Here is a 72089-nt window from a genome sequence, read left to right as displayed (position 1 = left end):
GATTAAGGTTTAACCTTAATCGATTAAATACATGTTATTAGAAAAAGAGAAAATGCAAAAACACATTAACCAATCAAACCTAACTAGATCAACTCATTCCACCTTAACTTAATCAATTTCATTGTAAAGTGCCAGGAACTTTGGATTACTCTGTTTCTTAGCCCTGGATAAAAAAAAAAAAAAGTGCATGTATTTTTCCCTAGGCTCTCTAAATCTAAAGTAGTAGAACAGAATGGCAATCAAAACCATTTCAGAACAAATATCTAGATATGGAGAACTCATATATGTGATCTAGATGTTCCTAAATCAACTTCAATCTACGAAAGATGTCGAAGAGGTTGTAGAGCTTGTCTACCCAATGATTTTTCACCCGATCTCCCCTTTCACGGATCTAGGCATAAGAGAATGGAGGACTTCTCTCTCTCTCTTGAGGGTGACTAGGGTTTATTCTCATTGTTTGGAAGACAAATGACAAAATTCGGAAGCTCTAACCCTTAAGGAGGTATTTGTAGACTTCCTTGTGGGCTTAAGTGACTTGAGTCCAAATTAGGTTTGGGTCACCTAATTCATCCTACTTGAGTCCTAATTAATTAATTAGTCTTATTATGCTCCAATTAATGAATTAGCCTAATCTAAAAAGTTCATTCATAAAATCTAGTACAACCTTGTGTTTTTAGCAAAATGCCTTTATACACTCTTATGAACTGTAAACTCAAAATCCTTCAAACAAATGTACCACCATAAAATGAGAGCTCAAGCAAGGACTACTAGAACTCATAGAAAAATAATGGCTTTTTCATAATCTAATTATGAAGTTGACTCAACATTTTACTAAAGAGTTTTAACTGCACTCCAGTATCCTATATAATTACAACAAGACAAAGTTTGAGTTTATGACATACTATTTACTGCATGCAAACTCCTCATAAATTGGTGTCCATAATCTAATGAGACAATGCCATCAACCTCTCAAGATTACCTTTCACATCATTGAGTTATAAATTCTTCTATTATGTAATTAACTAACATACTCATATAACCCTCAAAGAGTATATATCAAATTCCACTAAAGGAATTGTTATGATTATAATCACTCTAATCACATGTCTTTAGATCACCTAAAGGGATACACTGTCTCAATCACATGAGATATCATAGTGCCTCAGTTAAGAATACTAATTGTTACTAGTTTTCATCAACAATAACTCAATCTATAGGAAATATGTAACAACCTTAAAGTCTTACTGTAGACCCTCAATTTTGTCCTCCTAGCACATGTCCTATTAGATACTTATTCGATACTTTACAGTAGTTCCTTGGTGGCCCATACCTATTCATACTACTTCCCTTTTTTGAGCCACCTCGGAGACTTTGATTGAGGGATTATCAGACCCCTTATTGTGACCTTTGGCAGCCCTAATTTAGAATTAGGCTTTTCATTCATTTTTAGGATAGTTTTTAGATGCACTTGGCCCATTAAGCACCACCCTAAGCCCACTTAGATTCACCTTGACTTACTTAGACAATATTCCAATCACTTTAAGACACTTAGTTCATTAGGCACCACTAGGCCCCAACCCATTTAGTTCATTCATTGACTCACTTTCTTAAATGGTTGCATGATTGCATGGCCTACATGACTTGTGTGACTTATATGGATTTCTTTATCATTTTTATTTCATTTTATTTTATCTTATTACAAGATTTCTAAATCATATTTCTTGGCTTTTGGGGCATGAGGAAATGGGCCGCCATCTATTTGGAAGGAGAATCAACAGAATTTTAAAAAAATGAGATTTTGTTTTTTAGAAGGATAGCACATATATTGTTTCTATGGGGGAATCGGTTATAAAAGGGAAGAAAATAAGAAAGGAAATGAGATTTAAAAAATGAAGAAAGGAGGGGATTTTCCTCCAGCAGATTTGGGGGGTTCTAGGGGGAAGGCTGATAGATATACGGAGGAGGAAGAAAAAAAAAGGGAAAAGGGGGAGGGAATTCTTTTGATTGTGAAGGGAGAGAGAGAAGTTTTCAAGGGAAGAGAAATGAAGAACGAAAAATACCAGTGGGAAAAATCTGAGAATACAAAAACCAGTGGAGATTTTCTCACCGGAAGGAAGTGTTTCCAGGTATGTTTACTGTAGACCCCTTCTTGATTCCGATTATCCTTTTGATGTATGAATTTTCGTCGGATTTTGAGTCCCGTTTGGATGCTAGGGGGTAGAATGACAGAGGTCATATGTTTGTCTACATTGATACTTGATTGCTTCTATAGATGTCGTTGATTTGTCTCTTTGGAGTTCTCTAATTTTGATTTAGGGTTGAAAGGTTCTATTTTTTTTAATTTCCTGTGCATTACATGAAAACTATGACTATACTTGTTTGTTGGAATCTGCTCGTACCTCTCTCACCATTCCAAGCCCATTGACAAAGCAATGGAATGTGGCTTGGCTTGATTATTCTTTTTTTTATTATTTTTATTTTTTCTTATCTTTACTCTGTTTTCTGGAGCTCTTTCTTTTTGTGTTCTTTTCTTCTTTTCTTTTCTTTTTCTAGTTTCTTTTTTTTTTGGGGTACCCTATCTCCGTTAGGCAGCAATTTCCGGAACTCTTGGAATGTGAAGATTTCTGTCCGGCCGATGTTCTACCCCCTCTGGATATCTCACATCCGGAATTCTATCCGCCGACATTCCACCTTCTCCGGATATCTCACATCTGAAATTCTGTCCCGCAGCCATTCCACCTCCTCCGGATATCTCACATCCGGAATTCTGTCCCGCCGCCATTCCACCTTCTCCGGCCAACATTCCATCTCCTCCGGATATCTCACATCCAGAATCCTGTCCGGCCAACGTTCCACCTTCTCCGGATATCTCACATCCGGAATTCTGTCCCGCCACCATTCCACCTTCTCCGGATATCTCACATCTGGAATTTTGTCCCGCCGCCATTCCACCTCCTCCGGATATCTCACATCCGGAATTCTGTCCGACCAACGTTCTATCTCCTCCAGATATCTCACATCCGGAATTCTGTCCGCCGACATTCCATCTTCTCTGGATATCTCGTATCCGGAATTCTGTCCGCCGACATTCCACCTTCTCCGGATGTCTCACATCCGGAATTCTGTCCGCCGACGTTCCACATTCTCCGGATATTTCACATCCGCCCACAATCTTCTACTCCTCTTGATTTCGATAAGCATGAACAAAAATTCATGATTCCAAATAATGGAATTTATAGAATCAACTCATGCAAAATTAACTAGGGCTTTGGAGAGGGGCCCGACATTCATGATATTTCCTCAAATATTTCTTGTTTGATATTTGATTGATTGTGCTTTATTTTGTGGTATATATGAGACTATTTTGGATATGTTATTGGGCTAACCTTGTTTCCCATAAAGGCGCTTTAGCTTGCTATCCAGGTACGCTTCTTCTCATCTTTTTTTCGAGAATTCTATGGACACGTATGTGATTAGTGACCATATCCATGCATGATGTGATTCTTGGGTGTTTAAATACATACTTGATTTGCTCGGATAAGACACATGCTGTGTGATAGATTCCCAAACTAATCTCTTATGTTTTATGATAGCGCTTGAGAAGTCGTTCAGGTACGCACTTTGACTCCCTCTTATGGTTGGTTTTCTTGTTAGGCATGCAATATTCGAAATCATCTAGCCTACTTAGGTATCCATAATTAACTGATTAATGGCCACACTTCCCTTAACTTTGTTAGTAGAGACCTTTATAGGGCTTAGAGGGGTGCTACCTTTTAGAGGTACCTTCCCAATAAGTAACCTGATCCCCGGACCTAAACTCAGGTTTCCCAAAGACATGCTTTTTCCAAAACTAACTTTTTAGGGTTTTTCTTTCTTGTTTTATTTTCCCTTTAAAATAAAAATAAAATAGGTGGTGACTCCAACTTTTCTAAAATTAATTTTTCACAAATAAAAAGCGAGTCTCGCCGATCGAGTGGGAACGCACGTGAAAAATGCGGGTCCACACTTACCCATAAGTCAAAGTCTCATATTGACTTAAATACAAGCTTAATATCCTCTTACAATTGGGTGTCCATATAATATAAAAGTTTGGTCAATCATAACTACCTAATAGTCAATATCGTAATTCATCATAGGTCACGTCCAATGTGTAACTATACACATTAATACACTCACCATAGGAAAGTCATCACAATGACCAAGATAAGTTATCCTTCCAATTAAAATGTAATGCATTACAATCTCTATTAGATTGCTTAAATTCATGAATCGACTATAAATCACTTATCACTTTATAAGGAACTCATAACTTATATCTTTTGTGTAACTCTTAATACGCCTAATTCATGTAAAATGTAAGTGATATGAGTGTGAATACTTAGATAACTAATTCATGTAAATGGGATAATACAAGGAACCAGAATCATAACTAAACGAATTTATTAATGATTTAAATATATTATATCATGTCATACTTTCTAGGACTCTATCTCAACATAAAGTGCATAAAAAAAACCTCAATTTAAGGCTTTGAATCTTCAACAACTTGTATTCAACTTCTTATAACCCTTTAAAACAAGTTTAAAAATGGTATAACATATTTAAATCATTTAATAAAAAATATAAAATCATTCAATTTATAAAAGAATAAAACCGATTTAGGCATTTGGATGATTTTATGTGCTTGATTAAAAATGAAATGCATTATCCTAATGTACCAACAATCTTATAAAGAGATCCTAGACAAATGATCTTGATTGATTTTTGTTTTGAAGTCCTCCTTCTTGATTTCCTTTAGCTTGATATATTTTTTATTATTTCTTTAATTTTTTTTACCTAAATATGCTTAAGATAAATAATTAATTCCAAACCTTATTTTGTTATCATTAAAATTGATATTAACTAAACTTTGATTTCATAATAACCTTTTTGATTCAATGGGATAGTAGATTGATTGAATGACATGAAAAGTCTCCAATGGTCACGTACAACACATTAAATGCCTAACGACTAGTTTGGTGGTTAACGATGACTTTAAGAAAACTTTTCTAATGAATAATTATCTTTCATTTCATATATAAAGGTTTGTTAACTCTTTTTTATGATCTTCCAACAACCATATATTGAATATTAATCAAAAAGTATTTTTTTAGTGTACCTTTATTCAAAATCTTGTATATCCATTTAGTATACTTCAATCTCAATTTCATTTTTATTCTTTGAGCCAAAATTATAATCTATAAATTTGATTCGATAAATTTATGCATTATTTCCTTGGGAGGAAAAATAATCCAAATATGAGATATGACTTCAGAATTGTCAAATGTGGGATATTAATAGAAGGGTAATTCAAGAGTGAGACATTTTTTGAGAAATTGTTGAAGGTCCATGAGAATCAAGAATCCAAATATGAAGTTTGAAGACTTGGTTAGGAAGTCTTAATATAGTGGATTTTAAAACTTAAAATTTGATGTAAGAGAAAAGTGAACATAGGTTGAGATTACACTGAACCATTATAAATTAAAGCTTGAATTTTCTCTTTCATCCGTTTCATTTATTTTTATTATTGCTTGAATTATCACTTACATTTATCCAAATTACAATAAACGATTGTTTTGTCATTGTTTTTTTTTTAGTGTGTAAGATTTTAAATCAATGTACGTAAAATTTGTTTAACAACTATTTCCAATGACAATTTTCTCTTTTTTATAACAAAAAAATTGGAAAACACGTTTGTTAACCATAAAACTGTTTTTTATTTTCTATTTTCAAGAACAAAAAACATTGTGTTTTTAGATAATATTTTTTAGTTGTTTTTTTTTTTTTCAGTTGTTTTCACTTGTTTTTTTGAATTGTTTTAAAAAATAATTATACAAACATGTATAATAATTAAAAATAAAGCTTTAAATATAAAAATTATTTTTAAAACATATTTAAAACTATTAAAAATAAATTAAAAACATTCCACACTCTTAAATAGACTTTTGTTTTTTAAAACATTAAAGAATAGTTTTTAAAAATTATTTAAAAAAAAAAAAACAATTACCAAAAAAGGCCTTAATTTTTCTTTAGATCTCTATGCTTGGGTAATAATTTTTTTCTTTCCTTAAATGGAAAAATGTCTAATAAATTGTGATACTCTTTCATGACCATATGATATTTTGAATATCAATTAACTACAAAGTTGTATAACTGAAAATTTACTATTTTATCTTATTTTTTAGGAAACTAGCATAGAAAATAATGATGAAGAAAATAAGAAAATAAAAGAAATTTTCTTTTTTATTTTTTCAGCTTTTGCTGGTTTTTGTCACCAATGTACTCTAACAAGATGCTAAGTAATCATAAATCCAAGAGTTCAAATTTTCTTTTAATTAGTCCTAGGTTTTCTTGGCAACCAAACAGAGGTCCTTGGGAAGAGAGAGGAATTCCGGCCCAGCCTTTACAAGATGTAGGAATAACCTTAGAGAATATAAAGAAAAACTAAATAAAGCTAATTAATCCGGAAAATTTGTTCCTACATTTGATTTTTATAAAATTAATACCACACACCTCATATCCTGAAGAAATAAGCGGGTTTTTGGTAAAACTTGATGACTTAAATTAACTTTAAGTTAAATTATTCTTAAGTTATTAACTTAAAATTTATTAATTGACTTAAATTTTATTATACTTTATTAAATTGACACATTTATCATTTTTAATGTTAACTAGTATTTATCTTCATTAAATTTAACTTGTATTTATTTTCATTAATTTTAAATAATAAATTTATTTATAAAATATTTATATTTAAAGTATGGTAAATATATAAGATAATCGTAAAATATTTATTATAAAAAATAGATCATGAATGAATCATAATTTTAAAATATATTTTTATTAATATGGACAAATAAGACAAAAAAAAAAGGATTGAGAGTTAACAAAAAGTTAATTGATTTGACTTAATATTTAATACCTAAAATTAAAAACAACTTTAAATTATAATATTAAGTTTTTTTTATCAAACATGCTTAATCTATTTAATAATTTTAATTAAATTATTAAGTCATTAAGTTGTTTTTTAAAAAAGTTGGTTGAATTATCTTTACAAAATTTTGTAATACCAAAAAGGTATTATTTGGTTATATTTATATTTTAGGATTTTTTTTATATCATTTTTTATACTTAAGTCATTATTTTGTATTATGCTCATATATATATATATATATATATATATAATTTAAAATTAAAAACAAAAACATGACAAAACAAAAGTTACATAATGTTATTGGGTAAATATTAGTCTTTTTGGAATTTTTTCTAAAATAATTTTAGGTATTTGAAAATAACTTTTAGGGATTGTTTGTAAAACTTAATACTTATTACTTAATAACTTAAATTAATTTTAAGTTAAATTAAGTATTAACTTAAAACTTATTAATTAATTTTTACTTTAAATATTAAGTTTGTTTGATAAAATTAACTTAAAATTTATTTTAAATTATCAAATTAAAATATTTATCCTCATAAATTATAATTAAAGCAAAAGAGATCGAATACTAATAGAGGTTGTGGAATAGTAAAAAACATTATAAAGATAATTAAGACAAATAAGAATAAAAAAGTAAAATAAAGATACATATTTAAGAATAAATTAATTATTTTATTTGTTAATTAAAATTATTTTTTACTTTAAGTTATACTATTACTTAATTTACTTAATGACTTAAATTAAATTATTAAATGATTTTAAGTTATTAATCTGATTTACCAAAACTCACTTAGTTATATTTTAAGAAGGGAATTCTTCCTTTCTATTTAATTTATTTATTAAAAGTTGGATAAACAATACTTGACTTAGTTAGAATTGACTTAGAAAATTGGGTTTTCTACTTGGAAGAAATGATTCAAAGGAAGATAGTGGGAGTGGAATGAGTAAAAAGGAGGGGAAGGAATCATTGGGTGGCTTATAATATTAGAAATTGAATCACAGCGATGTCATATGGATGACGATACAGAGAGAGCGGCTAATAAATTTCCAGGCCCCATATATCTTTTCTATTCTTTTCTAATTAATTAATCATTCTTTTGTCAATTTCATGTCACTTTCCAATCAAAAGTCCTCAAAAGCCGCTCCCACCCTTTCTCTTTTTCTTTTCTTAATAAGAGAGAATTGTGTTTTCAACCCGGTTAGGTCGGATAATCAAGGGAAGATCCTCTTATCACTCATAATCCCAATAAAAGAGTAGAAATTGAGAGAAAGGATATTATCTTTAAAAAATCCTTAAAATACCCTTAACTATTAAATGTAAAAAACTAACCAATCACTTCACCTTTCTCGGTCTCTCTTTGACTATTTTACCCTTCTCTTACCTATTTAATAGTGGAACCAAGTTAAATCATTTTTCTTCATCAAATTAAATATGAAATATGGTTAAAAATTGTTATTGCCAAATGCATTTTTAAAATGAATAACTTTTAAATAATCATCAAATATTATTCTTTTTTCAAACTTATACAATATATAATAAATATTGTTTAAATATATTGAAAACTTACGTAATATATAATAAATATTATTCTTTATTTCAAACTTATATTATTTCTCATATATATTAAATAATTTTTAAACACCTCATAAAATATTAGTATTATTTGTTTATTCTAATTTTTAAATTATATATCATCAAATATTTTTTTTTCAAATTTGTAGAACATATAATAAATACTTTTTAAATACCTCATAAAATATTATTAATTTTTTTTTTCTAACTTGCAAATTAGACACATGGTGTTTATTATTTCTCATATTATTTCAAAAATAATGTAAACACTCACGTGTATATATATATATATATATATATATATATATATAAAAGACTAATTTGCCAACCTTCCAATAATTTTGAAAGTGTAAATAGGGTAATTGGCCAAATTAAAGTCTTCAAAATATTCAAAATTTCTCCATTTCAAAATTATCTAATTGTTCCCCACACTGATCCTAAATATTTTTTTAATAAAGATTTAAATATTTAAAACCATTAAAATAAATATTTTCTTATTAAAGCGATTTTTTCAAAGTAATAAGATAAAAATCATGAAATCTTCAAAACTATAATTACAACAAATATTTTTAATTTTAAAACTAACTTCATAATTTAAATTAATGATCTTACAAAATAAAAATGTTATAAAAATAATTTTCTTTATTTTTAATTCCATTTAAATATGATTTTTTTAATGTCTATTGATAACAATGAAATTATGTTTATAAAGGCAAAATAGTAAAAATATATATTTCATTTAATTTACTTATAATGAACAATTCAAACATGATTGATTTTAATTTTATTTCCCATGTGTTAATTTTTTTAGGGAATGTCTTAATGACATAATTTGGTAAAAAAAAGAAAAAAAAAAAAAAACTATCAACAATCGTCTTAATGTCAAACTTAAGTTGTTTAAAAATTGTACAAAACCTATTAAGAGTCTTGTACACCCTTGTACACTTGACACATTTTCCTTGTACATTTAGTGTAATACCCTTGTACAATGACAGAAATTTTATATCTCTCCTAAGTTATATATCTATGTAGGTGTATTAATCATATTTTCAATGGTTTGGTTGAGAAAATGGTAATTGACTTAGGGTCAAATTTTTTTGCCAAATATCATTATTGGGGAAAATATTGGAATTTTCATGTGAGAGTTAAATAAAGTGCATGACATAGGTGTATAATCCTTGGGTAATAAAGAAAATAAAAAAGTGGTTTAGAATCAATTGAAATCATTCACAAAGGATAATCTTGTACACCTTTGTATAATTAGTGCATTTTCCTTGTACAATTAGTGTAATACCCTTATACAATTACACAAATTTCATATCCCTTATAAGTTATGTGTCCATGTAGGAGTGTTTAACCATATTTCCAATGGTTTAGTTGAGAAGATGGTGGATGACTTAAGGTGAAATTTATTTTCCCCATATATCATTATTGGGGAAAAGTATTGTAATTTCCATGCGATAATTAAATAAAGTGCATGATATATGTGTACAATTCGTGAGTGATAAGAAAAATAAAAGAATGACTCATAATCGATTATAATATTTCACAAAAGGTGGTCTTGTACATCTTTATACACTTAGTACATTTCCCTTGTACAGGTAGTGTAATACAATTGTACAATGACACAATAAATGAATAAATGATTTTTTTATTTTCATATAAAAAAAAAAATAGTACTAAACAAGGTTTTCAATTTTTGTTTTTAAAAATAGTTTTCATTTTTTAATTAAACGTATTTTAAAAAAGAGACAATATAGAAAATAAAAATTATTTAAAAATAAAATAAAAGCTAGGAAAATATTTTAAAATCAAACTCAAATATAATCTATATAATTTTTAACTACTTGTTTCATTTAAAATAAGTAAATTTACATTTCAACCCTTTTACATAAGAAAAATTCAATCTTTATTATGTATTGATATAATCAACTTTTAAAATTAGGTCATATGAAAACATTTTAATTGAGTACTTAAAATAAAAACTCTTCGTCCATCCTCTTTCTTTCTTTTTCTTTTTCATATTTTAATAAATTTTCAATTAATTCAAATCATTAAAAAAATATCCTTAGTAAACAAATTTGTAACATTTTATATAACTTATTACTAAAAGTCATGTTCAAAAAGTTATTAAAATAAAGAAGGAAGAAGATTAAAAAAAAAAAATTAAAATTTTCATTTTATGATAGTAAAAAAAAACTTTAAAAATAATTTTTAGTATAAAAGAAATTAAAATAGTGAATATATTTATTTTAAACAGTGTTTTAATAATTAAATTATTTACTTCTAAAATGTAAAATTTAAAATTAAATGTAAAAGATAATTTTTATTTATTTAAATTAATTTTTTTTAGAAAGTATTTTTCAAAATAGTCTTTTAATCCTTAATATAATTTTTGTTTATTTATAATTTAAAAATAAAAAATAATGTTGATTTTTCAATTATTTATAAAAGAGTTTAAACAAATAATGAAAAATCTAAAAATTGTTAAATAAGAAAGAATAGTGGCATGTGAAGAGTGGTATAATAAAGACAAAAATAAGTCAAATGGATATTTTTATCAATTACTATCTCATATCCTTGTAATCAATTTGGGTGATTGCAGGACTTTAACTTAATTATCAAGCCTATGAGTTGAAAACACAAATTTATTTTTATACACTCGTATAAAAATAATTACAAAATTATCCATACTAGTTTTATACACTTACCGATTATCGGTAGTACGTAGAATAATTAAAGGTAGTATCTGTATCATTAAAAGGTAATATTTTTAATAAAAAAAATATATAAAATGCTAATTATTTTTAAATAATTGTTTGAAATTCGTATGTTATAAACCTGGATTCTTAATTTGTGATTTTTTTAAACACACTTTCTCTTTGATAAACAAACTTAGCATTTTATTTTTCTTAAAAGTATTTTAATATTTTTAAAAATCAACAATTCCTTCTTCATCCCCATTTTTTTCCTTTATATTTGGTTCCAACAGTTTTGAGAGAAAATGTGAGGGAAAGAAAATAATGAGAAAAATTGGAAGGAAATAAAAAATTAAGGAAAATAAAAATGAATTCAAAATCAATAAATAATTTTTATAAGTTTCTTTAAACTTATTTCACTCACTTTTCTCTATTATACAAAGATTAAATAATTTTAAGATGTATAAGTTTCTAATTAATTCTAATTATATTTAATTTCCTTTAAAAAAATTTATGGTGAAACCAAATATAAGAAAACCATTTTTCTTAATACTTATTGGGAACCAAACAGTAAACTTTTTGAAACTACACATAATTTTAATTTTTATATTATTCTATTAGAGTAAATAACACAATATTTTAAAATAATAATAAAAAGAAATGTGAATTTATCTATATTTAAAAAAATATGAAGTATGACATAATCGATTAAAATTTTATACTTTTGTGTGAACAATAATTGAAAAATATATAATAATTTATTAAACCAACTTTAATACTTAAATCAAATCCAAATTAAATTCAAATTGGAAAAACTCGACCTAAATTCAATGCGGACATAAAATAAAATAATTGTTCAAGACATTAGTTTTGGTTGTACAATTCACTTAAAAGTTTTCTTATATTGTTTTTTTAAACGACTAACATTTAAGATAATAATTTTTTTGATATCTTAATTTTAGAATTTTTACATCTTGTATAAAATGTTATTATTATTTTTTGTTAAAAATGTATCAAAATAAAATATTATATTTTATTTTAGTTATTATAAATTTATTTATTTTTTTAAAAAGAAAATGACTGGTAATATTTGTGTGGATAAATCTGCCAGAAGCTTGCTTTAGAATTCAACCACATCAATGATTTCTTACCAAACGTTTGAAACGAACCTTTTGGAAAGCTTCTCGGAGAGTTCAATATTTCGAAAAAAAAAAAAAAAAACAATTGGTCAGCCCAAAGTAAACGATAGTCGCCAGATTATGACAGCGAGTATGGTTTGTATACACGAGAGAGTGGGCAGAACCAATTGAAATCCTTGCTCACTAAGGTAGCAAGGCACTCGTACTACTACGAAGTCGATCTTTCGTTTTCTCAACTCGGTTTCTATTTTTATTTATTAGTTTCGTTATTTTCGATGTTCTAATTCTTTCTTGAGATACGTTATAAGATATTTTTGGATAATTGTTTTTAAAAATTATTATTTAATATTTTATAAAACAAAAATTTATTTGATAATTTAAAGTGTTTTTAATTTATTTTTAAATTTTAAAATATATTTTAAAAATAATTTTTATATTTAGTATTTTTTTTAATTATTTCATATATTTATAAAATTATTTTTTAAAATAATTTAAAAAAAATATGTAAAAATAACTAAACAAATATTTTTTAAAAATATTATGTTTTCTCTCTGTAAAAATAAAAAATAATTTTTTAATTATCAAATATGTTTCTTGTTTTTTTTTTTTTTTTTATATAATTATTTTGGAGAATTTTTTGAAAATAGTTGCCAAATTAATAAAAAGAAATATATATATCATCTTTCACTTTATAAAAGCATATAAAAAGTTAGAGGAAAATGAATTAAAGAAATATTAAAAGGAAAATTATTTATTTATTTATTTATTTCTCTTTTATTGGAGTGGGAAGTGGATTAGAAAAATACCATCCAACTTTTGGACTGCTCTTCCTCCGGTGTGAACTTTTTCTTTCTTTTATATTGCTTTGGCTTTGCATGATGGAATGACTTTCTCTTTGTGTAAAAGCTATAAATGGAGGAACGCTAATGGACATGAGAAGCCACTGCTTGTCCTGCAGATTCCTAGGTTTCCTGCTCCCCTCATTTTCCCTTTCTTTCTAGTTAAGTTTCCTCATTTCTCTCCCTCTATATAAATTGCGATGTATGTTTGATGGGTTGAAGGGAGTAGTTGACTTAGGTTGAAAATAGAGAAAGATGGAGAAGGAGGGTTCAAACAAGAAGAGAGCATTTGCCAACGACTCCAGGCTGATTGAGCTGCTGTTTTCTTGGTCCCTTGAAGACATTTTCAATAATGATCTGTACAGGAACCAGGTTCTTCTATTCTTTATCATCCTTCCTTGTTTTAAAATATTATGGAATGTCTCAGCTTTTTGAATAATAATATTGTAGATTATGGAGTTGGTGCTTTGCTTGATTATGATTCTTCAGCTAACCCCACTTCGCCTGAACTTGGGTGGGCTTTAATGTACAGTTCAGTTGTTCCCCCAGTGTTGATACTTCTTTTAGATTCTAGAGGATGTCCATGGTTCGACCTTCTCTGTTTCTTTTTCTTCAGTGGCCTTGATGTTGTGGCTTTCCATGTTGAAAATGAAAAAAGATTTTCATTCTGTAAACAAATTTTTGTCACATTTTCCACTGGGTGGTAGCACAAAATCGTAATTGGTAATCAATTTAGAATCTATATCTGGGTGCATTTCTGCTGCCTAGAAGTCATTAAATAAACTCGGGTTTAATCAAACTATCAAAGAAGAGCATAATCAAAATATGAACATACGAGCCCCAAAAATTCCACCCATCATTCCTTTTAATACAAACTAAAGGAAAATGAAAGAGACTTGGAATTATTTTGAATGGTTTTGGTTTTCTATGATATTGGTATACAGTACACTACATGCTTCTGGTTTCTGCAGATTGTTGTCTGTGATTAGGACTCTGTATATTTGTTATCTCTTCTGAATCTATGTTTCTAAGCAATCTTTTCTGTGTTGAGCATTGTTGATGATGGTGAAACAAATTTCTTTCACATGCATTTGAACTGTTTTAAACGAGTAGAACCAGCTTTTATGAGAAATCTCATTAGTTTCTGATATGGGAAACAACTTTCTATAAAAAAGAAATGCTTGTTTACATTTCATTAGTTAATGGAAGCTGTGGACCTATATAAGAAAAATAATTAAAATCCAAATATCCTATTATAGTATCATGAACTTCCTTCCCCCCCCCCCCCCCCACCCAATTTCCCGAAAAAATTGTTTTCGGAGTGTGTGTCAGTTTAAATTTCAGTGGTGGTTCCAACACACAAGGTATTGATGAATGCTGAGCCTTGATTTATTTCTGCAAAAACTAGTTGGACTTCTTCCCAAAAACTAGTTTCAGTTCTTTTTGGTTGCTACTAACCTTTTGCCACAACCTTATTATATGCAAAACCTTTTATTTTTTTTCATTAGGTATTTCTATAAAACAAGGACAATAAGAAATTCACAACTCTTGAGGATTATAGCGTTTGAGATTCTAAGTATTTATGATGATTTACCTTCTTTGACCGCAGTGGCAAAAAAGGTTGCTTTTAAAATGGAGAATCTTAACATATTTGCCCCCCAATCCACAACAGTTAGTAGAACAATTAAACTTAATCTCTCAAGTTTAATTAGAATTAATTGGAGCCATCAATGTTACAAGAGAGTCCCTGGGTAAGTTGATGAGAAAATTCGGCAGTATCAGTGATAGAATTGTCCATCAAGGGATCAAGTACTGTTAAGTTGTTTACTTGATGTCACTCATCCTTATGTTCATAGCCGTAATATTGAGATGGAATTTTCATTTACCCAATGATATCAGCAGCCAAAAATTCATGACTTAATAGGTCAGGGTGGCCTTGTTAAGGGCATGATACTTTTGGGGGTTCATAAAATCGTCGTTGTTTTCCATGTGCCAAACTTTCACAAGACACCATCTGAAAGTTGATGTTTGTGATGAGTGTTTTGATTGTTGAATTTAACAATTTTGTCCTTTGACATGAATGAAATACTTGTGAATTACTGAAATTGTTTTAGGGATTTGTTCGTTATTCTTCGCATTCATTGCTAAAATATTATGGAATTCTGATTTTTGAATGGTTTATGGCATAACATATTGTTGGTTATGGATTCAATGATTAGAGAAGAAAAAGCATGATCCAGTCACCTGTTTCATTCTTTACATGGAATGAAAATGGTGTGTTAGTGGATGATACACATTGTGGCCCAAATCCTAATAGGTTAAGCTTTTAGGAAAGTTGGTTGCTCAACTGCTTAACAAGATTTCTCGAGTTCAAATCCTCTGCAATTCTATTTATCTAAGGTAGATGATAAACTATGATCCAAATTCGAAACCAATGAGGAATCTATCTTTGAATCCACCTCCACTGACACCATCATATTACAAATTCAAGTCTAATCAAAATACATGAGAGCTGAGATTAATCAAAATATGAAGCTGTAAACCCACAATTTCGAACATGTTTTTTCTTTTCATACAAACTAATGGAAATAATTAATCATTTGGATTGCATGGTAATGATAGGTAGAATGCTTTTTTGTTTACACACTTGTGTCAGTATATTTGACGTAATGGTTGTTATTCAAGATGAGGACTTTGTATATGCTTATTTTTTTGTGATTTGAGACTTTGTTGTGGTTTATATATGCTTTGTTCATTCTCTGGTTTGAGTCTTTGGTATTAACCGTCCATCATCTGTTACATTGTTTATGATGCTCAACAAAATTTTGTTCCACAGGCATTTGAACTGTTCTGTGTGAGCAGAATCAGTATCATCACATTTATACTTCCTTTTCATGAGAATTTTTTTTTTTCAATTTTTTTTTCATTGAAGGAAATGTCTGCTTTCATTTCAGTTATTGATGGAAGCTATTGACCTAGATAGAAAAGATTACTTTATTCAAATTCAAAGTTTCCATTGCAGTATTATGAATTCTTTTCCCAATCTTCAAAATCCTTTCTAAGTGTTTAAGGCATAGCAGCCTTTTTTTTTTTTTTTGGTAAATGTTCCATTCTATCTCCAATTATCCATCGTTTTACGAAGAATCTGTATCTTAAATTTCAGGGTTGGTTGCATGCCATTGATTAATGCTTAGATCATTATGAAGAAAATGGGAGCAAATCCTTGATCGATTTTAACAAAAACTAATTGCTGTTCTTTCTGGTTGCTGCCAACCTTCTGCTACAACCTTCTTTATTCAAAACGTTTTTCTAAAACAGTGACCTGAGAGTTATCCTATCTCTGGAGGATTATTGCACCTGGGCTTCTGAATATTTATAATGATTTATCTTATTTGATGGTAGTGGCAAGAAGTTTGGCATTAAAATGGAAAATCCTAACATGTTCACTAAAGACACAATGGCTAATAGAACCATTAAGCTTCTAATCTTGACTTTAATTAGAATTAATTGGAGCTATCAATTTAGAAAGGAGTTAGTCTATGGTAAGTTGATGAGAATTCTGCTAAAGCTGTTTCCAACTTGGCTATAAACTTTTTTGATTACCTGATCAAGCTCTATGTTCATTGCTGGCCCATTGAGATGGGAATTGTCATTTTACTCAAAGGCATTAAAAGCTAAAAATGGTAGGATCAGTACAGGCCAGGTAACCTAAGAGTAGGGTAATTTTTGGGGTTTCAAAAAATCCTTGTATGTCTCACATGTACTGCATGATTTCATAGGATACTTTTGTGAAGTATGTAATACAAAAACTACTATATTATTTACAATTCTTTTATGAATATTTTGATTATTGCCTTCAATAGTATTGTCCTTCGACAAAATGAAATTCTTGTGAACAAATGATATTGTTTTCACACTTGTGACTAATAATATGCCTTGTTTTCTGAACCTACATTGTTGTCGCTGATGAATTGGTATGACCGATATTAACAGTTCTTCTGGATTATGATTCACATCTTATTTAATTTTAAATCATTGTTCTGTTATGAATCAGTTTTGTTTTGGTTAAATGACACAATTCTGGTTCAAGCTTCGCACTTTGACATCCTTGATTTGAACAATTACACAATGGTTTCATAGTTTACAATTTATGTATCATCCAGTGCCACTGGTGTAGAACGGTGCCAACCATAAAACTATGTGCTAGAAAAAAGATGACAATTAATCAAGATGCTTTAATGTTTCTGAATTTATAAATTGAAAGCTGCACTCATGTGAACAAATTCAGAATATTCTAAATCTTAAAAGAGAGTGTCTATCTAAATGCTTTTCTCAACTTATTGTTGTCAATAAAAACCTCAAAGCTCTCTAAAATTTTGTCTATTATTGTACTATATCTATGGACTTAGATGTGTACTCTGAATCATATGCAGTATGAGGCTTATCTTCTTAGGCATCAAACCCCTTTGGTTTGAAAATTTCAATTATGCTATGGTCACCTATAAACAATGGGATATGAATGCTGCAGCTTTTATGTGCTCGTAGACATGTAGCCTTCATATGTGAAAGCTACCAGATATTCAATGTTATGTTTACTCAGAGTTGGTTGGATATTCTAGTTTTTATTTAACCATTATGAATTCTTCATAGGTAGAAAGGATCCCAGAGACCTTTGGAACAGCAGGTCATTATTTCGGGTCTTATATTTTTCCTTTATTGGAAGAAATTCGAGCAGAGATGTGTTCAAGTATGGAGGACATTCACAGTGCACCCTTTGCTGAAGTGACCTCTTTTGATGAGAGCAAACCATATGGATCATTATTATATGATGTTAAAGTGGATAACTGGAGAAATAGATTTAGTGATCATGGCAGGGAGCCTTACAAAACTTTGCCTGGGGATATTTTAATTTTAACAGATGCTAAACCAGAAACAGTTTCTGATTTACAACGGGTTGGAAGGACATGGACTTTTGCATCTGTCACTAGAATCCCAGATGATGAGAATGAAGACAATAGTTCATCGACTTATTTTAAAGTCAAGATATCAAATGAATATGAAGTCAATGATGAGAAGCAAAGATCGATGTTTGTAATTTTCTTGATTAATATAGTCACTAACAAAAGAATATGGAATGCTTTGCACATGAGTGGGAATATGAGCATTATAAGTGAGGTTTTGTCTTCTGATTCTCAGGTAAGTAATGTGAACAAACTCAATATCTCAATTCACCTTTGCATTCATTACTGATTTTTGCTTTTAACTTATTTATATGGGCTTTTAATGAAATTAAGGGGTTTATTGACTAATAATTTTCTTTTTTTTCAATGACAGGTCAAGGAAAATTGTTGTCAGTGTCCTGTATGGAGTGATGGTGTATATGCAGAAAATTTTCCTATGAGTTCATCATCTAATCTAAATGAATCCCAAACCAAGGCAGTTGTAACTTGTCTTAGAAAGATTCAGTGTAACCACAAACCTTCAGTGGAACTTATATGGGGACCGCCAGGGACGGGAAAAACTAAAACAGTCAGTGTGCTGCTGTTTAAACTTTTAAGGACGAATATCAGAACACTTGCTTGTGCCCCAACAAATGTTGCAGTAACGGAAGTTGCCTCTCGTGTACTCAAGCTGACAAAAGAGTCGTTTGAAAATAGTTTGTTTTGTTCATTAGGAGATATTCTCATATTTGGGAATAAGGACCGGCTGAAGGTTGGGGCAGACATTGTGGAGGTATATTTGGATTATCGTGTTGATAGGCTTATTGAGTGCTTTGGGCCTCTTACTGGTTGGAGATATTGTTTCACTTCCATGATAGATTTTCTTGAAGACTGTGTTTCTCACTACCATATTTTCCTGGAAAATGAATTAAGGAAGGAGAAAAGCTGCAGCGATGAAGGTGGAAGTACCAAGGAAGAGGTTTTCATGAAAAATGAATTAAGCAGCAATGAATGTGGAAGTTCCAAGAAAGTGGATAAATCATTTATTGAGTTTGCAAGAGATAGATTCAAGGCTACTGCTGGCCCTCTCAGAAGATGTGTCCAGATTTTTTGCACTCATCTGTCTAAAGATTTCATTCTGGAACAGAATTTCCAGAACATGGTTGACCTTATTGGGTTACTTGACTCATTTGAAAGTTTATTATCCAAAGATAATGTGGTTCCTGAGGAGCTGGAGAAGCTGTTTTCACATCAAGAAGCAGTTCAGGATTCTTCTCCATCTTTCTCAGATTCTTCAAACCTTCTGTACATGAGCAGAGGAGAATGCCTTTCTGTTCTAAAAACACTTCGTGGTTCTCTTAATGAACTCAGCCTTCCTAGTGTTATGAACGAAGGTTTGATAAAAGAATTCTGTTTTAAAATGGCTTCATTAATTTTCTGCACTGCTTCAAGTTCATATAAGCTCCATTCAGCAAATATGAAACCACTGGACTTGTTGGTTATCGATGAAGCTGCACAATTGAAAGAGTGTGAATCAACAATACCCCTACAACTTCCTGGTATAAGGCATGCCATTCTCATTGGTGATGAATGCCAATTACCAGCAATGGTTAGTAGCAAGGTGAGAAACTGTTGCATCCTCATCTTGCCTTTCCATTGTTTACTAAAAAACTTTTTGGTTTTCTTTCTAAAATTTTGTTTTCTATTTGTTATTTTTTTCAACTCATTCAATAGCCCTTTTTCTTTTTGTTTTCTTAAATTAGGTTTCTGAAGAAGCTGGTTTTGGAAGAAGTTTATTTGAAAGGTTGAGTTCATTAGGTCATTTTAAGCACCTTCTCGATGTGCAGTACAGAATGCATCCATCAATAAGTTTCTTCCCAAATTCAAAATTTTATCTCAACCAGATCTTGGATGCACCAAATGTTAAAAGTGAAAACTACAACAAACATTTTCTTTCAGGACCCATGTTTGGCTCCTATTCTTTCATAAATATTCGTGGAAAGGAAGAACATGATGATGTTGGTAAGAGCCGTAAAAATATGATTGAGGTGGCTATTGTGATCAAGATAGTACGAAATCTATATAAAGGTTTGTCAAGTAGAATTTTCATGTTTTAAATACTAGCTTAATTTCTATTTCCATCTATCATCTGTAATTTTAAGACATCACGGGCATCTTATTATTATAGTGAAGCAAACTTACCATGTTGGAAAAATACTAACCCTTGCATCTCGGTACAGAGTGGAGTGGCTCAAATCAGAAGCTTAGCATTGGTGTGATATCTCCATATTCTGCTCAAGTTGTGGCAATCCACGATAAACTTGGACAGAAGTATGAGAAGCTTGGTAACTTTTCAGTGAAGGTGAAGACTGTTGATGGGTTCCAGGGCGGGGAGGAAGATATAATAATAATATGTACTGTAAGATCTAATTCTGGTGGATCAATTGGATTCCTTTCCAATCCTCAGAGAACTAATGTTGCTTTGACAAGGGCTAGGTATGGTTTAAACTGATTTCCTTTAGAATATTGCTTTCTACTATTTCATTTTGAAGATGCTGAATATTTGCTTGCAATTTTGATTTTTAGGTACTGTCTTTGGATTTTGGGGAATGAAAGGACTCTAGCTAATAGTGAATCCATCTGGGAAGACTTAGTTCTTGATGCCAAGAAACGTAAGTGTTTCTTCAATGCTGAAGAAGATAAGGATATTGCTAAAGCCATATTAGAGGTCAAGACAGAGTTTGATCAGCTTGATCATTTGCTGGATGGGAGTAGTATACTTTTCAAAAGTGCTATGTGGAAGGTACATAACTACTACTACTTAAGACGTTTTCTTCCTATAACTTACTGCTGCTATGGCATTCTATTGTTGATGATTTTTTATACCTTAGATTGCACATTTTTCCTCTCTGTATCAGGTTCTTTTCAGTGACAACTTTAAGAAATCATTTGTAAAGCTGCGATCAGACCACACAAAAAAGTCTGTTTTGAACCTGTTACTGAAGCTTTCTAGTGGATGGAGACCAAAGAGGTTGAATGTAGACAGAGTTTGTGAAAGCTCTTCCCATATCTTGAAACAATTCAAGGTTGAAGGATTATATATTGTTTGCTCAATTGACATAGTTAAAAACACCCAAGTTTTGAGGGTTTGGGATATTTTGCCTCTGGAAGGTGTTCTAAAATTGGCTAAACGTCTTGATAACATATTCCAGAGGTACACTGATGATTTTATCAATTGCTGCAACGAAAAATGTCTTGATGGGTATGCTCTTTTCTCTGTGTATTTTAACTTATCTAAAAAGGCCCAAAATATTTTAATTGCTCCCTTAGAGTGTAAATAATGAAAGTAGAAATGTTCTTTTATAAGTTGAATTTTGGAGAATCTGTTATCTTGTTCTATTATTTTGTGGTTAGGAATTTAGAAGTTCCAAAGACATGGCCAACCTCCTTGAACATCATCCAGTTTAAGAACAACGATGAATCTCAGGGCAATGAAAGTGCAGGTACTTTTGACGGTAAAAGTTATGTTGAGAATTCAAAGGTGAGTGAAAGTTTATTACTGATGAAGTTCTACTCCTTATCATCGGGTATGGTAACCCACTTGCTCTCTGACCATGATGGTAGAGAATTAGATCTCCCATTTGAAGTAACAGACCAAGAACAGGAGATAATTCTTTACTGTAGAAGCACCTTTATACTTGGACGATCAGGTACCGGTAAAACAACTGTTTTGACCATGAAGCTATTCCAAAAGGAGCAACAACACCGTATGGCAATGGAAGGTTTCCAAGGAGACAAGGGTAATGCATCCACAAATGCTACCTACAGAAAGGAGGTTGGGGTGAGTGTTGGAGAGACTCAGGTGGCTGTCTTGCGACAGCTTTTTGTGACAGTCAGTCCTAAACTGTGCTATGCTGTCAAACAACATGTCTCTCATCTGAAAAGGTGTGTGGATTAGTCAATAACATGATTGCTGCGTTTGTCTGAAATATCATATTCTATTTACATTCTGGATTAAGTTGTGATGGTGGGATGGGAGTTGTGGTTTGTTGGGTGTGGTTTTCGGGTGGTATCGGTTTAGCATGCTTTGCTACAAAATCATCTATATCCTATGTATATTAGAGCGCCGAAAATTGACATTGAGATGAAACATTACATAGGTAGAAATGCAGCTAAACAAGATATGTAAAAGATAAACATACATATTCTAAAACAATATGCTTAAGATATTGTTATAACTTCCCCAACAAACATTCATTTAGGTTGTTCATGACCTTTTTTATTTTCTTTGGCATTGAATGTTTTACCTTTTATGATCTAGACAATAGTAACAAGTTTGAAATACAGAAGGTGATGAACTTTCAAGAGTCTTCTGAGCTTGGATGTGTTCTTGATCTTGATGAGTATGGTTGAGGTTTTCTGATGCTACTTCTGAAACGATCTAAGTTAAACATACTAGGTGATAGCTACAATATAACACTAAGTATTAGTTACACAGGACCTCCTCCTTTTCCTCTTAAAACTAAGTAGGTTTAAAAACCATCTTTCTTGCTATGAATTGTTGTTCATTACCGTCTAATCTCATGTCCTTAAATATTTAAGTTGTTAGATATATCAACAGAATGTACTACAATACAATATGTAGTTTTATCTGTGAAGTGAATTTCTAATTAAGAACTTCGTTGTGTCTGCAGCTTTGCCCATGGAAAGAATTTTTCAGCGGAAGAAAGTTCAAATAATAAGGATTATGTAGATGATGCTGAACTATTCGATGATATTCAAGATTCTCTTGTTGATATTCCACCTAAATCATACCCTCTAGTTGTGACATTCCATAAGTTCTTGATGATGCTTGATGAAACATTGAGCAATTCATACTTTGACAGATTCCATGATGTACGTGAACTTTCTCATGGAAAAAGCAGGAGTTTAAGTTCAATTGGCATGCAGACTTTAATAAGAACAAAAGAGGTTACATATGACAGGTTCAGTTCTTCTTATTGGCCCCATTTCAATAGCCAGCTAACTAAGAAGCTAGATTCTTCCAGTGCCTTTACTGAGATAATTTCTCATATAAAAGGTGGCTTGAAAGGAGGGAGGGTCCCTGATGGTAAGCTTTCCCGGGAGGATTATGTGCTGCTATCTGAAGGCCGGGTGTCTACTTTAAGTGGGCAAAAGAGAGAGAGAATTTACGACATCTTTCAAGATTATGAAAAGATGAAGATGGAGAGAGGTGAATTTGATTTGGCTGATTTAGTAATTGATCTTCATCACCGACTTAGACAGCAGAGATATATGGGCGATGAAATGGATTTTGTATACATTGATGAAGTGCAGGATCTTACCATGAGACAGATTGCTCTTTTTAAGTATGTCTGCAGAAATGTGAATGAGGGTTTTGTTTTCTCAGGCGATACAGCACAAACTATTGCAAGGGGGATTGATTTTAGGTTCCAAGATATACGGTCACTGTTCTACAATGAGTTTGTAATGGAGTCAAGTGATGAACGTGATGGAAGAAAAGAGAAAGGTCAAATCTCAGAGATTTTCCATTTGAGCCAGAATTTTCGTACCCATGCTGGTGTTCTCAAATTATCACAGAGCGTTATCGACCTTCTTTATCGGTTTTTTCCTCAATCTATTGATGTCTTGAGTCCAGAGACCAGTGAAATTTATGGGGAAGCTCCTGTTTTGCTTGAACCTGGAAAGGATGAAAATGCAATCATAACCATGTTTGGAAACAGTCAAAATATTGGAGGGAGTATGGTCGGTTTTGGAGCAGAGCAGGTTATTTTAGTGCGTGATGATTGTTCTAGGAAGGAAATTTCAGATTATGTTGGGGAGCAAGCTCTCGTTCTTACGATACTGGAGTGCAAGGGCCTAGAGTTCCAGGTGATCATTCAATTTTCACTTCACTCCTCACTCCTTACTTGAATGCATTTTTAACTTTGTTCATGCTTTTCTTTCTGATATATAGTTAAAACTCTTAAAACTATGCCGTTACCTGATCCCTATCTCTTGTTAGTTTCCTGATGTTGAACAGTCTGGGTAAATTGGGTAATGATGGGCTTACCTATACCATTTTTTATCTCAAACTACCAAACCTTTTTACATTTTTGTTGTGGATTGTAATCCTAGATGCTGAAATTGTTGTTATTAGATGCCTGGTGTGTAGCAATTGCTGTGGCTCTAAATCCTAATAATATGAGTTTTCTCACTTCTTGTTTTATGTCATTTTGTAGGACGTGTTGTTGTACAACTTTTTTGGGTCATCACCTTTGAAAAATCAATGGAGAGTAGTATATGAATTTATGAAGGAACAAAATTTGCTAGACTCCACTGCTCCTAGGTCCTACCCAAGTTTCAGTCAAGAAAAACACAATGTCATGTGCTCTGAACTGAAGCAATTGTATGTGGCTATAACTCGTACGAGGCAAAGGTTGTGGATTTGTGAAAACATAGACGAGCTGTCCAAGCCTATGTTTGACTATTGGAAGAAATTGTGCCTTGTGCAAGTTACACAGCTGGATGAGTCTCTTGCAAATGAAATGCGAGTTGCTAGCACCCCTGAGGAGTGGAAGGCTACGGGTATCAAGGTGTGTTAGATCTTTTAAAATAATAATATAAGAATGACAATAATGCATTGTTGGGAGTCTGGCCATTGTTGAACATCTTATCCCAGGTTTTGGAGATTCAAAAACCACCATGCTTTTAAGGGTGATGTTGTCTGCAAGGTGGCAGGGGGGGTTTGAATTCAGGTTTTGAATGATTTTTTTCTCCCATTTATAAAAAAAATGTGGTGTTTCTTCATTAGCATGTGAGCCATTTGTGAGGGGTGCAGATATGGTGTGATTTTTAATAACAGAATCGTTTTGTTCTGAAGTTGTTTATTTATTTCTTTTTATTTGCAGCTACTTCGTGAGCATCACTATGAGATGGCAACAAGGTGCTTTGAAAGGGCAGAAGACACCTATTGGGCAAGGCTGGCTAAGGCTCATGGCCTTAAAGCAGCAGCTGAACAGAAGCGTCATTTAAATCCTGAAGCTGCTCATGTTGATCTTAGGAAGGCCGCAGAAATATTTGAAGAAATTGGCGAGGCTCGACCTGCTGCCAAATGCTTTTTTCAGTTAAATGAGTATGAAAGAGCAGGTAAAACTATATTGGAGTATATTAATCTGCTAACATTATTTTTGGTTTCTTTTAAATTTAACACTGCCATAGGCTCTCTGTGTTATGGTTGCCTCTATTGGAAAATAGGGAAACAGGGAATCTTTTTATTCACACATTAAAAAATTAGTGCAGATAATATGTACACCTTTCAGGCTTGTTCAATAAATGAAAACTAAATAAGACAGCTGACCTACTCCCAAAAATCTTCCTACAAATCCTCTAAATTACAACTTCTGTAATAAAATGTCTAGCAATCTCAACATGCTTAGTCTTGTCATCTTGTACTGGGTTGTCAGCAATGTTGATTGCAACCTTGTTGTCACTATATGGTCTCATGGGATCTTCACGGTTCACTTAGTTCCCCAATAGACATTTTAGCCTCATAAATTCACAAATGCCAAGGGCCATAGTGCAAAACTTAACTTCAACACTAGATCAAGCAACTACTTGTTGCTTTTTGCTCCTCCATATATCCAAGGTTGTTTTCCACAAAAGTACAGTACCCTAAAGCACATTTCCTATTAGTAATAGAACTTCCCCATCTGCATTTGCATAAGCCTTAGCTCTATGGTGATTGTTCTTTGAGAACAATGATTCCTTTCTTGGAGTTGACTTTAGGTACCTCAAGATTCTCAAGACAGCATCCATATGACGTTCTAAGGTTAGGGGGTGGGGGTGAAGTGCATGAATTTACTTACCATGCTGACCATGTATGCTATATCTAGTCTTTTGTTAGACAAATAAATTAATCTCCCAATGGTTCATTCATCTCTCTCCTTTTCAATCGGTATTCCTTCAATGATGACACCTAGTTTTTTATCAATAGGTGTATCCATTGGTTTGCATCCTAACATCTTGGTTCATTGAGAAAATTGAGGATATACTTCCTTTTGAGTAACATAAATTCCCCTTTTTGATATGGTTACCTCAATGCCAAGAAAATATCTCAAATTTCCGAGACCTTTGATTTCGAATTCTTTTGCCAGCTCACCCTTAAGATTCTTCATCTCTTCTCTATCATCTCCAGTAACAATTATTTTATCCATGTAAACAATGGGTGCAATAATCTTCTTTTCTGGTGATTGTTTGATGAAAAGGGTATGATCTCCTTGGCTTTGTTGATAGCCAAATTTGAGAAGAAACTTAGCAAATCTCTCAAACCATGCCCTGAAAGATTGCTTCAAATCATACCTTTTTTTCTTTGATCGAAGAACCTTATCACTGCTGAATTTTCCTTCAAAACAAGGAGGCAAATCCATAAATACTTCTTCCAAATTCCCATGCAAAAATGCATTTTTTACATCAAATTGTTTTTTAGGTCAATCAAGATTTGTTGCTCAGGATAAAAGGACTTCAATTGAATTCATATTTGCCACTGATGCAAAAGTTTCCAATTTGTCAATTGACTCAATACTAGATGTTTGCGTGTATCCCTTTGCTACTAACCTCGCTTTATACCTCTCAATCAAACCATCAGCTTTGTTATTGATAGTGAACACTCACATACCATTGGATTTTCCTTTGGGTAGATCAACAATATCCCACATTTCATTCTTATACAAGGATTCATCTCCTCATTTATATCCTCTTTCCACTTAGAATCACTTAGAACCTCTTGTACCTTTCTAGGAACTGAACTTGAGGACAAATGAGTGATAAAGGCCTTACACATGTGGCAAAGTCTATAATAGGATAAGGAATTTGGCAAAGGATGTTTAGTACAACTTCTAACACCTTACCAAATAGCTATAGGAATATCAAGATTAGTGTCAAAACCATGATTATGAAGAGAGATTATAAGGATTAAATGTACCTGATTTTAGGGTTGGTGACTGGTCATGTGTAAGAGAGATTTGGACTTTGTTATTGCATTAGTAACATTGGCCTCCTAGAGTCTGAATCAACATTTTCTACTATTGCTGGCCTCCTATAGTAAACCATAAAGTTTGAATCAATATTTTCTACTATTGTTAGTTGAAGCATTGGAGCTGTTTTAAAGGTACCTGATTGTGCAAAAGCACAAGTGGAGGAATGGGACCTCAGATTTTGCCATAACCTTATACAAGAGAACAAGTTGTTCTTTTGCAGAATGGAGGTTGTTCGAGGTTGATGCAAAACCTGGTGTTTCAATTGATAGTGCATTCACTGCCTCATATTGAAATGCTTTGATGTTTCTGAACTTCTTGTTGCCCTTGTGGCTGTTCTTGGCCCTTGATTGTGGCTTTCCATGCAATGTCCAGCAAGTTTTTTTAGTATGTCTTGACTTGTTGCGATAATTACATCATGTAGCCCCATTTTCTTTAATTTTTTGAAGTCTAGAATTGCTATCCAGAAGTGCATTGAGTGCTGAATTCTTTTGTAGAGTTGGTCCCATCATGACAACCCTTCTAGACTCTTTGCTATGCACATAAGAATAAGCTTCATGTAAGGTTGGAAGAAGAAATTCTCCAAGTATTTAACCTCTTACCTGATCTAGCTTTGGATTTAATCTAACTATAAAATCAAACATGCTATCCATTCAATCATCCTAGCCAGCCTTGCTGCATCTGCTACGGATTCCATTTCAATATTCTGCAAGGGATCCGACTTCTGCAACAAACCTTTGATGTGTTGCAGTAGGTTGTCACCAAGAGATCTTTCTGCTTGGTGTTGTGGATCATGGTCTTCAGTTCATAGATCTGAGTAGCATCTCCTTTCTTTATGCATTTTTGCTACCCAGCATCCCAAACCCCCTTAGCCAAAGAAAGAAACAGAAAAGGCTTGCTAATTTCTGGTTGCATTGAATTCAGCTGTTAGGACATTAGTATGGAATTTTCAGCATCGTATGATTTGAAGGATGTTAGATTTTCCTTTTTATTCTTTAATAGTACCACGTAAATATCCCATTTTTCCTCTGCTTTTAAGGCACTGTTTTTTTTATTGAGAACACTCAAGAAAGTGCCGCCCATTAAGCTTCTAAGTTGTAATTTGAATTGTGGGATCATCAGAATGGGTTACTGTCTTGGGTGGGATTGACAAGATTCTAGCAAAATTTTCTTCCACCGTAGGTAGAAGAAGGCAAAGGAAGAAGTAAAGGATAGAAGGCTGCAAATGGAATAGATAAGGCTTGGCAATTAAGGCCAGGAAGAAGAAAAAACGACCAGGAATTTTTTCCCTAGCTCTAACACCATGTTGGAAAATAGGGAAATAACATATCTTCTTTCTAAATCACAACTTCCCTAATTCACATAGTTAGCATATTTCAGACGAACTCCATAAAATCAGGAATCAATTGTTGGATTCCAATAATCTCTTCACAAATATTTCATTTTTATGAACTTGAAATCTGCTCAGCAACTTCCAATCTAAAACTGAAACATAATGGGTTGTTGTGAACTTGAAATTCTTGAGCATATTAATTGAAGTGGTGGTACTAACCATAAAAGTGCGAAGGATACTACAGTATGTGCAGTGCTATATTTCCTCCTTCTGGAGATTTTTATCCTAAATAGCATTTCTTGGTTTCTGCATAGGTTAAAATATTGCACTTAGCTATAAAGTAGTCCCATGGAATTTGCACAGCTGTAGTTGCTCTTAATCATAGTCAATGGTTTACTGCCTTGGTTTTCTTAATACATATTTTAACAATGGTGAGACAGATAACAGAGTTCAACCAGAGAGCCTTTAGCAGATTGATGCATATTCTTTGGTTGATATTTGGATGATCTGTGTTGTTTAGATATTCTTTTTCATGATTGTTGTTTGTTTATGGGTCTGAAAGTTTAACCAGGATAACATTTCTGAGTTTTCTGGCTGCTCTTCTTACTCACACTTTTTCTTTCTAAGTTATTTATCCTTCCTGTACTCTTTAGCTTTTCATCTATATTCTTAATCCATTGTTTTTCCCTCCATCTTTTTGGTTGTATTTGGTATTCAAATTATAACTTCAAGCTCTGCAGGTAGAATTTATCTGGAAAAATGTGGGGAATCCGAGCTGGAAAAAGCTGGAGAATGTTTTTCTCTGGCAGCACTTTATGAACTTGCAGCTGAAGTGTATGCTAGGGGCCACTTTTTCTCAGAGTGTTTGTCCGCATGCACAAAAGGAAAATTCTTGGACATGGGTTTGCGTTACATCCACTACTGGAAACAACATGCAACTACGAGTACTTTTATGATCAAGAGAAGTAAAGAAATAGGGAAGATTGAACAAGAATTTTTGGAGAGTTGTGCACATCATTATCATGAGCTTAAAGATAATAGAAAAATGATGGAATTTGTTAAAGCTTTTCACTCCATGGAGTCAAAACGCAACTTCTTAACTACATTAGATTGTCTTGATGAGCTTCTGTGGTTGGAAGAAGAATTGGGTAACTTTATGGAGGCTGCAAACATTGCAAAACTAAGTGGGGAGATTCTACTTGAGGCTGAAATGCTGGGTAAGGCTGGAAACTACAGAGATGCATCAACACTTTTTCTCTGTTATGTGTTTGCCAACTCTCTTTGGGCATCTGGAAGCAGAGGTTGGCCCTTGAAGCAGTTTGTGAAAAAGGAGGAGGTCTTAACAAAAGCCAGGTTATTTGCAGAGAGGGAGTCAAAGCAATTCTACGAGTTTGTTTGTATGGAGGCTAGTATTTTATCTAATGAACAGACTAGCTTGTTTGAGATGAACCAATGTTTGACCACTTCCCAGAGACATGAAAGTGTCAGAGGTGAAATATTATCTGCTCGAAAAATTATTGATGCTCATCTTAATTCAAATACCACCAAGTATGAGTGGACAGATGAATGGGTTTCTGATCTGAAGCAGCATTCAGAAGTCAGACTTTCCCAGAACTGTATTTCAGTTGAAACTTTGTTATACTTTTGGAATGTTTGGAAGGAGAACGTTGTTAACATATTTGAGTCTCTTGGGCTTGATGAAACCACCCAAGATGTTAAGAACTATTCAAGTTATGGAGAATTCTGTTTCAACTACTTTGGAGTGAGGAAGCAGTGTAAAAATCTGAATTTAATCCATGCTTTGCTTATCCCTGACGCCAATTGGTTGAGAGCAGTCGATGATAGATTTATTCGAAGGACTGGTAAGTTGGTTTATGTTGATGCTGACCAGTTTGCTTCTGCTGCTCGGAGTTATTGGAGTTCAGAGTTACTCTCTGTTGGCATTAAGGTGTTGGAAAATCTGGAAGTCCTCTATAATTACTCTACCTGGAAGTCATTGTCTCTGTTCTGCCAAAGCAAGTTGCTTGTTCACATGTTTGAGGTTTCAGAATTTCTTTTGAAGCTTAAGTTTCTTGACCTCAGATACAATGCTGCCAGAACACTGCAGAAATTCCTTGATATATCAACTAGGCAATTTTGTTCGAAAATTTTTCCTTTGGACTGGAAAAAGTCATCAACAGAGAACATGGTTTCTCTCAGAGAAACTGAGCTTTCCAGAAATTTACTTGAAGAAGTTATTTCTACAAGCATCAGCATAAAAAGTGAGTTCACTTATGGGCAAATTGGAAGAGTGGCCTCTTGGATTCTTGGGATGGGTAAGCTGACTACTGAACTATATGAGAAGATTGCAGAGAAGTTTGCAGAGAAGTTTGCCGTGAATCCACCATGGAAGGCATTCATCAATAATCTCAGTGGGAACATAGGATCAGGATTTCCACAGGATTCAGTGCCTATCAATGAATCTCAAAAGCATGTGTCTTTGGTTTTGACGCTTGATGGAGCATTGAGAGATACCTACAATGCTTACTGGGGACAAAGTGATTATATATCGCCTGGTTACTTCTTGTATCTTGTTGATCGCCTTCTTATTTTGGTGACTTCTTTTCAGGGATACTGTTTCACTACCAAGTCTTCCTATATCGAGTGGCTTATTTTCCAGGAATGGAATAGCTTCCCAAATCCGGGTTTAGTGGCTAATCAGCAATTTCCTTTTGGAGCGACTCTTGATTATGTTGCCTACATAGCTCAGGATCTCCTTTACAAGACACAAGTCACAGTGGAGTGGATTAGAAAATCTAATATCAATTTTAACGAATACTACCCATTGTTAGTGCTGAGATTGGTAATTATAATTTGTTTGCTTTGTGTGAATGCGAAACATGAGAAATATGTCGAGATGCTCTTCCAATTGCTCAGGAGGGGTGACATTACTTCACTATTACCACGGGACTTTTGCGATGTGCTGAGGAGAAGAAGGAAACGTAATCAGTTCAGCATAAGTGTAAATGTGCTTGCTGAAGCGTTAAGAAAAGTTGACAATCCTCTCGTGATAGTGAAGTTGCAGAGAAATTCTTCAGAAGTGTCATGCCCAGATGCCATCTTCATAGACATGACAGTCGACCAATGCAGAGAGGACCTATTATGTGTCTTGTTTCAAAGAAACATCAATTCATCCAGCATAGAACTTCCCTCAAGTAGTAATGCATCCTCAAACTTAGGTTCTGGGGTGGATCAGGGCTTGAAGTCTCAGAATGATGAAGTTATAGGAGGCAATCCGCAAAATAATTATGAGCACTTTTGGGATTTTCTTGACGCTGTGGACAGCAGTGCTATGAACTTCTTGCCCAATGCCCCTAGGGTAAAGGTATTACCAAACCGCTTCATTGATGAATGCAAAGAAGGTAAATTTGTCTATTCGAATTTTGACACATCGTCTCCTTTTTCTTTCTTTTACCTTTTCAGGTGGAGGTAGAGAATAATATTCGCCTTATAACTTCAGTGCTGGCCACCTTTCATAAGAACCCTGCAGAAGGTGAAGATGTAAACCTTTGTCAAGAATTGAACTCCATGCTTGATGAATTGAAGCAGCTTTCTTCTGTATTGAATGTGAGGTCAGTTAAAGAAGCTGTACTGTTTTGAATGTTGGAGCCTTGGTTTCTTACACCTTGCTTGAACTCTTTTCTTTTTCCTCCCATTTTTTATGGTTCTCAAGATGGGCCTTAATTTGCTTTGTTTTGAATGTTTTTCACTATGTTTGTTGGCACAATTGTTTTGGATTTTGATGCATCAATGATGATCTTCCCCTTTGATTAATTGGTTTCAAGCTCTAAGCTAGCCGTCCCTGAATTTTCTAATTCTATATTTTTTTTCTCTCTGTAGCACTCTGAATTCCTTTGTAAATATAGTTGCATTGTTGTGGTTTATACAAAATTTGGAATGAATTTTTTTGTGATTTACATAGAAGTACTTCAAATCAACTGTTTTCAATCTGTTTTGCATTGTCCACAAGCTCATATCTATGGTGCTAAAGAATTTGTCATTATATATAGACTTCTGCAAATCAATCAATGTGAATATACTTGGTCTGGTTTCATTTCAATGTGAAGCAAATGCCCACCTGAGTCTTGGGTGCTAAAGGTTCCTGATTAATTTCTTTTCTTTTTATTTTTCAGTAATAATGGTTCGAGAATTGGGGAGCTTTTCGTAAGTCTGAATTCAAGAAGGCCACGAGTAGAGCCTTTGTTGAACCAGCTATTTTTGCAGAAGGATTCAAATTCAGTAAATGAGGCATCATCATCAGCTACCACCATCCCCTCTGGTATCCAAAACCAAGTAGATAAAGGCACAGGCAAGGCTGAAGAAAGTGAAGAGGCTGATGAGGTTAATACCAAAACCCCAAGCAACTCTAACAATAGGGAAGCTGAAAGCAAGAAGGGAAAGGGAAAAGCCAAGAAGGGAAAAAGGGGAAAAGGTAGGAGAAAGTAAACAGCCATGGATACCTTTGCAACTTCAAGATCATATCATATGAATGTATATCATTTCAGAAATTCTGTTTCTTCAATATGCATTTCTAAGTGTCGAAATATATGTATGGTTTGTTGTATAGCTTCTTTCCAAAAAAAACACTTCATAATACTAAATATTCTGCCATGCAATCTCTATATTGTAAAGCTACCACTTTTCAAAGGGCTCATTGAATATTAAGCTAATATTCTACCTCACATGCAAACCCATATCTACAATAATTTTAATTATATTTGATTTTTTTTCATATTTTATATGATGAAACTAAATATAAGAAAGCCATTTTCCTTAGCATTTCTTCTTCTTCCCTTGGTACTTTCTGAAAACCAAACAGACCCATAGGGGTTTTAGGTTGGTCATCACCCCATTCATGTGTGAGCAAGTCTTAAAAGCATGATATAAAGGAAAGGTGATACGCAAAGATAAAAGATTTAAGGGATTTCTAGAACGAACTTGTGCTACAAAGGACACAAGATTTAGCCTTGAAAAGGGTAATAGCCTAAATTACCCTATTTCTCTCAGTAGAATTCAAGTTTTTTGAACCGATTGGCTGGTGGAAAAAAAGGAAGAGAACCATGAAAAGCACACTAAAGGCAAAAACCAAAAGAAAAAAAAAAATGAGTGAATACAAAAAGAAAATTAAAGAAAATTCACCTTTGACATCAGAAAAGGAAGCTCAAGAAACTAGAAAATGCTGTGCAAATGCAAAAGAACTTGGTATGGGCAATGTGTGCCGTGTTTGAAATGAATTTACTGAGGGTTTGTAGAGGCAACTGAATGAAGTGAAAAAGTTTCCCATGTAATGTGGGACAAAATAAATGGGAAAAGAGAAAAAAATCATAATGAGGAGGAAGCTCCATAATCAACAAGGTTGCCAAGCACCACGTGTAGTGTGCATTACAATGTGGAAGAAATTTGAAGGTGGCTTACGTAAGAGGCAAGAGGCAAAGTGAACCTGACTTGAAATTTTCTTGCTTTATTTCTTCCTTGCTTCCCAAGGAATGCATAAAATGAAAAACAATGAGCATTGCAGGAGCCAGAATATATTCCTTGTGGACCGATGGTATCACGCAAGATGTGTCCCCCTTGAGAATCACCAAGGGATCAAATCTGTCCTTGTTTCCATTGGATTGATGCTCATCTTCCTAGGTGAATTGAGAAAGGTTGTCGTTAGTGGTTACCTCCTTCCGCCCACGTTCATGATAGATAAGTTTCGGCTGCTACCTTATTTCATAAAGCTACATGTTGAAGTTAAGACAAGGATTAAAATATCGGTAATCATGCATATATCGGTACTTCGATTTTATAGATATATCGACGGATATTTTGGAAAAAAATATCGATAAGTCTAAAATTGATCAAAATTTATAAAAATATAAGAAAATTTTTATAAAAATGTAATTAGAATTATAATGATATTTTTAAATTGTTTTGTTAAATAATTTGATATATGTATAATATGATTTATCATATTTGATAATAATATTGTATGTGTTAATAAAAAAAAACTATAAATTTTATAAGTATATATTTATTATTAAATTATATCAAATATTATTTATAATAATATTTGTGATATTCGATTATAATATGTCTAATTTTAAAATATATTTAATATTAAAATTATAAGTCATTTAATTTACTTGTATTAAATAATATAAAATAAATGATGATATATGTATAATTTTTAATACTTAATTAATATATTAATAATATTAAAAACACTATCAAGAAAATTATCACGATAATTTTTATATTTTTGGTATTCAAATAGATGAAAAAAAATTATAATTAATTTTTTTTTAAAACATTTTAAAAAAATTATGTTTATATGATGAATTTGACTTCATATATATTTAGTGCATATTATATATCAAGGGGCAAACCTTTTGGCTGGGGTTCGAGCCCCACAACAAAAATCCTGAGGCATTTTTAAAAGTTTGACCGCATTGATCCTCATTTGACCGCCCAATTTATCGCGATATATTGAAGATAAAATGATAAAATGCCAATAAATCCCGAGAAATAGGTGAAATTCACGATAAATTGATAAAATATCGTGGAACCGATATTTCTCTAACATATATCGTGTCGAGATGCTCCGATACTCGATATTTCAGCAATATATCACCGAAATATCTCGATATTTTTCCCCTGGTTAAGATGTTATCTTGTGGGGATCATAACCAGAAATCTACTAATGGTTTTCATCTCCCAAGGAGAATGGACCCATACGTGTCAGTAGCTCATCGATTGGTTCTTGATTATATATAGACTATTAGTTTGAGACTAATGCTCATTTGTTATTTAGAATGTTTCCTATCTCTGTCTTCTTCTTTTCTCTCATTTTTCTCAGTAATTTCTCGCTTATAGTCATCAATCAATCGTAGATTTTTTGACAAAATTGAACAATGTTTATTTCTTCCTATCCAATGACTAGATTTGATCTAGACATAATATAACTAGCCAAAAATGCTTCTTAGTGGTATTTCAACATCCATTTCAATCTCGATGCAATGTAATGTGTTAAACCAAGGTTTCCCCTAATCAAGTTTTAGTGATAACAGTATTAAGAAATTTAATTAAGTACTAAGCATGGACGAAATCAAACCAATGAAGACTTGATCATAGGAACGATCCTTAAAAACCCTATGTAAAATCCTTTCATGGTATAATAGGATTATTTTAAACATTCCATGTACTTAAATGTTTTTAAATTCATCCATAACTTGTTTAAATTGATCTTGAATTCTCAAATATGGAAGAATATATTCTTTTTAAGTGAAGCTTGAGTTCAAATCATCTCAAAATCTTGTTTAAAGGGTATATAAAGTATTGTGGAAGCTTAGCCATCATTCCTACTTGTAAATATAAACTCCAACTTGCATTTATGAGAGAGAATTTCTTTCGTCATTGCTTCCCTACAAAAGGACTTTCATTAAGTGTTTATTGAGTTCATTTTATTGCATTTTGTGAGCTTATTTCGTAAAATAGGATTACTTTGATTGTTTCTTTCATATGAAAAGTTTGAGAGACATTCAAGTGAGAGTATTCATTTAAGGAATAATTTTAAAGGTTATATTGGAGCCATAATCCAATTATACAAGTTACAAGTTTGAATTGTGAGTAGTGGAAGCTTCATTGGGTTGCATGTTGAGGACAGTGGACATATGTCAGGATTGAGCCAAACCACTATAAAATAGTATTTGCATATCTCTTCTCTCATTTTTGCTTCAATTATTATCAATTTAATTATTTAGTATCAATTGCTTTAGTCATTTGCACTCATTAGAATTAAATTTTGTTTAAAATTGATCATTATTTAATTTAGCTCCCCTCGAGGTGATCAACCAAGGAAGGACTAGTTAGATTTTACACAACGATCACAAGTGGCTTAATAACAGTGATTTGGCCTTCCAATTTTCTTATAAATACTATTAGATTGTAAAATTGAGTGGTTGCTCATGTGGCACCATTGTTGTGAGTATTGGCATCATATGGAGGAAATACACATAGGATCCTTGTTTTTCTTTTGCTCAAGTACTAGCATCAAAGGACACATGGTATCCTCTATTTTTCTTTTGAGTAATTTTCTCCAATTTAAATTTAATCTTTAAATTATTTTTATTGAATAAAAAAACATTTTAATCACATTGAATGCATGGAAAAAAATTCTAGAATATTTTTTGAAAATTTAGAAATTATTAGAAGGCTTGAAATATGAAAGTCAATTTTATTTTTATTTTAATTGATTTTTAAAGAGATTTAATTAATACTATAATTAATTTTTGAAACATAAAAAATAAGAAAAATTCAATTTCCTGCCCGCAACATGCATTGAAAATTCAAATTTTCCCCGTCCCTTGACTTGTTCCCAATAAATGGGGATGCAAAATGCAAATGCCAACCATTAGGCTGGTTGTTGCTTACAATCTTATTGTGTTGTTAAATATATTTTGGGGATAATTGATTAAAAGGGACAAAAATCCCTCAATATTGTAAAACTAACCCCTCACTTTTAATAGCCTCCAAAATGACCCAATTTGGACAAAAATACCCCTATGCTACATCAACTCCTTTTTCCTTCCCATTCTAATTTTATTTCCTTTCCTTTACCTCATTTTTATTCTTTCTTCCACTTTCTCATTTTTTTCATTTTCTCCTGTTATTCCCTTTTCTCTCTTTTCAATACATTTCTTCAAGTTTCACACATAGTTTCTTTTCAAATTTCTTCAACTTAAAGCACTTAAAGTTGTGGTTGGATAAACAATGCTTAAAATTATGACTGGATAAACAGTGTACATTTATTTTTTTTTCCATATATTTTTTTTTTCATGTTTTATTTATTGAATATTTTCAAACATTTAATGAGACGTAGTAAATATTTAAATAAGTTTGAAATTGTTATAATTTTTTTAATATCATTTACAACCATGAAAAAATGGGTTAAAAGAAGGAAACAATCAGCTTAAAAAGTGTAGTGTGGAGAAACATTATCCATATGGAAAAATCAAATGATGGTAAGTAATAAAACTTATGGAATTTTATGATGGTTTTGGTATTATTTGCATATGTGTTCTTTATATAGATGTAAATATATGTGTTAATAGGGTTTTGATATAATATATAAAGTTATGTTTTTTAGCTATATACCAAAACCTAACTGATATTAAGTTGAACTTGACGTATGTTAAGTTGAACTTGACGTAAGTTAAGATTATATATAGTTATTTTGTAGTAACATTATATTATTGTTATTTTATTTAATTATACTCAATTTGAGTTGAATCATTTGAAAATTACCCTTAACATTAAATGAATAACAACATAACCAATCTTTTAGTATATAAATATATTTTTATTGTTTAAAATAGTTGAGATTTACAATATATGAATTTATTTAATAACTATATACATTGTATTTCTATAGCATTATTGGTATTATTTGAGGTAGTAAAGACGATTAATAATATTATTTATTTTTTGTTTATTAAAAAAATAAATATGTGTAATGAAATAATATGTATTTAATAATGAATGCGTTTTTTAAAATTAATACCTACTTATTGATGGTAATGCTATGATGTAACTAAAAAATATTCTAATATTGTATGTTGATGCCAATAATTGAATTATTTTGTTATTTCAGTGGTTGATGAAGTAGGAATAATGTTTTTCTATGAAGGAGAATGGGTACGAGATGGAAATGCTTTCTATTTCAAAGGAAGTAAAGGTAAAGGCATCGAGGTCCCAAAAACTATATCATATAAAGAGTTAGTAGGGGTTGTCCATCATATTCTGAAGTTAGATCCAACAAATTGTTTTCTTTCAATGAAGTATGTATTCAATGCCAACATACCCACAAGTCCTATACAACTAAATGATAATGGGGATGTGAAATTCTTTATTGGTTTAAATTGTACAAATGGTAAGTTGTCTGTTCCATTGTACATCACTATTGAAAAGAGAATTAATAATCACAGTCAGAAATCAAGTTGTAATTCTTATTCTGAATATCATGTCTTCTAAGATTGATAAAGAATTGAATGGGGACTCAATGTTGATGCATAAAAGTAGACACATTCATTGTGAGTCAGTTGAAACCCTTACTATTGATGGTGAAAATGGACCAAGATTTCAAAATGAGTCACTTGAAGGGTATAACGTTCATGATTGGACCATAAATGAGACTGCAATTAATGTGGAGGATTATAGGATGGATACTAACCCTATTAATGATAAGCAAGTGACCCAAATTGGCTCATTCAGAACTGGTTCATCTTAGAGTGCAGAAATCTTAACCATGATTGATACAAATGATGGTTTCATACATGACAATCCCACTATAATCGAAGGTATAGCAAATGAAGGACAAAACATGATGCAACAACCTATAGTTAGTGGAATTAGTGATGACCATCTAGAAGAGCACCAAATATACTCAAGTAAGAAAAAGTTACAAAGGAAGTTGCATATGATGGCTCTCAAAAGGAAGTTTGAGTTCAAAACAACTAAATCCACTACTAAGTTATTGTTTTTTTGAATGTTTTGGTAAAGAATGCAAGTGGCGAGTTCGTGCTACCAAGTTGGGGATTTCCAATATGTTTCAAATAATGAAATACTATTCAACACACACTTTCGGTTAGATATGATGTCTCGTGACAATTGACATGCAAGTAGTTGGTTGATTGGGAAGAGTTTAAGAGAAACATATCAAGGGGTTGGTTTTGAATTTTGACCAAAAGACATTGTAGTAGACATTCGAAAGTAGTATGGCGTTCAAATCAGTTATGATAAGGCGTGGAAAGCTAGAGAACTTGCTTTAGGTTTTATTAGGGGATCACCTGAGGAGTCTTATAACACTTTACCATCCTATTGCTATGTTTTAAAGCAAAATAATCTTGGTACCATTACCGATATAGTTACTAATTATGATAATCAATTTAAATACTTTTTTATGTCAATTAATGCATCTCTTGTTGGGTTTCACACATCAATAAAGCCTGTGGTTTCAGATGATGGGACATTTTTGAAAGCAAAGTACTTAGGGACTTTATTTATTGCAGTGTGTAAAGATGACAACAATTAGATATAGCTTTTAGCCTTTGGGATTGGTGATTAAGAAAATGATGCCTTATGAGAGTGGTTTTTACAAAAATTGCATGATGCAATTGGACACATTGATGATTTGTTTGTGATATTAGATCATCATGGTATCATTGAGAAAGCAATACATAAAGTATTTCCCTATGTGAGGCATGGTGTTTGCACTTATCACGTTGGACAAAATTTGAAGACAAAGTTCAAGAATCCTACAATTCATAAGTTGTTCCATGATGCTACCCATGCTTATTGTGTTTCAAAGTTTAATTTTATATTTGGGCAACTAGAGATGATTGACCCAAGAGTAGCATGATATTTGATGGATATAGGAGTTGATAGATGGGCACGTTCATATTCTACTGGAAAAAGATATAATATCATGACGACAGGGATCGTTGAAAGCCTTAATGTTGTGTTGAAAAATGCTAGAGATCTTCCGGTTTTGCAATTGATTGAAGAATTGAGAAATTTACTACAAAAATGGTTTATGACTCATCAATAGCAAGTAATGTTAATGTCAACTGAACTTACCATGTGGGCTGATGGAGAACTTCATTCAAGGTATAATATGTCAACAACATATCTAGTGGAACCTATCAACTCCAAGGAGTGTAATGTTAAATATGCTGGCATTAGTACTTAAGTGAATTTAGACACTCGTTCATGCACATGTCGACAATTCGATCTTGATCATATTCCATGTGCACATGCTATTGCTGTTTGTAGATTTTACAACATTTCATGTTACACTTTGTGCTCCCAGTATTTTACTACTAAAACATTGTTATCTTCATATTCAGAGTGTATTTATCCAACTGGAAATGAAATAGATTGGGTAATACCTTATCATATTTGTAACAAAGTTTTGTTATCACCTAAAATGAGATGCCCAACGGGAAGACCAAGGAAAGTAAGAATTTCTTCCGATGGAGAGGGTAAGTGTACATCTCGTTGTAGTCAATGTGGTCAATATGGGCATAATTGAAAAACATGCAAATGACCAATCCCTTGATATCATGATAGCTTTGACAGTCTATGAACTTACATGGAATGAAAATTGTAATAGTGAGCCTTTTTGTTTTTTTGGTACCCATGTGAACGGAAATGTAAGTTACTTTTTTGTATAAGGTGATAGGATAAGCACATAGATGAATACTGTAATAATGATCCCTTTATTTTGCATACCATAGAAATGGAGATATTTGCTCCTTTTGTACATATATGTTATGATGAGTTATGTATAAAGTATGAATGAAAATTGCATGTTTATTTTCAAACTATGGACTAAACTGTTCTCACATTTATTAATAAGGAACTTGACAATAGTTAAGTTTAGGTTTAGTCTGAAGATTGTGGACTTAACTACCTTTAAGTTTTTACATAAAACAACTTGACAATAGTTAAGTTCAGGTTTTGTCTAAAAACTGTTGACTTAACTACCTTCAAGTTTGTACATAAAACAACTTGACAATAGTTAAGTTCAGGTTTTGTCTAAAGACTATTAACTTAACTACCTTCAAGTTTGTACATAAAACAACTTGACAATAGTTAAGTTTAGATTTTGTCTGAAAACTGTGGACTTAACTACCTTCAAGTTTATATATAAAACAACTTAACAATAGTTAAGTTTAGGTTTTGTTTGAGGACAGTAGACTGAACGACCTTTAAGTTTATACATAAAACAATTTGACAATAGTTAAGTTTAGGTTTTGTCTAAAGACTGTGGACTTAACTACCTTCAATTTTATTCATAAAATGACTTGACAATAGTTAAGTTCAGGTTAAAATGGCAATTGTAGACACAACTTCCTATGAGTTTATACAAGATCAACTTGATACCTGTTAAGTTCAGATTAAATTTTTTATTCTGGAATAGACTTTAACTTAATATTTTTCAAGTTTGTTCACAATTAACTTGATAGTAGTTAAGTTCAGGTGTTCTATTAAGACTGTGGACTTAACTACTTTCAAGTTTGTACACAAAACAACTTGACAATAGTTAAGTTTAGTTTAAAAGGTCAATTGTATACATAACTATCGAACTACATTCATCAAAATATCCAAGTACATATATCAAGTTGTCCAACTACATTTATCAAAATGTATAACTACATATATCAAGTTATCCAATTACATAGAACAAACCATCCAACTACATGATCAAAATGTGAAATATCAACATGAATTCATTCGAGCACTTGATAATGTCTTCAATAGATGGTTGTGCATTAAGTATTCAACATATTTGATAACAAATATGCCACAATCACCACTGCATGGTACATAAATAATCAATGTTAGTGCTATTATTAAGGATCAAGTGTATAAGATATGAAAGTAAATTTAAGATCATTTACTCATTTTTCTGTTGAGGAATATCTTATAGCTGTTCAATTTCTCATTCCCGGTAGTTAACTTTTGTGTCACCATGAAACCCATAATATGTTATGGCATTCAATATATGTAGCAACAATTTGGCTAATGGTTTAATGGCAACTTGCAATCTTGCATTATTATTGATGTCCATCAATGAGTCATACATATATAATCCTTCGACGAAGGTGGACAACTCCTAATACCCAGTGACTAGCCCAAACATTGATGGGGACATACACAATGTCAACATCATGCCATTTGACATAATAAAGAGGCTGCGAACCATTGGCATAATCAATAAGAATGTCATTCTCTTTTAATTTGAATTTGTTCCATTTATTTCCATGCTTAATCTATCTTACTTGGGCATTTTGCTTCATAGAATAAAGTTAACATACATAAATAAATAACCAAGATCATAAGATTCATTATTATAAAAAAATTAAAAATGATAACTAAAATTCAAACTACACATACCCAAAACATAGTATCCCTTGTGGTAAACTTTTGGGAAAAAATATGAGGATTTTCTATTCGTCGCTTCCGAAAAAAAGAAAAAGACAACATCAATATGCTAACAATTACAATAAAGTAAATTAGTTATATTATTTGGTTGTAAGATGAACATAATAATAAATAAAAATAAAAACAAAATGCATCATTTACAAACCGTGTCAGCATGCCATGAACCATGATTAGACAGTGATTGAAACCATTTTTTTTATATCTATATGCATATAGTCAATGTCAATTGTGGACCTTTGACATCAAAGTAGAAAAAAACAATAGTAATTTTATAACTTGTGAAGAACACAAATTTACAAGTATGGATGTATACAACTAACCCTTGGTCATCACTCATCCACTTTCGAAATGACTCTAATGTTTCTTCAGAGGTTGGACGCAAAGGATCAAATAAAGTTAATGGTTCCTCAATCTCTTTTCTTAGTTTCTTTCTCTTGGTGGGATCTGTAAAAGGGTGCTGCAAGATATAAGATTTTTTAATCTCAAGTCTTCGCTTAAAAATGGTGAGGTATGACATATACTGAAAACTCGCCCGACATAGTTGGGATACCAAACAACTTGGCAATATCAATAAATGGATCATCATTAGAGTAATCACCTTTCAACTCTTTAGTCATCTGTTTTTCTGCAAGCTGAAGGTTTTTAGAAGCTTCCATGCCAATGTTCACATCTATGGGAATGTCATTCCTCTCCACTTCATCATCTATAACACCCTAAAAAATTCCAGTCTAGAAATCAAAGCCCATATTGTTGTCATTTTCCTTTGTACTAGATTTTTTGAATCTAGTGTCATGCATAACATATTCCACATTCAAACTCTTAACCTGAAATTGCATACACCACCCAATAATAATAAATATGAGAAAACACAAATATTGAAACATTGAACTATTGGAAAATATAAACAAGTAAACATGTCACCAACTTCTAATAAAAGTTGTTTCAATTCATCCATCTTCAAGTTGAATCCTTCAATTTCTTTCTTTAGATGATTGAAATTTAACTCTAAGCTTTGTTTGAATTTCACAAACTTCATTCATAATTTCTGCACATATTGAACATAAATGAAATAAAAATTTAACACTTACAACATTTAAATATATATATATATATATATATATATATATATTATGACAAGTTTGTTCACTTTGAAATAACACACTTGTTAAATTTAGGTTTTTTCATGATCCCTATAAACTTAACTTCCTATAAGTTTATTTATAATGAACTTAACACTAGTTAAGTTTAGGTTCCACATGTTAATTATGGAGTGAACATCTTGTATTAAATAAAGTACAAAAAAAAACATGCATGCATTATTTATGATGGCTAAGTTTAGGTTAAGTTACCTCTATTGATGGGGTAACTACATCATTTGTTGTTTCTTCTATCATTGCAGCAGTAACAGCAACAACATATGTAACAGTGTCATATGAGATATTTTCATGCCTTAAGTCATCCTTCTTGGCATTTTGTGAGGCATTTGATTGGTGCAACATTTCTACTGAAACTCCTTATTTATCTACATGCTTGTAATAGTCTTGTTGTTGCTCCTCTAAAGTGGGTGTTATGAGCGAATGAAAAGTTAACTACAAAATCCAAATCAAATATAATTATTAATAAACAATAATACAATAATATTTATATTTGCATTCTTAAAATTTAAAGGTAAAAAATTACTTACATTAGGCTCTAGAAAGATCTTTTCAACCTCAGTAGACCTTTGAGCACTTGTTGCACTCCAATTTAATATTCGAGGATAGATCTCAGATACACGAGTGACATATTTCAATCTAATAAGTGGAATAGCCTTGTATGCCCAAACCTGGAAGGCATATGGAAATCCAACAAGACTATATGCTTTAATTGCAACTTCTCCCTTTGCTTTCTTCTTATCTTGGTATTTGGATACCCGGTTCTCCAAAACTCTTTGCAAACCAAATAATGTCCTCTCATAACAAATCCCCCCATGGATACTTGTTAAAAGCCTCCAAATTATCAACCAAAATAACCCATTCCATGTCTATTAAATTTTTCCTTTCTTTCCCAAATAAAACATGCTCTAAAAAAATACAAAAGTGCCAACTTTATCACCTTTTCATCTTCAGATTCTTTTTTATTTTTTTAATCTCTCCTAAAGAAAGAAAAACTTTCTCCAACTCATCATTACGCACCTTGTTTTCTCCTTTAAAGTATGTGTCCCTTATTTGTAATGATTTTTTGTCACATTTTGGAATATGACCAAAACTCAAGCCTATAATCAATGCAAACTCTTCTTTACTAAATCTTAAGCCCTTTGACTTTAATAAAATCCATATTTCATTGTCTTTTTTGGTTTCACATTGATGTAACAACAATTGATGAATAATTTGGGTTGAAAATCTAAGTTCGGGAATGAGTAAAAAATGACCAAAACATGATTTTCTAAACATCTCCAATTGTGGTTCAATCAATTTCTTCTTAATATTTTCAATGGCTACCAAGTGAGACAAACATGCAATTTTTCCAGGAAAGTACTCCTCTTTAGGTATTTTAGATATAAAAGATAGGAGAGGAGGAGGAATGTCAATCTGCAAGATAATAACAAATTGTAAAAATATCAATATAAATTGAGCAAAATTATATTACCAAACTTATCCAACTATATTAAATCCATCGTTTCGTATTACTTCTTAACATAGACTTTATTTTCATATTATTTAAGGATGTCATGTCAAATGCTAATATTCTAAAGATATTATTTTACTAATGCAATTGAAGCTATTATATTTTACTATGTTGCAGCTAAAAAAAATGCAGACATTATTATAATGTTTATTGAAATTTGAAACAAAACAAAACCATTTTGAAATTGGAACCTATTGACAATGAACTTGATAGCAGTTAAGTTCAGTTTTTTCTTAACATATATAATTAAATTAAAATTCTAAATATTTAGATAAAATAATTTCATAAAAATTATATTCAAATACGTTATAAATTCATAACAAATAAATTCATTACACAAAATTTCAAAACCTTTTGATGGTGAACTTGATAGTAGTTAAGTTTAGTTTTTTCTAATCATTCAAATATTACTTTAAACCTTGGACTATAACCTCACTAAGAAAATTTTCAACTTCAATTCCATAAAAGTTTTATTCAATTAGATAATCAATGAAAAGGGATAAATTAAAAAAAAATTAAAAACCAAAATTTCAAGTAGAAAATTAATGCTTACTGAATCAATTGATTTCTTCTCATTTTCTGATGACGATAACGAGGTTTTAAAACCTTGCTTTGTTTCACTTCCTGTTTTTTCCCAAAATTTTATACCTCTTTCGTTTTGTATTTTTCATCAGCAAATTTTATTCTTCCGCCATTTTCATAAATTGAATCAACACACAATATCAGAAAGATGAAAAATAGGGTTTAATTTAAAAAATAAAATAAAATGGACCAAAATAAGACACTTAGGGTTTATTTTCATTTCATGGATGAAGGTTCATATGTACAGTTCGAAAAACTAAAATCAAAGAAAGAAATAGTGAAACTTACTTTCTGTTTTTTCCTTGTGTTGTCTTTTTGTTCTCTTGCAATAAACAAAAAAGTCTTTCATGACTTCTTTCTTGCAGGTCAACAAATGGAACAAATGGGTTTGTAGGGTAAGGAATGGACGTAGCATAGGGGAAAATTGGAATTGGAGGGAAAATGGGCTGAAGAGATAGTTGAGGGGTATTTTTATCCGAGTTGGGTCATTTTTGAGACTTAAATAAGTGGGAGGGTAGGGTGGGGTGGGGGGGGGGGGGGGGGGGGTTAGTTTTACAATATTGAGGGAATTTTATCCATTTTAATCGATTATCCCTATTTTTATATATTATCATTTTTAATAAATAAATAAAAACAAATATCCTATAGTAAAATAAACTAAATCATTTTTTTAATACGATAGAATATTACAATATATTAATAAAATTTAATTTCATTCTAGGATGTATCTTCTTAATTGTAAATCATAGATACTATAAACAAATATTATTTAATGAATTTAACAAATTTAGTATATATACATTTTATCCTTGTTGTAATTTAATCTATTAAAGTGAAAAATAAAAGTTCAAAAGATTTTTAACTTTATTTACTTATTTATTTTAATTTTTATAATTATTTGAAATTCCATAATATATAAATTATATATTTATAATATTGTGTTGACGTCATGGTTTGATCATGGTTAAACCACTATTCGATCGCGATTAAATCACCGATTCAATCAATCAACTGTGGCTTTGTTACATTTTAAATTCAATGACAGATTCGATTTTGAAACATTGATTTAGACTTCTTTTATAACTTTTACTATGGACTATGTGAAATGGCATGTTACATTTGTCATAGTGGGTAAGACCAAGAATGAAAATATCGGTAATCACGGATATATCGGTACTTCGATTTTACAGATATATCGGAGATATATCAGCGGATATTCTGGAAAAAATATCGGTAGGCTTAAAATTGTTAAAAACTCATGGAAATGCAAGAAAAACCTCATAATAATATAATTAGAAGTATAATAGACATTTTAAAGTTGTTTTATTGAAAAATTTGATATACATATGATATAATTTGCGATATTAGATGTAATTATATCATGTCGATCTATAAGAAATGTTAATTTCGTAATTGTTCTCATTATAAAGTCACATAAAATACTTCATTTCATTAAATAACAATAATTTGTACACATTACATTGCAATGTCCCTTTAGTACCAAAATGAGAATCGATGTGGTTCAATGGGATTGATAGATGAAGGAATCCCGGCTTGCTGTTGGAGACAATATTGGTACCAACTCAATGAGCCTCGATAATATTGGTTATAAATTCTAACATGCCATGCATATATCTCTTGAGTCCTGCCTACTGCCTCCACATGGATATGATACTCAAAGTTCACCCATGTGTTAACGCCAAATCCTTCTTCCATCTGATATGGAATTTGGTATGGTATTTTTCTGGAAGGGGAATAACGCGACATACCATACTCTTCATTTGTTGAACTTGAAGGTTGACCATAACTCATCACATGAGGAGGGTAGACGTTAGCCTCATTCGAGGAGTCACTAAATTGAGTCCCTATACTCATAGATTCAAAACTCCCTGAAAGTAACTCCTCGTTATATGGTTCCATCATTCGTTCTCTTCCTCTATAAGGCCTCCCAATAGCTCCTATGTCTGGACCAGCTCTTCTAGAGCCATGGTCTTCATCCTGTGTACAATGTGTGAAATCATTTTCACAAGTAAATTGGCTGATTGGATATTGACTATGTCGACGTTCATCAATATCTCCTCCCCCATTATCACCTCCATCATCAGGTCCACCTCTTGAACCATCGTAACCAGAAGTAGAAGTACCTGCAGCACTAGGTCTACTACTATGGCCAACACTTGTGGAGTCAATCTCTTGGTGGGAATGCAATGCCGCATGAAGTGAATCATCAGTATCTTTGCTAAAACTTTTAAAGTGAACTTCTTCGGACAACACACGTTCAACATTAACTCCAAATTCTCGAGCATGAGCGGCAATTTGTGGATCAGGATTTCCAACTTCGTCATCCAAGTGTATAGGCCTAACCCACTGGAACAACTGATTATCTTCTTCTTCACCCACCTCGGCTGAAATGTCAAGAAGATCAAGGTAATATTTTTCAGCAACTCGATCATTTTCTGCCTCCATATCACGTAACTTTAGCCTCATATTATAGTAATAAAACACTAATTGCTCCAATCGAGGGTAAGCCAAACGATTTCGTTGCTTTGTGTGGATGAGAGCAAACGTGCTCCAATTTCTCTCACATGCAAAAGATGACGCAGTTTGTGAGAGAAGTTTGATGGCTAACTTTCTCAATGTAGGTGTTTGATTCCCATACATAAAGCACCATTCAGCTGCAACGAATTTGATAATCATATAAATACTTATGTGGTGAATTTACAATAATAATAATCAATTTTTTCCTATAAATACTCACCGGGCACCATGGTTGACCTTGATGCAATTGCCGCTCGATCACCGAATCCTCTTTTTGCATCTCGAAAAAGTACAAACTATGTATTCAACATTTAATTTGTTAGTAAACGTTCGAATAAATTGATGAATGAAATTATTGTTTTATTGAAAAAAAATAACAATTTTTTATTCACCTCATTTCCAAATTGATCAAACGATTCAGTAGTTGGATTTAATTTTGCAAAAACATCATGGACAGCTTGAAGTAGTTCCGGATCACTACCAACTCCACGCCTATATTGAAATTTTGGATTCAAGAAGTATGCTACAATAAAATTTAGTAGAGTTAGTATTTTTTTTTTAAAGAAACTTAAATACAAAGTAAAAACTTATAAAGATATGTAGTATTTAAGTACCTGCTGCATGAAGTGGATGTTTTAGTGTTTTCTCCCAATGATCTTATATTATTTTGAACATCCAATCTCCAGTTCCTTGACGAATAAGGTTCTCTTTTATCACGTGCATAAGCTCGTACACAAATGGCATTGTGGGAACAACTTCAGAATCCACAAGTCGAAGCACCACGTATAATGGCTCATATAATGAAACTATATTTGTCAATCTATCCCAATACGTATGGTCAAACAATAATTGCTCCAATTCTCGTCCAAGTTTTGTTCAACTGAGTTTGTGTTATGCCCATTCATCACTCATAAACAATTTTTTCAAATCAACCATTTGTTTTAGAAGACTGTCAAGAGCAATATAATTGGTAGCAAACCTTGTAGCTCCTGGTCGAACAATGTCTCCACCACAATACTTTCTCATTTGTGCTAGTAACCAACCATGATTGTAAATGAAGTTAGTTATCTTGCGAGCATTGTTTATCACCTCGATAACACTAGGTCTTTTAGCGGTGTTTTCAAAGATTAAGTTGATGCAGTGCGCCGCACACGGAGTCCAATACAAGTTATACTTCTTCATCAATTGTTTCCCTGCTTTCATGAATGCCGACCCATTATCTGTGATAATTTGGACCACATTTTCCTTACCGACTTCTTTGATAATAGTCTTCAAAAGCTCATATATATACTTGTGGTCTTTGATATAGTTCGATGCATCGACTGACTTAAGAAACACTGTGGTCCCTTTAGAATAAACCATGAAATTAATAATACTTAATTTCGTGGGCCTTGTCCATCCATCTGACATTATTGTGCACCCATATGTCTTCCATTTTTCCCATTGTTGGTTCACATAAGCTTCCATTTCTTTGTACTCCATTTCCAAGTATTTGTTCTTTATTTCATATGGAGATGGAGGTTCGATTCCCATTCCTGCACTTCATATGTAAAACATGTCACAAAATACTATACTTACTAAAAGTATAACACAATATAACATTTGATAAATTAGTAATTACCTGCTTGTTATGCACCAATAATCATATTCTTGAAGTGATGAGACTTTGATTTTGCGAGTGCGACACTCTCATAAATGAAGAATTTGTTGATTAAACGTCCCATCGTTTCTTTAATTGCACCACCCTTGAATATATCTTTGATATTTTTTTGTCTTGCTGCAGAAGACTTGTAAAGCGAAGGAGCAATAGGAGGTGAATGATGCGAATGTCGCATACTCTGTGATTTTCGCATCGTCGACAGTATACCAGTAGAAGACTCTCTTGATTTGCGTTTGCTTCCTATAATATTCTCATGTTGTTCACGTTCCCAATTAGATGCTTTCAAGGCACGAACTGCAGATCGATATGCATTTCACTCATCTGGGTGCATATCTGTTGGATAGATATACACATCTTCATCCTCAGCATCTTCATCATCATCATCTTCGTTTACCAAATGTGTATGGTGCGTCCCCATTGTGCCATGTAATTGACTACGAATGTCTTCAATATCAGCATTTTTCTTTGCTTTTGCTTTTTGTTTGTCATGCACCAACAATCGTATCTCTTCTTTCACTTCGGACGGCACTCTTGGACACTTTTTGGTGTTGTTATGCGGGTCCTTATGCATTAAATGAGACTTGAATCGCATGATGCCTCCACTTTTCATTACCAACCTACAAAAATTACAAATTGTTCCATTTTGGTTACCCTCAATTGGTGAACAATACTTCCAAGCCGGATCTCGCCCTAGCACGGCAGAACCACCTTCACTAGCCATGCTAAATCTATTGCAAGAAAAATACACTTAAATTTAAATTTATGTTAATTAAACTAATTAAATAATTTAGCTAAGTTAATGTTTTAAATGTAAATATAATTCTATTCTATGACAAATTTACTAAATATTGAAATTAATCATAATTGAATATGAAAATAAATCGCGATAATATAAAAAATTGAGCATATTAAATATTCCATATATAGTAGTTCATGTTAATTTAACTAATTAAATAATTTAGCTAAGTTAATTTTTTAAATCTAAATGTAATTTATGAAAATTTACTAAATATTGAAATTAATCATAATTGAATATGAAAATAAATCGCGATAATATAAAAAATTGAGCATATTAATATTCATATATAGTAGTTCATGTTAATTTAACTAATTAAATAATTTAGCTAAGTTAATTTTTAAATATAAATGTAATTTTATGATAAATTACTAATTATTGAAATTAATCATAATTGAATATGAAAATAAATCGCAATAATATAAAAAATTGAGCATATTTAATATTGCATATATAGTAGTTCATGTTAATTTAACTAATTAAATAATTTAGCTGAGTTAATTTTTTAAATCTAAATGTAATTTTATGACAAATTTACTAATTATTGAAATTAATCATAATTGAATATGAAAATAAATCGCGATAATATAAAAAATTGAGCATATTTAATATTCCATATATAGTAGTTCATGTTAATTTAACTAATTAAATAATTTAGCTAAGTTAATTTTTTAAATCTAAATGTAATTTTATAACAAATTTACTAAATATTGAAATTAATCATAATTGAATATGAAAGTAATCGCAATAATATAAAAAATTGAGCATATTTAATATTCCATATATAGTAGTTCATGTTAATTTAACTATTAAATAATTTAGCTAAGTTAATTTTTTAAATCTAAATGTAATTCTATGACAAATTTACTAATATTAAAATTAATCATAATTGAATATGAAAATAAATCGCGATAATATAAAAATTGAGCATTTAATATTCCATATATAGTAGTTCATGTTAATTTAACTAATTAAATAATTTAGCTAAGTTAATTTTTAAATCTAAATGTAATTTTATAACAATTTACTAAATATTGAAATTAATCATAATTGATATGAAAATAAATCACGATAATATAAAATTTGAGCATATTTAATATTCCATATATAGTAGTTCATGTTAATTTAACTAATTAATAATTTAGCTAAGTTAATTTTTTAAATCTAAATGTAATTTTATGACAAATTTACTAAATATTGAAATTAATCATAATTGAATATGAAAATAAATCGCGATAATATAAAAAATTGAGCATATTTAATATTCCATATATAGTAGTTCATGTTAATTTAACTAATTAAATAATTTAGCTAAGTTAATTTTTTAAATATAAATGTAATTTTATGATAAATTTACTAATTATTGAAATTAATCATAATTGAATATGAAAATAAATCGCAATAATATAAAAAATTGAGCATATTTAATATTCCATATATAGTTGTTCATGTTAATTTAACTAATTAAATAATTTAGCTAAGTTAATTTTTTAAATCTAAATGTAATTTTATAACAAATTTACTAAATATTGAAATTAATCATAATTGAATATGAAAGTAAATCGCAATAATATAAAAAATTGAGCATATTTAATATTCCATATATAGTAGTTCATGTTAATTTAACTAATTAAATAATTTAGCTAAGTTAATTTTTAAATCTAAATGTAATTTTATGACAATTTACTAAATATTGAAATTAATCATAATTGAATATGAAAATAAATCGCGATAATATAAAAAATTGAGCATATTTAATATTCCATATATAGTAGTTCATGTTAATTTAACTAATTAAATAATTTAGCTAAGTTAATTTTTTAAATCTAAATGTAATTTTATAACAAATTTACTAAATATTGAAATTAATCATAATTGAATATGAAAATAAATCGCGATAATATAAAAATTGAGCATATTTAATATTCCATATATAGTATTCATGTTAATTTAACTAATTAATAATTTAGCTAAGTTAATTTTTTAAATCTAAATGTAATTTTATGACAAATTTACTAATTATTGAAATTAATCATAATTGAATATGAAAATAAATCACGATAATATAAAAATTTGAGCATATTTAATATTCCATATATAGTAGTACATGTTAATTTAACTAATTAAATAATTTAGCTAAGTTAATTTTTTAAATCTAAATGTAATTCTATGACAAATTTACTAAATATTGAAATTAATCATAATTGAATATGAAAATAAATCGTGATAAAAAAGAAATTTAGCATATTTAATATTCCATAATTAATCATGTTAATTAAATTAATTACATAATTTACTATATTAATTAAATTAATTAAATAATTTAGCTAAGTTAACTAGTTTAATGTAATTCTAAATGTGAATCTAAATCACAAATAATCATTTAAAATAAATATATCATATCCTAAATTAATTCAATAAAAATATACAAATTAATTACAATTGAATGTAAACATACTAATTAATTAAAAATACATGAATTAATTATTGCAAATAAAATTAATTATAATTTCAAACAAACATACCTTAAAATGATTGAATAATTGAGCAACCTTGGAAAAAATTAGAGTAATAAGAGAGCAAATGAAGAATCAAAGCAAAAATGGATGAAATTGATGCGAAATTGGCTATTTATAGATGAAATTTGGGTCAAAATAGCCGTTGGAACCTTAAGTTACTGTTCAAAATTATTTTTGGCCGTTGGATCACAATTTGGAAGCAATCTGGCTGTTGGATCTCTTTGTTAACGTTGGGATTCAAATCTGGGCATTGGATCAACACGGGCGTGATCTGGGCCGTTAGATCATGCTGGAGAGAGAGGGGCGATTTTTCGCCAAAAATTGCCAAAAAATCGGCGATAAAAGGGATTCTCAGGCGATTTTTTGAATAAATCGCCGATTTATCGCCAATCGCCGATATATCAGCAATATATCGCCGATTTTTTGGCGATTTTTAGCGAAAAATCGCCCCACCGACTTATCTCCTCCATATGTCGTTTCACTACCTGTCGACACGCGATATATCGGCGATATTTCGCCGATATTTTCCGACTTTTTCCTCCTTGGGTAAGACAAGATGAACATAGTAGCTAGAGAAAGCCCATTAGGCCAGCTCATTGAAATTGACTCACCCCGTTGTGAGCCTTGTTTGGGAGGAAAGCTAATAAGAAAGCCATTTGGAAAAACCACTAGGGCATTTTTTCCTTCATAGCTAACATGCTCTGATAAAATATAAGGGCAAGGCATGGTGTCTACTACTTCATCACATTTTAAATGACTATATGTGCTTTTGTTATGTCTATTTGATCTCCCATAAGTTGAAGGCATGGGATTGCCTTAGACATTTTATGAATGTGGTTGATAATAAAAAAGAATTGAAACACTTAAAATAGACCCTAGGTATGTGTATCCATTTGAGAATTTTAAGAATCTCTATGATGAAAAGAGATTTGTAGACCCTCAATTTTTTCCATTTAGCACATGTCTTTAAGTTCACTTCCAATGCTCCACAATAGTTCTTTGATGGCCCATTACTACTCATGTAACTTATCTTTTCTAAGCCACTTTGGAGACTTTGGTTGAAGGGTTTATCCGACTCCACATTATGACCTTCGTTGTCCTTCAAGTTTAGATTAGGTTTCACTTAGGCGCATTTTAGGTTATACTCGGTTAGACCCACCTAGTCTCACCCTAGGCCCATATAGGTATACTCGGCCCATTAGGCACCATCTTAGGCCCATTTAGACACCTTAGGTCCATCTAAGTTCACTTAGGCCCTCTTAAGCACACTTGGCCCATGAGACATTCTTAGCGTGACTTGTATGATTGCATGACTAATTTATCTCATTTACTTATTTATTTTTATTTTTATTATTATTATCAATCACTTTTATTTAATCATTTATTATATTTTTATTTATTTATTTTATCTTTGTTGTTATCAATCACTTTTATTTATTTAGTTATTTATTATTATTATTATTATTATTATTATTTTATCATTCTCTATTTTTTATTTTTTTATTCATTTATTTAATTTAATAATTTGATGTTTTTATAGGAAAATCTACCAACGGAGGAAAGAGAAATTTGAAATTGGTAAGACTTTGAAAAGGAACAAAAAGAACCTATCCCTAATTTTCTCGTCACCACAGTTGGTTAAAAGATCTGGCGCAATTTCGCTTCCAATCCACATCCACTATCGCCGCTACTGCTCACTCTCCAGCATGAAAATGCCATGCTTAGATAAATACAAAAGATGAAGAAACAGAATATTCATGAAATATTGGATGCTCGAAACGTTGTTACTAGTGCTTATATGAATAATAGAGGAAGGGATGCAAGTTGACCATGGGAACTGGGGTTGCTATATGGGAAATGAAGAAGTATTCTGATTTAAGAAGAGAATTCAAGAAACGATAGATAGGGCAGCCGTTTGGAGGATTTTCGAAGCATCAACATGCACCATGAGAGATGAATGAATACTATCAGATTTAGTGGGAATAACTACGTGCATTAGATGGGAGAACTAGATTTTATCTAGAAGATTGAAAAAATATGATTTTGGAATAGAAAAATTAGATATTTTTGGGAGAGAACACAAGCACCAGAATTTTCTAGGTAGAAATTAGTGACAGAATTTTTTGAAGGGGGGTTAAAGAGATCACATGATTTTGGTTTGGTGAAAGACACCATCATGGTTTTGGTTTGATGGAAAACGACCAAATCTCCTAATTTAGAAAATAGATGACCTTTACTTCCTCTTTCACCGAAAGAATTCAGAATCTTCTGTTTCTTATTGAAACTGGGCCTCTTAATGTGCTAAAAAAGACTGAGAAATTGCAAGCATTCTGTACATGGGTTGCCCAGTTGGGGTAGTGTAAAAGTGCTATGAGAATTCATCTTTGGAGATTCAACTTTTAAGGAGGGACTGCCATTGGACTAAACATCACGCATGGCTGCTTGGAGAGTTTTCTAGAGACAGTCCAAGCACAATATTCACAACCACTTAACAAGGCATCTGGAGATTTTTTGAGGACGAACACAGGTTGTAAAGGACATAGTTGCATCATTGGAGACTCCAGACATCACCACACACAAGCAGTCGTGGAGTCCAGAAAGCAAGAAGACACAACCATCTTTTCTCCATGGAATGATCACTCTACTCGCACATAATGGGAGAGGAGCAACACAGTCGCGCTATTGAGGAATTCCAAGGTTACCATGCACCAGTCGCACTATCCATATAAAATTCTCCACACACGATTTGCAAGAAAAAAGACACTCAAGCACCATCCAGAATCTCCACATGTCACCTCACCTTTTATGGAACCATTTTTTCAACTCACCTCTCCACACTTCTCCATGACATTCCACACACAAGTTGGTACACATGGGCTACATTTTCCCAAATACCTTGAAGCATGGACACAACATACACTTTACGAGGATAGGATTTGATCACTTACCAAACAAGACATGGGTTGCATCCTTGAAGAAATCTCCAAGTAAGCCATGCATATATGCACTTCCCATATCCATATGCATTCAAAAAGGAAGCAAAATATTTAATGAGGGAGAGGCTGCCATAGAAGATCTCACTTCAAAAGGAGGAGACTCACGGATTTTGAGGGGAGGATTTTCTCCATGGATGAAAAAAATGGGGGGCAGCTTGCAAAAAGAGGACTCCTGGGAGCATGCACAGATTTTGGAGAGCAACAGAGGACTTCGGACAGCAGATTGGATTGCCACTTTGACGCACCAAGAGAGGATTTTTCTCCACATATCAAAAAGAGGGGACTCCCCGAAGCATGCACAGATTTTGGGAGAGCATAAAGAGACTCCATTTGGTTGCCAATGTAGGAGCACATAGTCGTCATTCATCCTTAAGCCTTATAGACGCTCCATCCGCACCATCCATTAAGGAGTCTTGTAGTCGCTTCATCCGCACCATCCATTGAGGAGTCTTGCAGCCACGCCATCCATTGAAAATCCTTATACTCGCATCACACAAAAGAATCTTGAAAAAGGTAAGTTAAAATTCTTTAGTTTAGTTTTTGATTCTTTGTTTTAGTTTGAAAAAGTCGGAATTTTATTAGTTTAATTCTTTAGTTTAATTAATCATGTTGGATAAATTTCATGTTTTTAATTCATATTTAGTTTTGTTATAATTTATTCTTTAGTTTGGAATAGTTGATGATTTTAATTTATTAGTTTAATTAATCTTATTAGATAAAGTTTATGTTTTTAATTTCAATTTAGTTTAATTTTAATTTATTCTTTAGTTTGGATGTGTTCATAATTTTAATTCAATAATTTAATTAATCATGTTAGATAAACTTCATATTTTTTTTATTCCGATTTAGTTTGGTTTTAATCTATTTTTTTAGTTTGGAATTGTTGTTGATTTTAATTTATTAGTTTAATTAATCATGTTAGATAAAGTTAATGTTTTTAATTTCGATTTAGTTTAGTTATAATTTATTCTATAGTTTGAATGTGTTTGTAATTTTAATTCAATTGTTTAATTTTTAAACCTCTTAGGTAAAGATCTTGTTTTTTAGTTCTGATTTAGTTTAGTTTTAATTTACTTATTTATTTATTTATTTTAGTTAAGATGTGTTTGTAATTTTAATCCGATAGTTTAATCAATCTTATTAGATAAAGTTGATGTTTTTAATTCTAATTTAGTTTAGTTTTAATTTATTTTTTAGTTTAAATGTGTTTTGAGTGTTTAATTGATCTTATGTTAGTTCTTGATTGTTAATGTCAATTGATGTGTTCATTGAATCTTAGTCATTAATTCTTGATGGATATCTCGTTAGTTTATTTGATCTAAGTTTTAATAGTTGATTGTTTTGGAAGTTCCTTATCAAATTTGCTTTTCAGAAGCCATCGGAAACTCATGAAGGTTGGCTCCATTCTCACCGCTTTAGTTTATTTGGTTGTCAATAATTTTACTTTGTGATTTTGTTTTATTTTGTTTTGCTTGGTATTTTGTTTCTAATGTTTTGTTATTTTCAAATTAATTTCTTTTATTTTAAAATAAAATACTTTTCTCAAAAGATCCATTTGAAATTTAAAAAAAAAAAATCATTTAGATTCCTTATAATCAAAATCTCATTTTCTTAAATAATATGCAACCATTTCTTGATCAATTTGCATCTTTCTTAGTTTTCAATAAAGATTATGGTTTTGAGTAAGACATGAATCCAAGCTTGTGGTCCCAAATAAATGGGATAATTCTAGGGTAGATTTGTGTATATCAATTGGGAAATTGGTGGAACCCCTACATAAGAAAATTTCCTTGCTACCAATTTTCACTTAACCATTGACCCTTTAACTTTAAAATTCGTTTGACTAACTTTAAAATATTTAAAATAAATAAATCCAAAACTTGTATAATTTTCCTCACTTCTTGAACTTGAATTTAAAATTTCGTTTGAGTTAGAAAGCAATTTTGGAATAGAAGATATAAATGAGTTTTTTGGAGGACTCTATTTTCACCCAGTTCTGGACACCCGAAATCTTTTTGTAAAAATAAAATAACAGACAACTCTTTGAATTTGATTCGATATTTTTTTTCTTAATTCTAGAGTTCTTGAAATTGATCTCAAACATATAAAATATTAAAAAATATGCTTTTTTGAAGGAGATATGATTTTTCAAAGTTGTACCTACTGTACATGATGGAATCTGGACATCTGATTAATTGGAGTGTTTTAAAAATATTTTTGAGTACTACCCGACCCTGGATTCATGTGATATAGACACTTTGAACGATGTGTGTGATTTTTTGTATGATTTTATGTGATCTCTTATTATTTTTAAAAAAATCGTTTATGCATGTCACTATTTTTTACCTAATATGGACTTTTTGGAACTTTTGGTTGTCTGTGCTGCAATCTATCATTTGAATGAGTGTTTGACTTTTGATATCTTGTTCTAGATGTGTAGGAGTTGTTTCTTGAATTTTTTTGTAATTAAATTCCATTCCAAGACATTTTTTAGAAATTATTTTGTGATGCTCCATTTTCTAATTGCATGTTGATGATCTTGAACATTGCTTGAAATTGTTATTTATTTTTGGAGTCATTTGACTTACCTTGGCTCAATTTTGGCTTTAGTATTGTATATTAGACATAATAAAGATGTTATATAACTTATACTTGTCCTAACCACTCTAGTATTTTTGGAGGAATATTATAAATTGTGCATGCTATCCAGGTACGCTCTTTATCACTTACTTTTCAAAATTCTATGAACATGCATATTGTTGTGAGCCTTATTTATGTTTGATGTAATCCTTGGGTGCTTAGATGTATGTTCAATTTGCTCTGATAAAATACATGTCATGTGCTATATTTCTGTGCTAGTTTTAATATCTTATGATAGCGCTTGAGAGGCAGTCCAGGTACACATCCTAACCTTCCTTTGCGATTATGATTTGATTTCTTTTTTTGGCATGCTAGTTTTGAAATCACCTTAGCCTACCTAGGTACCTTCAATCAATTGATTAATTGTCAATTTTCCCTCAACTTAGTCATTAAAGACCTCTTTAGGGGTTAGAGGGGTGTTACCTCTTAGAGGTTCCTTCCCAATAGGTAACCTAATCCCCAGACCAAGACTCAGGTTTTTCAAGACTTGCTTTTCCAAAACTATGGAGTCACTTCTTTAGGGTTTTCTTTCTTATTTTATTTTCCCTTTTAAAATAAAATAAAATAAGTGGCGACTCCAACTTTTCCAAAACTAATTTTTCACCAATAAAAATGAATCTTGTCATTGAGTGGGGGACGCATGTGAAAAGTACGAGTCCACAGGAATCTAAAGATAATTGATCGTTCTAGGAAATCTGCAACCAAATGGTGTAATGTAAAAGATGAATCACACACTTTGGATATGGTTCTTTCAATGATGGTGCAAGTTAACCTCTAAATAACCTTTTAAGAGGATGCTCTCTTGACTACTGGTTATATCTCGAATAGAGTGCCCTCAAAATCAATTATTTCTACTCCATATGAGTTGTGGACATATAGGAAGCTTGACTTGAATCACTTGCGAACCTAGGGATCAACAAGTAATGTTCACAATAGCACAAAGAAATGGAGGAGAGAGAGAGGGTTAGAGAGAGAAAGTCTACGAGAGAGAGAGATAGCGGCGGCGATGGGGGATCGACAGAAGCTGTAGAGGGCGAGAGCCATGCGAGGCTTGGGAAGAAAATCAGGAAGGGTGGTTTCGGCGTGGAGTCGAAAATATTTGAGGTTGAGGTGGAGGAAAGGAGAGGAAGATTGCAAGCCACGATTGTGGAAAGGAAAGGAGGGATCTCCTCGTGGGTCAGACTAGGTCCGGTGAGTCTTGAGATAGTCCTCGAGAGTCTGATTCTGAGTATTGAGGATGTAAGGATGGGTAGGTGGGTACGAGAGTGGAAGGAGAACGGGAGGGTGTATTCTCTGTCGCGTGACTATAACAGAGGGGGCTGTTTTCTTCGTCTGGGGGTTTCGGACACGGAAAGAAAAAGATTCAGCGTGTTCATTCCCAAAGGAAGAGGAGCAAAGGGTGGCTGGGCTTCAATGGTGGAAATACTACGGAGATTGGGCTGTGAAGAGGAAGCAGTAAGAACCAGAAGGAAAACGAGTCACCGGCGAAGCCAACCATGGCGAAGACATACGCGGAAGCGGTTAACATGGCGAGGGAAAGGAAAGATCAACAGTTAGAGTAGAGGTATCCAAGCAGGAAATGGGCCGAAACCTATCGAAACTTGAACACTGCATTGTCGGGACATGGAACCCTAATGAAGCAAAGGGGGAAGATCTCAGAGGGTGGGGATCTCAACTAACGAGAATCTGGAGGCTAAAAGGAAATTAGGGCTTGCAAAAATGGAGAGGGGAAAGATTTTAATGGAGTTTGAGCTACCGGCAGAGGCAGAGCAAGCCCATAAAAGTGGGAGTGTGTCGGTCGGGGGCTTTTTCTCCGCCTAGAGAAGTGGTGGCCGGAGACGGGATGCTTGAGGAAGGGGAAAGAAGCAGTGAAGCATGGGTGAGGGTAGTAGGCCTACCCGTTTCCTTGTGGGAACGGGATATTCTGAGAAGGATTGGGGACGCGTGTGGGGGATTCATAGCGACTGACTATCAGACGGAAAAAATGGAGGAGTTACAGTGGGCACGCCTCTTGGTGAAGCGGAAAGGTGAGGTTCTTCCCAATGAGGTGGAGGTTTGGGTTGAAGGGTCTTGCATCTCGATAACCTATGGTGGGAAACCAGGCCAGTCATGAAAAGTTCTGATGGCCGATAAGAAAGGAAAGGCTGTCGCAGTGGGAATGGAGGTAGGGGGTGACGCTAGTGCACGCCGAGGGAGCGCGTGAAGTAGCGATGGAGGACCCGAGGCTCGAGGACAACCTGCTGACTGCCGACGGGACGCGGCGTCAGGGCAGCGGGTCGGGCCAAACCTCGAATCCCTCTCGGAGCGAAGACGGCCATCAGAAGGGCATGTTGCATCGGGTGGGCTGGGACTGTTGGGCCAAGCGAGGTCCTCTTGGTGGTCTAAGACCTCTTCTCCTGGGCTTAATTCGTCTGGGCAGTCTCTGGATTGGGGCAGCCCATGGAAAAGGCCTTGCCCGCGAGTCAAGGGGCTGGGCTGGCCTCTCAAAGCCCATCTGCTTCACTTAATGCCCAGATGGAGAAGGGCCCTCTGCTGTGGAGCGATACCAAAGTCCGTTAAGGGGCCCAGACGCAGCCATCTCCTCTTTCTGGGTGATGGATGGTCAGAGGGGGCTATATGGAGACGAAAATCAGAGGGGGGGATTTCCAGGACCGACTGTGCCTGATGGAGGAAGACGCAAGGTATGTTAACGCTCTCTCCTCTTCTGGAGTGGTGGCTACTGTCCTTTCTTCTCCCTCTTCTTCTCCTTTTGGTCGGACTCCATTGAAGGAGTCTTCGGCCGCTCTGGGACTGTTGAGGATCATCCAAGGGAATATTCTGGGCAACGGAACTGGGATTTCAGAGCAAAATGAAGGGAAGTGTTGGGATTTGGTAGAGATCAGCATGACGGTAGGAGGATAAAGTCAGCGTTGTGCATTGCCCAGCCTTTATTTCAGAAGAAGAGGATGGGTGGAAGCGAGGTGGGAGGAAAGTGATTTGGCCAGGTTCAGTCAATTCCTGGGATTCTCGACGGAGGGCCTAGAGAAAGATATTTTGGAGTTTATGGGTAAAATCAGGAAGAGGAGAGAAGTATTCACAACAAAGCCATGTTGGAGAAATCGAAATTTGAAAGAGAGTTGAGAAGACTGGAATGTTCAGTCACTATGAGGGAGGGAAGAAGAAGAAGGGTAATGTGCAAGAAGAGGGTGCCAAATCATGGAAGCCCAATGAAAATAAGGCTTTTGAGTTGGAACGTGCGCGGGGTCAATGATAGATCCAAGAGGAAAGTGATTAAAGCTATAATTAGAAACCAGAAAGTTGATTTATTCTGTATCCAGGAAACGAAAATTCAATCCATGAATGAGGGTCTGGTGAGGAGTTTGGGTTCTGGAAGGTTCCTTGATTGGTGTGCTTTGGACGCTCAGGGAGCTGCAGGAGGGATTCTGGTTTGCTGGGATAAAGAACTTGGAATCCTTGAGATGGAGATGGGTCAGTTCTCCATCTCGTGCAGACTTAGGAATATAGAAGATGGGAAGGTCTGGATATTTACAGGTGTGTATGGTCCATTCACTAAAGAAGATAGGGAGATTCTATGGGGAGAGCTTGGGGCAATTAGGGAATCTGGGATGACCCCTGGTGCTTAGGGGTGACTTCAATGTTACTCTATCCTTGAGGAAAGAAGCAATCAGGGAGGCTAACGGGCGCTATGAGAAATTTGCTCAGGTGGTGGATGAGTTAGAGCTTCTGGATATTCCTTGCAAGGGGGGTGGCTTCGTGGAGTGGGGGAGGAATAACCAAGCTTGGGCCAGACTGGACAGATTCCTAGTGTCCCAAGATTGGCTTGATTGCTTCAGAGGGTCAGTCAGTGCAGGCTGCCCAGACCAACCTCTGACCATTTTCCCATTCTACTGCAAGGTGAGGGGTCAGAAAGGGTCCATCTCCCTTTAGGTTTGCGAATATGTGGCTCAAAGTTGATGGTTTTAAGGAGCTTCTTCGGAGTTGGTGCAGGAGGCGGGGGGGAGGGGAGGGCCAGTTTCAGATTGGCCACAAAATTGAAGTTTCTGAAGGATAAGACAAAATCTGGAACAGGGAGTGTTTGGGAGGGTGGAAGTCAAAAATTTAGCCTTGCAACAAGTAGAATTTTGGGAACAGGGTGGAGAGGGACAGGAGCCTAACTGAAAGAGAGACAGAGATGAAAAGTGAGGCTAAGGATGTTTTTAAAAAATGGGTGATCTTGGAAGAAACGCATTGGAGACAATTATCTAGGGAGTTGTGGTTGAGGGAAGGTGATAAGAATACGGGATTCTTTCACCGGATGGCTAATGCGCATAGAAGAAACAACTCCATGGAAAAGATTAAAATTAATGGGAGGTGGATGGAGGAGGAAAGGAGGTGAAGAGGGGTTGTGCATGCTTTTCAGCAGTTGTTGACAGAGATCACTCTTGGAAAGCTGACATTGAAGGGCTGCAGCTTCAAAGGTTAAGCCTGGCTGAAGCTGATGGCCTGGAACAGCCTTTCACTGGAAGAGATTCATGCGGCCTTGATGGGGATGAATGGTGATAAGGCCCCAGGCCCGGATGGGTTCACAGTGGCATTTTGGCAATGCTGTTGGGGTTTGTGAAGAGGAAATTGTGGAGTTTTTCCAGGATTTTTTGTAGAAAAATCGTTTGCTAAGTGCATCAACTCCACTTTCCTAGTCCTCATTCCTAAGAAAGGGGGGGCTGAGGACTTGGGGGATTTCAGACCGATCAGTTTGCTTGGGGTTTGTATAAGCTTTTGGCCAAAGTGCTAGCCAATAGAATCAAGGAGGTGTTAGACAAAGTGGTTTCGCCGGACCAAAATGCCTTTGTGAAGGGTAGACAGATTTTAGATGCCTCGCTCATAGCCAATGAGGTGATTGACTATTGGTTTAAACGCAAAGAGAAAGGGCTGATATGTAAGCTGGATATTGAGAAAGCCTATGATAGCATGAATTGGAATTTCCTCATGAAGGTCATGCGCAAGATGGGCTTTGGGGAAAGATGGATGAAATGGATTTGGTGGTGTATCTCATCGGCTAGTTTCTCTATTCTGGTGAACGGGATTCCAGCTGGCTATTTCCCCAATTCTAGGGGGTTACGCCAAGGAGATCCACTCTCCCCCTACCTCTTTGTGCTGGTATGGAAGTTCTAAGTGCTATGCTAAGAAGGGCTGTTGATGGGGGTTTCATCTCAGGTTGTAATATTCAAGGGAGGGGGGAATGGCGATAAATGTCTCACACTTACTATTTGCTGATGACACGATAATTTTTTGTGGAGCAAGACAAGATCACATTACCTACCTAAGCTGGATTTTGATGTGGTTTGAGGCAGCCTCTGGTCTCAGGATAAACCTTGCTAAAAGTGAGGTAATCCCGGTTGGGGAGGTGGATGATATTGAGATGTTGGCGGTGGAGTTAGGGTGCAAAGTGGGGACCCTCCCATCTGTCTATTTGGGGCTGCCTTTGGGAGCCAAGCACAAGGCCATGGCTATGTGGGATGGGGTTGAAGCAAGGATGAGAAGAAGGCTTGCCTTGTGGAAAAGACAATATCTGTCAAAGGGCGGGAGGATCACCCTTATCAAAAGCACTTTGGCCAGCATGCCTACCTACCAATTGTCTCTCTTCCGTATGCCTAAGCTAGTTGTAAAAAGACTTGAAAAACTTCAGAGGGATTTTCTTTGGGGAGGGGGAAGTACGGAAAGAAAAATCCATCTAATCAATTGGGAGGTGGTGTGCACACAAAAGGAGTGTGGGGGTTTAGGTATTCGGAAAATTGATCTTTTGAATAAGGCCCTGTTGGGGAAATGGATTTGGCGGTTTGCCTTTGAGGAAGACGGTTTCTGGAGGAAGGTGATTGGGGTGAAGTATGGCCAGTTGGGGTTTGGGTGGAGAACAAAGGAGGCCCGTGGAACGTTTGGGGTGGGGGTTTGGAGGGATATCTTGAAGGAGTCGTTTTGGTGTTGGGAGAATATAGGATTCAAAGTGGGTAAGGGACCAAGGTAAGGTTCTGGTCTGACCTTTGGTGCGGCAATGAGGTGCTGTCCCAAGCTTTTCCTCAGTTGTTTGCTTTGGCGGTCCAAAGGAATGCATCGGTAAATGAGATGTGGGACTCGAGCGTCGGTCAAGGAGGTTGGAACATAAGACTTTCTAGAAATTCTAATGATTGGGAGATGGACGCTTGGAAGAATTGTTGCATATGTTGAGGGATTTGAGGATCTCTATTGAAGAGGACACAGTGATATGGAAAGGAGAGGGACACGGCCGCTTTCGGATTAAAGATGCTTACAAATTGTTGACAGGATCCAATGTCAATTCCTTCCCGAAAAAGAGCATTTGGGTGGACAAGGTCCCAACCAAAGTCGCTTTTTTGCTTGGAGGCTTCCTGGGAGAAGGTCCTAACTTTGGACAAGCTTCAAAGACGGGGCTGGCAGCTTCCAAACCGGTGTTTTTTGTGTGGTTGTGAAGAGGAAACTGTAAATCATATTCTTTTACACTGTACAGTTGTAAGAGTCCTCTGGGAGATTGTCTTGGCCTTGTTTGGGGCTAATTGGGTGTTCCCAGAGAAAGTCAAAGAGATGTTAGTAAGTTGGAGGGGCCCTTTTGTGGGGAGAAAGAGGAAAAGGATTTGGACTTCCATTCCGTTGTGTATTTTTTGGACGGTTTGGAAGGAGAGAAATAGATTAGCTTTAGGGGGGGCTCTCTAGCTATTCAGAAGCTAAAGAATTCGTTTGTTTGTAACTTGTGGAGTTGGGCTAGGGTGTATATGGGAGAGGAGTCCTCTTCGCTTTTAGGTTTTTTTGGAATGGCTTGCCGTTCCCTAAGGGGTGTGAGTGTTGTTTTTGTTTTTGTTGTTGCATAGGCTACTATGTATACCTCCTGTATGCTTTGTGGCTTTTTGCCTAGTTATATATATATGCGCTCACTTATCAAAAAAAAAAAAAAGTAATGTTCACAATAGCTCCCATAGATATGGTAAACTAGACCCTAAAGCAAATAAATACATTTTTATAAGAATTTTTTTATGAATCAAAGGACTATGTGATGCTTGGTGAATAACAAGATGGGAGTGTAACTGAAATTGAGTCATGAGATGTCGATTTCTTAAAGGATGATTTTCTAAGTTGAGAGGAAGTGGATAGAAATATTAACTTGTTTGATATAGTTGAATCAAATAATTATCGCCACCAAAGGATGGTTGTCCTCCACATTTGAAATGGACATAGGTGAAGCAAACTATGTGCTAGGAATTAAGATCCTAAGAGATCGCTCAAAGTGATTTCTTGTTTGTATTAAGAGCCTTACATAAAGAGGATTTTTTAGCAGTTTTTAGATGCAAAATTGCAAACCTATTGACACTCTTATCAAGAAAGGGAATGTCTTAAGCTTGAACATGTCATAAGACTTCAAATGAAAAGAAAAAAATAATGTATATTCTCTCTACTTGGATTGTTGACACTTTAACATCTATTACATAGTTGGGTTAGTTAGCAAGTTCCAATAAAATCTTGGTCTTGTTCACTAGAAAGTAATGAAGTGAATACTTCAATACCCCAAGGCATAATAGACCGTTTAATTTGCTATCAGGGATAAGATTTAAGCTTGATTTGTTATAGTGATGTTGATTGGGGTTACAGCTTAGGTGAGGGCAAATCGATGTATGTTTATGCTTTTTGGTTCAATGATGGCACCATATCTTAGAGCGGTAAAAGGCATCATGTATAATACTATTTATCATGGTGTCAAAGTATGTTACATGTTTAGCTATTGTTTAGGAAGGTGTTTGGTTGAGCATGTTCCCTTAGGAGCTTGGCCTTATCCCATGCACTTTTGAGCTTATTACAATTTATTGTGATAACGTGGCAACTCTTGCTTATGCAAAGAACCCTAAGTATCATGGTTGTGTAGGATAAAGTGGTCGTAAAGCACATTTCTATGAATCACATTGTTCTAGATCCCTTGACTATATATATGTATATATATATATATAAGATATTGTTCATTGTTCAATCTTGTATGATTGGGTCATGTTTATTTATTGTGGATTGGCACACACACATAGGTTCATTATATGTGTTGACCAGTAACACAACCTCCTCATATTAGTGTTGACTCCATGAGTGTTGGCCAAAATAGTGGTGTTAGTGCTTGTGGTCCATTATGTTACCTCAAAAGGAGGAGATGATGATGACAATGATAGATATGATGAAAGGAATGTTGGATAACATGACCAAAGTTAACATCCATTGAGCCCATTAGCTGGTGAAGTCTATTTCACACTGCACACAAGATGAAGACCATGTCTCTAAAGAGCTAGTCTAAGCATAAGAGCTATCGACGAATTGTATAGAGAAAGGAAACAATAAAGGATAACATTTAATGAAGTCTTTTTTTATACTGGTTATGAGTCCATGAAGATAGAGACTCAAACACAATGACTCATCAAATGAGGCTAAGCTTCATCCTTCTTATGTCATGGTTTATAGTCAATTTCCTCAACATCATGCAATAGGTCTAAATTCAATTCATAATAACTATAATATATTTAACTATCCTCACAAATATCATGACATTCTAGATCAGATGCAATGAAGGTTTCAAACAAGCACAAGCACATGGATGAATTGAGCATTTCTTAAAGGTAGTGGGTAGTAGTTAAGAAACCTATGCATTACATGTTTATAATTATAATACTACTTATCATGGTACCAGTGTTGTCTCCATCAACATGATCTTCCATTGTTCTCAAGTATCATCAAACCACATTGGTCTTTATTTTGGTATTAAAGGGGGCCATTAAAATGTCATTTATGTAAATTACTAACATTTAATGAAATCAAATATTAACTCTACATTAATATTGAGTATACCCTTTCAAAATCCATATTTACTAAACAATTTCATCCCACCGATACTTTTTTTTTTCGAATTTCCATCCAATATTTCTAGAAATTTCCATAAAATTCAATCATGGATGTTTCATCAATTTCCAATATTTTTGAGAAAAAATGGACCTCAAAAGTAGAGGATTCAAAGGTGCAAACCCAGGACCAGAAGTTCCAGTGACGCTACTATGGGGAAAGTATACAGAAAAGACAGTTCTTTTCTATTATATTAGTATTAGTTAGTGATCCGGGCTCAATGAGCCCTTTCTTACGTGATGAACTGTTGGCACCAATCCTATATTTTGTCTTTGTGGACCAAGGAGAAAGGGGGAAAAAGGGGGCTCAGCAGGAAGAGGATTGTACCATGAGAGAAGCAAGGAGGTTAACCTCTTTTCTTTCAAATATACAACATGGATTTTAACAATGTAATGTAATTGGACTCTCATGTCGATCCGAATGAATCATCTTTTCAATAGAGGTAATGTTAGCTAGTTAAGAGGATAGCAAGTTACAAATTCTAACTTTCAAAAATATAAAGGGATAGCTGCTCCTTACTACAGATCCAGCTCCATGGGTCACCATTACTTCAAAAAATCAAACAGAAAGAAGGCAACTCCTAAACATATATGCCTACACTGCCTGTGCTTGGTGGGTAGAGTTCCACGCTAAAAACAGTATCTTACCTGCATGAGGTCCACAAACCTCTACCTGCATTAATTACAGCTAAGGCATAACAGTATGCCATAGCTTATGTGGTGCCACCGACAGTCACATGGTCCTTTCTTAATTAATTTCGTCAGTGGATTTATCTTGAGCATCTAGTGGCAAGGAATTCACCAACAGGAATTTCCCAATATGGATCAGGCAAAATGAACTGAGCGGAGAATTAGTCTCTCTTCAAATTTGGCTACTCTAATTGCTGAAGAAGCAAACCAACACATACGCTATTCAGAAGCAGCTTCTTTCACTGAATATCCCTAATATTTTGGTGTCATGCTATGCACTTTGTCCTTGAAGAGGAATTCTAACAAGAGAACACTTGAAGTCATTCTAGAGGCCACTATCAAATGTAGTGTTGGAATAGATGTCAGGCAACTACAAGCCGAAGCTGACTGCTACTTCAAATGCCTTTGATTCAGTCAGCTTGGAAGTGACTGGAGACAGAAGCCCTCCAGTTCATAATGTACCACACTAATGCTAAACAGAAAATTTATTCTATTAATGCCTATTCTTTCAACTTAATGATAATTCACTTCTTTCACCACAACTCCTTACTTTCCCAACCCAGAAATAATGATTCACTTGGTTAGGACAGCATTAAAACTATCCACCACCAACCAATCGATTGTGGGTTTTGGGAGAGGGTGGCAGGTGTGGGATGGTTGGCCAGGAAAGAGAATATTATTTACTTACAAGCTAAGAATTTAAATCTCCAAGACATTGCAACAGCAGCAACACCTTCCATGTCTTTCTTCTTTACATATGGGATAAACATCAGAAGGTTATGCATAATCACAGCTGAATAATGAAACACCTAACCACTACTTAAGATCATATAAGAGTTACAATCATCACTCTGAATTCCCAACACCAAACTTAGGGTAATGAAAAACTCTTCTGGAGAACAGTTCCCAAAAATAGCCTAAAATAACTATTCCAGTGAATTCAAGGTGCCTTCAAGTCTCCAACTGTGGTGAATTAGACAATAAAGGATGATAAACAATGAGATTCGAAGGGCTACTGAAAGAGAGAGCTTCTCTGCTTCCTACAGTCAAGGTATTTTAGGTGTGGTTCAATTCAGAAAGCAACTATAGACATAAGATGGATTTCAAGAAGAACAAGTACACCTAGAAGATGGTTCCCTTCTTAGGAGATCAACAAACCTCTCAAATCACTAAATCACCCCAACTCATTCTCAACTCAGAACATTACCCAATTCACAATGTGAAAAAGAGTTTGATAATTTTTTTTATATGAGAGATTTGAATAATTAGAATTTTTTCATATCTAACCACAATTCTAATAACCTTTGTCATTATAAATCCTTGAAAAACTTGAACCCAACAAAGCTCACTAAAATTGAGTTCTCTTCCTTTATTTCTGTAGTGTCTTGCTATGATGCTTCAACAAGAAATTTATCTGATAACCTTACAAAAATTTAACAAGAGGACAAGGATTACCACCATAGCAGTCTGGAGAAAACTCCCATTTCTCCACTCATTATTCCTCAAAACTATCAACACCCAAAACCCGAACTCAACTCTCGGAATCAGTCCCAAACAGCTTCATCCTCGACAATGGGGTCTGCAAGAACCCCTCCACCTCAAACTTCTTGGGCGAACGCTCCCGATACTTAGCAAACTGCTCTCGAGCCTCTTCATTCCTATCCTGCAAGGTGTATATCATTCCCTTACAAAAGTAAGGCCTGAAATCACTGGGATCCTCCTTCTCCAGCTCCTCGTAGCTCCTCAATGCCTCGTCCACATTCTTCCGAAGAAACTGCATTTGGGCCATTATCAACCGCACATCGCGAGCCTCCTTCAGTTTGTTCTCATTCTCAGCCGTCCTCAAAGCGTCTTCCAGTCTCCTGATCACCGCGTCGCCCTCTCCACATTGATCCATTAACAATGCATTCCCGAACAGAGCTTCAAAGGACAGCGGATTCGAAGCAAGAATTTCCTCGAATACGTCGCGTGCCCTATCAGTCTCCCCCATTTCCCCTAGCAATCTCGCCATCAGAAACTTCCACTCCACCACCTCCGGCTGCGCCGACACTATCCGCTCCAGGACCTTCAGTGCCTCCCCGTCCTCGCCGTCCTCCAGCTTCTGCTGCAGCACCGATTTCAACGCCCCCACAGCCTCAGAATTTTCGAGAAACTCGGGCAACGGCGATGACTCTTCAGATTTCTCCTCAGGCGTCGCACTCTCCTCGGATAACACCATCGGCGACTCCGCTCTCGCCGGCAACGCACGGAACTTGCCCATCATAAAAACGGCGGCGGCGGTGAGGACAAGGGTTCCAGCGGAGGTTTTGATGGCTTTAAGAATGGGGTTGTTGTTGGCGGTGTTGGCGGAAGCTGAAACCCTAAGGCGACGGTGGTGGTAGGATGGGGATATAGAGGGTCTGGGAAAGGCAAAAGAGACATTTGAGGATAGGGATGAGCGGTGGAAATGGAAGAGGGATGGAGGTGAAGAGCAGTGCATTATTGTTGTCAAGAGTTGAGAGAAGGTGATGAAAATGGGGAAGAGTTGGGGGGAGGTAGGAGTCAGGACGAGAGAGGTTTTGGGTGGGTTTAAAGAGGAAATGCGTAAATGGATGTTAAAGAGGAGAATAGAGGAGAGGAAGTAGGTGATTCCCCAAGACAACCACCTAAAAGTCACACACCATGCCCATTTTGATTTTAGTTTAATATTTTCCCGGGTTGTTGAGGCTGTTGAAACTTTAGGCTTCTAATACGACATTTACAACTACATTTGTTTTTTTCAATTTAAATAAATATTTTCATTATTTATATAAGATTTAATTACGAAATCTATTTTTTCAAGACATGATTTTAATTTTATTTTTTTCCCGCCATATTTGAAGAATGAAAATAAAAAATTAATTCAACATCTCATTCAGTGGTGTGTTTGGATACACTTAAAGAATAAAATATATTATTGTGGAAATCAAATCTTATTCTCGTTAGGATTATATGATTTATCATACCAAACACACCCCATTTTGAAGCCTGAATTTTGTATAATGAAAATCTCTTCCCCATCACCCATCAATATTGTGGCCCATAATTGTCCTATCTTATGATTACGATTATGATATTTGAGTGCATATTTCCATGGTGGAGACCACCTACCATTAATAAAAGTATTTAGTAATTTCAAATAATAAATGATGAGAGGGTTATAATTAGCAATTTAAATACATTATTATCCCTATAAAAAAAAAAAAGACGATAAAGAGAGTCTCAAAATGTTTAGTACATGCTTCAACTGTTCAACAGCAATCCAACGAAATTCTGAAACCTGTTCTAGAAAACTCCCCTGTAAAAGCATCAAACATCTTGAGTATTTTTAACACCAGAGAATTTCATTACAATCATCAATCAAATTAAGAGCATTCATTACAATCTAATAAGCCACTGTTATTATATACATAAATTCATAAATAATTTTTTTTAAAAAAAAAGAACCAAAAACCCCCTTTTTACCTAAACCCCCCACCTACAAGTATATCATCGAAAGAGGACCT

The 72089-nt window shown here is 33.3% G+C and overlaps 3 protein-coding genes across 8 annotated transcripts in view; 1 reads left to right on the top strand and 2 right to left on the bottom strand.

Moving 5' to 3' along the window:
- Positions 1-13291: 13291 nt before the first annotated feature.
- Positions 13292-33255, top strand: LOC117917356. 3 transcript variants are annotated; one of them, XM_034833610.1, is made up of 15 exons: positions 13292-13353; positions 13449-13598; positions 17877-18422; positions 18561-19787; positions 19930-20254; positions 20407-20662; positions 20753-20969; positions 21085-21428; positions 21581-22111; positions 22861-24058; positions 24409-24762; positions 25078-25315; positions 29275-31898; positions 31997-32145; positions 32707-33255. In XM_034833610.1, the coding sequence occupies exons 2-15, from the start codon at positions 13482-13484 to the stop codon at positions 33017-33019; spliced, it is 8439 nt and encodes a 2812-aa protein (XP_034689501.1). In that variant the 5' UTR covers positions 13292-13353; positions 13449-13481; the 3' UTR covers positions 33020-33255. The 3 variants fall into 3 exon arrangements, with proteins under 3 accessions (XP_034689501.1, XP_034689508.1, XP_034689494.1); XM_034833617.1 differs by having other exon boundaries at positions 13325-13598; positions 18561-19089; positions 19159-19787; XM_034833603.1 differs by having other exon boundaries at positions 13325-13598.
- A 36630-nt stretch (positions 33256-69885) lies between these two features.
- On the bottom strand, positions 69886-71228 carry LOC117909643 (protein SLOW GREEN 1, chloroplastic). The gene has a single exon (XM_034823999.1). It carries the CDS (start codon positions 71042-71044, stop codon positions 70097-70099), a length of 948 nt encoding a protein of 315 aa, XP_034679890.1. The 5' UTR covers positions 71045-71228; the 3' UTR covers positions 69886-70096.
- Positions 71229-71886: 658 nt separating this feature from the next.
- Positions 71887-72089, bottom strand: part of LOC117913363 (uncharacterized protein At2g02148) — a 17200-nt gene continuing 16997 nt past the window's right edge. For all 4 annotated transcript variants that reach the window (XM_034828308.1, XM_034828335.1, XM_034828344.1 and 1 more), the window contains one exon: positions 71887-72089. This exon is cut by the window's right edge and continues 420 nt beyond it. The gene's annotated coding sequence lies outside the window, so the exon portion shown is untranslated.

This window comes from Vitis riparia, chromosome 1 (genome assembly GCF_004353265.1).
Source record: "Vitis riparia cultivar Riparia Gloire de Montpellier isolate 1030 chromosome 1, EGFV_Vit.rip_1.0, whole genome shotgun sequence".
In the NCBI taxonomy this organism is placed as follows: Eukaryota; Viridiplantae; Streptophyta; class Magnoliopsida; order Vitales; family Vitaceae; genus Vitis; species Vitis riparia.
The sequence above is the reverse complement of the archived record's forward strand: the minus strand, read 5'-3'. Positions and strand labels throughout refer to the sequence as shown.

Bases quoted from the DNA above. Each gene is read 5' to 3' on its own strand.
- LOC117917356 (XM_034833610.1), top strand. From the start codon at position 13,482: ATGGAGAAGGAGGGTTCAAACAAGAAGAGAGCATTTGCCAACGACTCC. The intron at 24,059-24,408 runs GTGATCATTCAA...GTCATTTTGTAG, and splicing joins GCAAGGGCCTAGAGTTCCAG to GACGTGTTGTTGTACAACTT. The intron at 24,763-25,077 runs GTGTGTTAGATC...TTTTATTTGCAG, and splicing joins GGAAGGCTACGGGTATCAAG to CTACTTCGTGAGCATCACTA.
- LOC117909643 (XM_034823999.1), bottom strand. From the start codon at position 71,044: ATGCACTGCTCTTCACCTCCATCCCTCTTCCATTTCCACCGCTCATCC.